At 46.2% G+C, this 71,742-nt stretch overlaps 1 protein-coding gene across 5 annotated transcripts; it reads right to left on the bottom strand.

Moving 5' to 3' along the window:
- Positions 1-16,607: 16,607 nt before the first annotated feature.
- On the bottom strand, positions 16,608-60,946 carry Znf217 (zinc finger protein 217). 5 transcript variants are annotated; one of them, XM_060382778.1, is made up of 7 exons: positions 60,905-60,946; positions 40,293-40,380; positions 28,057-29,791; positions 24,990-25,106; positions 22,927-24,402; positions 21,039-21,172; positions 16,608-18,584 (listed from the first exon to the last, which is right to left on the bottom strand). In XM_060382778.1, exons 3-6 carry the CDS (start codon positions 29,441-29,443, stop codon positions 21,063-21,065), a joined length of 3,090 nt encoding a protein of 1,029 aa, XP_060238761.1. In that variant the 5' UTR covers positions 29,444-29,791; positions 40,293-40,380; positions 60,905-60,946; the 3' UTR covers positions 16,608-18,584; positions 21,039-21,062. The 5 variants fall into 5 exon arrangements, with proteins under 5 accessions (XP_060238761.1, XP_021486919.1, XP_021486917.1 ...); XM_021631244.2 differs by lacking the exon at positions 60,905-60,946 and adding an exon at positions 43,058-43,139; XM_021631242.2 differs by lacking the exons at positions 40,293-40,380; positions 60,905-60,946 and adding an exon at positions 39,702-39,845.
- Positions 60,947-71,742: the final 10,796 nt, after the last annotated feature.

Raw genomic sequence — 71,742 nt, 5'->3', positions numbered from 1 at the left:
GGGCACCAGCATTCATCTCTGCTTCTTGGGTGTGGATACAGTGTGGCCGGCTGCCTCCAGCTCACCCATGTAACTTCCTGCTGTGGTTGACTTTAAGGGGGTGGGGAGGTGGCTCTCTGTGAAAAGCCTGTTACAACTTTGGTCAGAGTATTGTATCACAGAAACAGGAAAAAGAAACTAAAGCAGAGATGAAGTAGACTTTTTTTTTTTTTAAACACAGGTCTCACTATGCAGCCCCGACTAGCTGGAATTCACAATGCGATGAAGCCAGGCTCTTAATTTGTGACAATCCTCTCTGCCTCCACCTCCTGACCCTGTTGAGTATAAATTACAGGTGTGTGCGTGTGTGTCTGCATTACACTCTTATTCTATAAGCTTTGCTCAAACCAACTGTTTTGACCTTTACGCTAGTCGTGACAGATGACCCTCTGACCATCTCACAGTTCCTCTTCATAAAATGCAGGTGACGGTGGAAGTTACTCTTGGTGGCAGGGAGGCTGGGGCCATTCAGAAGCTTGGGAGTAAGCAAGTTGGCTCCTTGAACACATTGCCAAGCTATGGAGTAAGGCTGGCCTTGAACTCACAGAGAGCCTCCTGCTTCTGGCTCCCAAGTGAGGCACTCATCACCATGCCTGGCTTCAACACATCTATTTATTTATTTAGGTTTTGTTTTGGGTTTGTCAAGACAGGGTCTCTCTGTGTAGCCTTGGCTGTCCTCGAACTCAACTACGTAGACCAGGCTGGCCTCAGACTCACAGAGATCTACCTGACTCTGCCTCCAGAACGCTGGGATTAAAGGCGTGCGCCACCACTGCCCGGCTAAGATACTGGTTTATTAAAGAGTCTGGGAGCTCTCCAGGTGCCCTTCTTACCGTAATTACGTCAAACAAGGAATTTCCACCTCCACACCCAACGGAAATCAGGCATGTTCCCCCGACGAGCACCTGTTTGCTTTTCATAACTAAATAATTACGCGTTTTTTAAAGCTTTTTGGCAGTTTTTTTTTATTGGACTTATTTTGTTTTTACGTATGCTTTGCCTGCATGTGTGTACCACATGCGTGCTTGGTGCCCTCGGAGGTCAGACGGGGGCAGTACAATGACAGATGAACTGCAGTGACAGAGGGTTGGGACTGCTCTGTGGGTGCTGGGCTCTTCACCACCGGTCCATCTCTCCACCCACCACCCCCCATGTGTGTTCTTAATTTTCTATTACCCTTATTTGGGGTTGGGGGACTTGTACTTGCTGCAGCATGCAAGTTGAGAGCACAGGATGTCTTGCTAGAATCCGTTCTTGCTCTCAGTCCTGGGAATGAACTCAAGTCCTCAGACTTCAGTGGCCAGCCCCTTAACCCACTGAGCCAGCTCACTGATCCTGCCTCCAGTTAAATAAATAAAATAAGCCTCTAATCTGACATGTTTCCCTCCACGCCTGAGACAGGCCCCAACCTGAATGCATACCTTCATTTTTTATTTTTATTTTCATTATTATTTTGTTGTTATTATTATTATTTTGGTTTTTCTTTTTTTAAATTTTGTTTTGGTTTGGTTTTTGAGACAGGGTTTCTCTGTGTAGCCTTGGCTGTCCTGGAACTAGCTCTGTAGACCAGGCTGACCACAAACCCACAGAGATCCACCTCCCTCCGCCTCCCAAGTGCTGGGATTAAAGATGCGTGCCTCCACTGCTCCGTACTCCTTTACGTTTTTTATCAGGGTCCAATATGTGGCTCTCTTTGCCACTCTCTAAGCATCATACTCGGGCCATCAATCCTTCTGGGTTGGCCATTCTGAAACTTACTGTTAGGGGTAGGGTGGGAGGAAGCATTTGCTGTCTGTCTCTGAGACAACAGAAAAGTTTGCCAAAGCCCTGATCAGAAACAGGGACGGTGGCAGACCCCTGCGAAGCCAGCACTTGGAAAGTAAGAGATGAGAAGAGAAATGGAGGCAAGCCGGGTAGCATAAAGCAGGCAAGACCAGCCTAGGCTAGGTAGAGAAACTCTTGACTCCACAATACCAGGTGGTGGCCAATGCCTTTAATCCCAGCGCTTGAGAGGCAGAGGCAGATAGCTCCCTGTGAGTTCAAGGCTAGCCTGATCTACATCACAAGGTCCAGACCAGCCAGAGCTATACGGTAAGACCCTGTCTCAAAATACATAGATACATAAGTAAGTCCTGACCCACAAAATAAGGAGACCAGACAGTTTATCATAGATCCGTGTTATATTTATAATATAGTAGTTGGTGATTATTTATAATAGGTTAAGATTTGAAATCATCAAGCTTCAGGGCTGATAAGTGGAAGAGGTCTGAACCCCTGTCATGACGCAAGGGAATTATATAATTCAAGGCTCACCTGGGCACCTTGATGAAACACTGTCTCAAAAGAAAAAGCAAAAACAGGGCTGGAAATACAGGGCAATGGTAGAGAACGCTTGCCTGACATAGGCAAGGAAAACCCTGGATTGAAATACCAACATCCCGGAAGGAAAAACAGACTCTAAAATGTGAGTCATGCCATTACAAAACTGAACAGTTATTTATTTATTTATTGTATGTGAGCCCTCTATCTGCATGCACACCTGCATTCAAGAAGACATCAGATCACATTATAGACGGTTGTGAGCCACCATGTGGTTGCGGGGACTTGAACTCAGGACCTCTAGAAGAGCAGACAGTGCTCTTAACCGCTGAGCCATCTCTCCAGCTTCCAAAACTGCACATTTAAAAGGGTTAAGATGGTGAACGTTATGTTCTTCACAGATTTAAACACACACAAATCAGAAAGCCTGTCAGACTGCCAGGCTACCCATTGTACAACGGCTGCTCTTTCGTATGCCTGAGGCCTGGGTGCCCAGGGCCATACAACTTACAGGCCTCATCGGCCACTCTCCTGTCTTCACTTCGTGCCACAGCTCCATCTGCTCGCTGGTCTGTGGGCAGCAGAAGGCCCAAGTACCCAAGATCCCTCCTTCGAGAGGCGCCATGTTGCCTCCTCCAACATTAAACCCGGGGTGGGTTTCCAGGACAGACTCAAGAGGAAGCCTGGGAGGGTCGCAGGGCCTCAGCCCCCAGTCCCTCTAATTGTGATGATTGTCATGCTAGTGACGAGCCAGCGGGGCCACTGGCATTAAACGGTCAGTTATCAAACTCTGAAACTCTTCCTTCAGTAGAAAATCGTGACCCTGGTCCTGCGCCCTGGCAATTGAGAGCCACTCAAGTCACCCCTTGTCAGGGGAGAGGCCAGGGTTCCCCGTCTGCTGAGGCGTGCTGACAGCAGAGAGCAAGGCCTGCATCACCATGCAGACAGGCCTGTCACTGGTGTGTGTTAAAGAGGCACATGGTACAGATAAACCGAGGCAGAGACAGGCCTGTCACTGGTGTGTGTTAAAGAGGCACATGGTACAGATAAACCGAGGCAGAGACAGGCCTGTCACTGGTATTAGTGTGTGTGTTAAAGAGACATATGGTGTAGTGTGTGTGTGTGTGTGTGTGTGTGTGTGTGTGTGTGTGTGTGTAAAAGAGGCGTATGGTATAGATAAACCGAGGCCCTAATGTACAGCCCACACACAGCCCACAGCAGAATCCCAGTTAAAGGAGGAGAAGGAAAAATACCAAATGTCTCTGTGGTTTTTTTGTTTTTTTGTTTTTTTTTTTTCTGGGACAGGGTCTCACCATGTAGTCATGGCTAACCTGGAACTATGTCAGTCAGGCTGGCCGCAAACTCACAGAGATCCACCTACCTCTGCGTCTGCTTTCTCGGTAGTGGAATTAAAGGCATATGCCACCACGCCTGGCCTCCTTAATGTTTTAGAGTGCCTCTTTGTGTTTATATGGCTAAGCGGTTGCCATCGTGGTATTCTCTCAAGTCAGGAAAGATGGCTCAGCGGTTAAAAGTAATGGCTGCTCTTCCGGAGGACCTTGATTTGGTTGCCAGCACCGCTGGGTAGCTTACAAACCCTCTGAGCCTCCAGTTCTAGGGAATCCAGTGCCCTCTTCTGGCCTCCATGGACACTGCACGCACATGAAGGCATACATGTAGGCAAAACACTCAGACATGAAATTAATTAAAATTGTTTGTTTGTTTGTTTTTAGGTTTTTGGAGACAGGACTTCTCTGTGCAGTCCTGGCTGTCCTGGCACTCACTCTGTAGACCAGGCTGGCCTTGAACTCACAGAGATCCACCTGTCCCTTCCTCCTGAGTGCTGGGATTAAAGCCATGTGCTACCACCAATAAATCTTCTGTAGAGGAATTTAATCTCACAGCTTTGTAAGTTTAAAGTCCCAGAGTAAGGCATAGATGCGTGTCTCCCCAGCTGCTGAGGGCCTTCCTGGAGCTGGTAACACAGGCCTGGGGTGTGAACGTCACAGGAAAAGGTGGAGAAGACTCCCTCTCCAGCCAGCCAAAACCAAAGCTGCCCAGAGATGCCATGGCTGCTGAACCCTTCCGTTGCAGAGAAAAGTGGTGCAATGACCTGGTGGATGGCACTGTACAGGGCTCAGCTGCAGAGCCAGCTGCTGGAATCTGTCAAGTTACACCCAAGAGCAAGTAACCGGTGTTCAACAGTGTTCAAAACTCCACTCAGACACTTCCTGGCTGTGCAACTTAATTTAGCTTACTAAACCTCTCTGTGTACCATCTCCTCGCCTAAAAACCTAAGGATGGGGACAGGGGGCGGTGTGGCTCAGTCAGCAGAATGCTTGCCTAGGATGTATAAAGCCCTGGCTTCCGTGTCTGGAGCTATCTACCAGCGGGTGTGGCGACCCGTGTTTGTAATCTCACTTCTCAAGGGGAAGAAGACACAAAGTCAGGCATTCAAGGTCATCCTTGGCTACATGTGGAGTTTGAGGCCAGCCTGGGCTACAGCTCTGTCTCAAACAGCAATAACAACAAATTTGCTCTGATAATAAATATTCCAAGCCATTAAAAAATAATAATATAATCATCTGCTGAGTGTTGGCGGTACATGCCTCGGGGGACGGCACTCAGGAGACAGGCAGGCAGAGCTCTGAGCTCTAGGCCGGCGTGGTCTAGGGAGCAAGTTCCAGGAAAGCCAGGACTACACAGAGAAACCCCGTCTCAAAAACAAACAAAGAGAAATAAACAAGAATTGAGGGCAATGTATGGATTGCACACACCTCTGGTCCCAGCACCAGGATTCGGAAAGGGTGAATCTTTCTGAGTTCCAGGCCTGCCTGTTCTACATAGCGAACTGCAGGCCATCTAGAACTGCATGTTCTTAAAAAAACAAAAATGTCTTGCTTTAGCGGTCATGAAAGACAGCCATCAGCTCTCCTGGCTGTGGAACCAGTCAAGAACTGAATGGCCCACAAGAGGTGGCATGGATGGCTGTGTATCTGCTGTATGATTTGAGGGGGGCAGAGGGTTCCAGCTTCCACCCTGCACATGCCCCACCTCCAGCTTGTTTGTTTTCTGAGACATGGCCTTCTGCGGCCCAGGCTATGCAGCCAAGGATGACCATGAAATTCTCCTTCCCTCTGCCTCTCCAGTGCTGGGGTGCCACCACAGTTACGCATTACTGGGATCGAACTCAGGACCTCCCACAGTCTAGGCAAGCGCTCTACCACCGAGCTACACCCCTCTACCCACTCTTAAGACTGAGTTTTGGTGAATAGCCCTGGCTGGACTGGCAATTTGAGCACTGTGTTTAAAGGCGCGAGTCACCACACCCAGCTTCAGTGTCCACAGCCTTGTGCGGGCTGCCGTTCTGCGGCTGACAGTGTTTCCTTCTGAAAAGCTAAGGTCCCCTTTCAAGTCATAGTCTCTCTCTCTCTTTCTCTCCTTTTTTTTTTCCACTGAGAATATCATACATGTGGACACTACCTTTTGATCAGATCTATCTCCTGCTTCTTCCAACTCCTCCCACACTCCCCATGCCCCCTTCTCAACCTCCTGTGCCCTTTTTCTTAACCCACGGCGTCCACTTAGTGCCACCCAGATCGCTGTCATGGTCTCTTTTAAGTTGAGGCCCCCTGGGAAGAAAACTGAGGACCAGTGCTGGACTCCGGTGCTATCTGTGAATGAGGGTGTCTGATTTCTCTTTCTCTGGACTCTTGGGAGAATGGCTGGATCCTTTGCAAAGAAGAACAGACAAGGAGAGATGCTCGCCAGTGCCCCCCCCATTTAATTATTTCACACTTATTGTGGAGAACGGTGTGGAAGTTTTCTTTCTTCGTTCTCTTTCCTCCATGTGGGTCCTATGGACCAAACTCAGGTCCCCAGGCTTTGAGACAAGCATCTTTAGCTGCAGAGCCCTCTAGCCATCCCCCCCCCTTCAAATTGTATCTTTTATTTTTTATTTGTGTACACGCATGGGTCTGTCGGTGTGTGTGCAAGAGCATGCCGGTGCCTGCGGAGGCCGGAAGAAAGCATCAGCTATGCCGGAGCTGTACTTGTATCCGGGCGGCTGTGAGCTGCCTGAGGCTGGCGCTGGGAACTTGGTCTTCCGCATAAGCATGTAGTGTTCTTAAGCAATGAGCCGTCTCTCCTGCCTCCTCTAATCTTTTAATAGCAGCACTTGGGGATTTCCTTTGGGACCCACTCCTTCTAGCTCTAACAGATAAATTTGGGGTGTGGCTCATCCCTCCACCCAAGAATGAACACAGATGAGCCATCTGATCCGGCAAATTAGGCTCCACCATCTTCCTGGATGCCACGACTGGCTCAGCCCTTAGCTGTATAGCCAAGACCAGCAGTGAGCGTCTTCCCCGGGACTTGGAGGGAAATGAAAACCAGAGAAAAGGAAGTTCGGAAGCCTCCTCTTTTCTTCAGTCCAATATTCCTCTAAGTCAGCAGTTCTCAACCTGGGGGATAGGGGAAGGAGGGAAGGGGAGGGGAAGGGAACGGCCCTTTCACTGGGGTCACATATCAGAGCTCCTGCATATCAGACATTTGCATAACAATTCATATTGGTAGCAAAATTACAGTTATGAAGTAGCAACGAAAATAATTTTATGGTTGGGATCACCAGATAAGGAACTGTATTGCAAGAACCACACCGTTAGGAAAGTTGAGAACCACTGCACTAACTGTGCCTACAGCCAGCGCTTCAGTGGGCAGCGCTAGCAGGAGGCTGGAGCTAAGCCCAGGCCCAGCGGGTCAGAGGTAGGATCTCAGGCAGGGCTTCGGGTCAGAGGGGACTCCTTGCAAATGGAGCTGTATATTTACATGCAGCCACTGCTTTGCTTTTTAGGTTTATTTTTTTTATTTTTAATCTTGTGTGGGCATGTGTGTATGTGCACACGAGTTCGGGTGTTTTTGGAGGCCAGAGGTGGACGTGGGGTCCCCTGGAGCTGGAGTTACAGGCAGTCGTGAGCCTCCCAAGACGTGCGGGATCTCAGGTCCTCCGTGATAGCAACTGTGAGTTCTTCTGCTAAACCATCCCTCCCTCCTTTGGCTTTTGTGCCTTTCTCTGTTTAGTGACATTTGATGACACTCTCCAGGCTGCCTCGTTCCCCTCTTGTGAAAGGTAATGGTTATGCGCTGATTTAATTTTGTTGCTATATTTTTTTAATAATCTTTCTCCTCTGGCAAAATCAAAACCTGGTATCCTGTCAAGACACTAACTGTTCAGTGTTGTTGGTCAATGAATTATGGGAATCTGTGGACCACTGCCCCACACAAAACTGTCTTTCTTTCATTCTCTTTGAAATAAGAAGCCTCCTCTGCCTGTTCGTTCCCAGGGCATCCCAGAGCCACGACTGTGCAGTCTCCCCGACCATGAGGGTCTTCTGTGAATCCTTACTCCCCAGCTTCACACCTCGGAACCATCGCTTTGACAGTCTCAGCCGGTGCCTGGTCTGGCTCTGTTTACCCACAGCCCAGGGTTGCTGATTAATTTCCTGAATCTGGCAGAGAAACCCCAGGGCCAGCTCATCTCGGCTGCTCTTCCGGCCTTTGTCTCCAACTTGCAACCAGTTGCTCTCCTTAGCGAATGCTGCCCCCGTGTGGCCGAAAGATGCATTACTTGCACCAGGAACGAGGGGTGGTGATGGAGGTCTCCGCCACGCCAAGTCGGGAAGTTGCCAAAAGCTGCCTCAACCTGACCTTCCAGAATTCTCCAGAGAGAAAAGCGACCCAATTGGATGAAGACGCCCTTCCGTGTATCTTCATTGCTGAGATTATATCTTGACGTCAGTGTCCTAATCCATACCAAGGAAGAGAGGGCCCACACTCTAGCTGTGAGACTGACATAAAAACTAAAAGCAAGGAGCCAGCAAGATGGCTTAGAGGGCTAGAAGTGCCTGGCAACCTGGGTTAGACACCCAGAGCCCACGTAAAAGTGGAGAGAGAAACCAGCTCCAAAAAGTTGCCCTCTGACCCCCAGCGAGCAATGCCACATGCACCGTATAAGCATGTGGATAAGTACAGGCATGTGCAGGTGCCAAAGGAGGGCAGAGGTATCAGATGCCCTGAAGTTGAACCCCAAATTCAGGGCTTCTGTAGAGCAGGAAGATAACTGAGTTTTTGTAGCTGGCTTAAGAACCAGCTTGAGGGCCGGAGAGATGGCTCAGCGGTTAAGAGCGCTGCTTGTCCTTCCTTAAAGGATCTGAGTTCAAACGCCAGCACCCACACGGCCTTTCACAACTGTCTGTAACTCCAGTTCCAGGGAATGTGACACCTTCAAATACACACACACACACACACACACACACACACACGCAGGCAGAACACCAACATACATCAAATAAATAAATAAATAAATAATGTTTTTAAAAACCACCTTGAAGGGCTGGCGAGCTGATGGCTCGGGGGTTAAATGACACTGACTGCTCATGCAGCAGAGAATGGCCTCCTTCAGGTCGGCTTATAACTTCCACTCACAGGCCCTAGCACTCACCATCACTCCCCTCCAACAAAAAAAAAAAAAAAAAAAAAAGCTATTTTAGATTTTTTTTTTTTTTAAAGAGCTGCCTTAACAGAAAATGCTTTCAAGGTTCTTTTTAACTCGCTCTTAGTTTACGTGTACGGGTGTCCAGCCTGCGTGTAGGTCAGCGCACCATTTGCCTGTCCAGTCTCCAGAGGCCAGAAGAGGGCGCTGGAGCCCCTGGAACTGAAGCTACAGGTGGTTGTGAGCTGCTGTGTCGGGGCCTGGGAATCAACCCCAAGTCCTCCGCAAGAGTGGCAAGTCTTCTTAACCACCGAGCCATGCCTTCAGCTCATTCTTGCTTTTAAGACAGCGCTGAGACTCTGCAGCCCCGCCTGACCTTGAACTCAGGACTCAGCTTCCAGAATGCTACGGTTACAATCACCACAGCTGGGCTGATTGAAATAAGCTTGTAGCTGTTTCCTCCTGGAAAGATGGGGCACGGAGGGTCATGGCCCCCTCACCTGTCTATCCAAGCCATCCCGCCCAGGCAGAGGTATGGAATTCTGCCCTAATTGTCATGGGGGTAGGGAGATGATGCTAAAATACATACACGGGGAAGGACTGGGGGCTGGGACTCAATCTATGCAAGCCCAGGGTAGCCATCATCCCTGCTGGCTCCAGGCCTCCCACTGTGGCTGCTTTAAGGTCTCCAACACTCCTGCTGGTGACCCCTCACACCCAGAGTGAACTTTGGGGAAAACACTTTGGTTTGTCACTGGGACCTCAGGAGGAGTATCGAGGAAAGAGTTTCCCCCAAGGGGAAGAATTTTAGCAACACAGTGCACCCCAGCACCCAGAAAGTGGAGGCATGTGTAATGCCTATGCAGTGAGTTTGGGCCCTAAAAAAACGACAATTTTGTTGGGCCAAGCTGAACTCCTGAACACGGAGGCAGTTTAGCTCAGAGGATACAGCTGTACCAAACACCCCCACACACACTGTAGGTGGTTCTGAGGCTAGACCCTGTTAGCCAACAACTAAGCTTACAGCTTTTTGTTGTTGCTTGGTTTGGTTGGCTTTTTTTTGTTCTGTTTTGTTTGTGAGAATGGGGCTTAGTGTTATGAGACAGCAGCGTGTAGCTTGGGCTGGCTTCAAAGATGCTCTCTAGTCAACTTTAACCTTGAACTCCTGGTCCTCCGTCTACCACCACACCAAGTGCTGGGACTATAAGCCTTTGGAACGGAAGCTGGAAAGCAAGAGTTAGAGACAAGACACTTGGCATGAGTGGAAGCTTGGCAAGTCATCTCACACGCACACTCGTAGTCATTCTATCAGGAGAAAACACACTGGAGGAAAGATGAGGCCAGCCCTTGATTTCCATCATCAATATTCAAGCCTGTTCTGCAATTTTGACCATTTGCAGGTTGGTCTTCCGTAGTTTTACTGAGAGCAATTTCATTAGGACGGCAAGGGCTGTGAAAAACACTCACTATTCAAGAAAAGGGTCAGCTGCGTCTTCACGAAAACCCAAAGCCCCAACCTCACTACAGCCACGCTGGAGCCTGAGCTCCACAAAGGAAAATCCACCATGCGCCTGATGACAGCGCCACCGTGTGGCAAAGACATAAAGCTTCGCCCACTTGGGCAGAAAGGTTTTTTGTTTTTGTTTTTTCTTTTTTCTTTTTTTTTTTTTTTTTTTTTTTTTTTTTGCCAATTCCTAAGGTTAATAATGAGATTCAAAAATCTCAAACACATAAGAAAACTTGAACACATCCCTACACCACCATTGTAAGATTTGTGTTTTTCAAATTTGGACACAATAAGAGCTCAATGGAGACACTTCCTGTAATCCAAGGTGGATGCAGGAGTGTGAAGGCATCTACACACACACACACACACACACACACACACACACACACACATGGTTTCTCTGTGCAGTCCATGCTGTCCTAGAACTCACTCTGCAGAGATCCACATGCCTTTGCCTTCTGAGTACTGGGATTAAAGGCTTAAGTCACTGCGCCTGGCTAAAAAAAAAAAAAAAAAATAGAGGGATAGGGAGCTGGAGAGATGGCTCAGTGGTTAGGAGCACTGGCTGCTCTTCCAGAGGATATGGGCTCAGTCCTCAACACCCACATGGCAGCTCACAACTGTCTATAACTCCAGTTCCGGGAGATCTGACACCCTCACACCAATGCACATAAGATAAATCACTAAGAAAGAGAAAGAAAAAAAAAAAAAAGATAATGAGAGATAGTTCAGTGGTTAAGAGAACTTGCTGTCTTCAGACGAAGAGGTCAGTTCCCAGCACCCACCTGTGGTGGCCTCAACCCTCTGAGACTCCAGCTCCAGGGCATCCAGCGCTCTCTTTTGGCCTCTTAAAGCACCAGGCACACAGGTGCACATGCATACATGCAGACGAAACACACATGCACATAATTTTCTTAGATTTATTATTTTATGTGCTTGGATGTTGTAGCTGATCTTCGCCATTTTGCGAGTTCCTTTTCCCACCCCTTATCGCCCACCCCCGTTTCACCCCATCACTAGATAGGAAAGAAAGAAGGATAGAGGGCAGAGAGATAGAGATCTAATTTCTTTCTTAATTGAGCACAACTAACAAACTACAATGAAACCTTTCCCACCCCAACCCCACCCCTGCCTCAACAGGCCCTAGCACTTATAAACCCTCTGAAAAGTTCCCAGAACCACCAGAACCACAGAAACTATCTGCAGCTGGCAAAAACCCACCTCTGCCGTGGCACCAGGCAAATCATAGTCAGCTGCTGCGGACAGCCGGAAGCAACTCAGTCTCCCCACAGCTGGGATTAAAACGAAAACATAAACTTATGCTACTTCTGTGTTTTTTTAAATAAACCAAAATTCCAGAATTGTCACTACAGATGTTTTGCCGGCACGGAGGCGTCGGATCACCAGGAAGCGGAGTTACAGATGGCTGTGAGCCACCAAGTGGGTGCCGACACTGAAACCCGGGGTCCTCTGCAAGAGCAACAAGTGCTCCTCAGTGCGAAGCCATCTCTGTAGTCCCAGGGCAAATAAATCTCTTGAGATAAAAAATTCAGAGTATGAAAGCTTGTCCGTTCCAAAAATAACCTGTGTGGTCAGTGACAGCACACTGAGGCCAGCGACGGCGTACGGTTCCTTCACACACACACACACACACACACACACACACACACGTGTGCCTGTTGAGTGCAGGCATCCTCAGAGGTGAAGGAGCACCCCACCCCCGGAGTCACAAGGTGAGGTGAACTGCAGTGTGCTCAGAACGGAACCCTGGAACCGGCTTTTTTTTTTTTTTAAGAGGGTGACAGGTACAAGTGACAGGCAGGTAACCTGGAAGAAGGCATGGCAAACAAGGAGAAAGCAAGGGACGGGCTCAGCTCTCTCGCATTGTTACATCCAGGACCTGGGTCTCCTCCCAGGGATAGAAAGTTTTCCCCTCCATGATGATTTGCCGGGGGTTTTGTTGGTGGATGACTGTTGTGTTTGAGAGACCAGGCTTAAACTCCAATCCCCCTGCCTCTACCTCCCACAGGCGAGGATTACGGACATGAGCCGCCACCGCCCCCTCAGAATCCCTTGCTCCACTTCCACTTTGCAAGGCAGAAGGCAGAGAAGGCAGCAGTGGCACTGTGACCTTTAACCTCTAATCTACCTCGCTCTGCTTGATGTGTGGGGAGCAGGTAGCCCTGGCTGTCAACTCCTGAGAAAATGCCTGCTGCTCTCTCGGGCACCACGGGTCAAGAAGACCATCAGAGGGGTGGAAAAGCCTCCCCAGGTTCCAGCGACAGTGCTGACAGTGTGGACTGGACTTGTCCCTGGGATGATTATGGATTACTCCTCCCCTCCAGGGACCAGTCCTACCTGATTAGCTAAACCTGTCTCCCTGACCCAGCTGCATGGCATGGAGCCCACCTCCTTCAGCTGTATGCAATGGCCCTACCTCTCAAGAAACAGGCTGAGCCTCCTCTTGGGGGTGCTGTGGTCTCTCTAGCCGAGCCCAGATCGCTCAGTGGCAGCTCTCCTGTGTGTCTGTGTGTCTGTCTCCTTCACTCCCTCACTGCGCCGGTCAGGCCCAGCCAAACAGAGATTAGAGGCGTGTGCCCCCATCCCAGTTTGTGTGGCGCTGGGGACAGACCCCAGGGCTTCACACGCTAGGTGAGCAATCTGGCCACATTCTCAGCCTGACTGGTTCTTTTTTAAAGTTGAATTGGGGTTTCTGGTGTCCCTGGGGAAAACACCAGTCAACACGTGCACCCCCTTCCACTAATGCCATGACAGCACTGTGTAAGGAGAGGAGCACTCTGTACCACAAACATGGAGTAAACTACGTCATCCAGCAGTTGCCTCAAACATCTTTGAAAACTTGTCCCCGCGTACCAAAGTTGAACAGCTGGGAACAAGAGAATGGCCTTTGCTCCTGCGGGGGCCACCTGGTGGTGACAACTGGTCTTTCCTCTTTGGATCCTACGGAGGGGAGACGCCATGAGCTTACTCCAGCATCCGATTATTGTTCAAGAGAGCGCCTCTCAAAGTTAACAACAAAAGTCCTCCGTGGTGGCACTCCCCTGTGATCCCAGCACCTAGGGTGTGCAAGCAGGACACAGCTCCATCTAGTTTCCGGCTGAAAGCAAATCTGCCAGTGGGCAGCTTGGCAGGAAAGAGCTTCCAACCATCCTCGCTGGCTCACTCTTCTGTGCTGTCCTCAGGAGGGGTCCCTGCCGAAGGAAGTCCCTGCCGGCAAAGGACCTGGGTGCCGCCCCGCCCACGTGGTGCCTGACCCAGCAGGTCTGGCGAAACCTGACAATCCGCCTTTCTAATGATTTTGCTGTTCTCGGGCAACAACTACAAAGCAACTCCAGAAAGAAATAAAGGCAAAGGCCTCCACTCGAGAGGCAGTGAGTCAGGCAGGCGTTGTCTATGTACAGCAGGCTAAAGTTAGGGTGCTAATGTCCCCGAGAACCCAGGCGTTCAGATCAACGGGAAAAGTCAAAGGCAGCAGCAGTGGAATTCACTAAGCTGTGTGCTCCACACGCTGAAAAACAAAAATAACAAAAACTTGATTTTCACGTCGCCAACACCGAAAAGTCCCAGGAACCCCAGCCCCAGGGGCCCCATTCCTCTCTGCTCCAAGGGAATTGTAACCTCCGTGTCTCACGGTGGAGACGGCCCAGCCCTTCCTTCAGAGTACTTGCTGCTCTTAGGGCCTCTGTGGCAGGTGCAGTCGCTTGCAAGAAAGCACAAATCGGAGGGCTGGAAAAACTGCTTAGGGGTTAACAGAGCTTACTGCTTTTGCAGAGGGCCTGCGACCACGTGGGACAGATCACAACTGCCTCTAAAGATCCAATGCCACTGGCCCCAGTGGGTAGACTGTGATTGCATACACTTTGAAAAGAAGGAAACAGATGGTTTAAAACAAGGAAAGGGAGGGCTGGAGAGGTGGCCCGGTGGCCAGGAGCCTTGCACCCACATGGGGTAACTGATAACCTCCTACAGCTCCGGCTTAGGTGGGTCGGAGGTCCTTCTCTGTCCCATGGGCGTCCAGACACACAAAGTATTTTTAACTTTATGATGATACAAAAGAACCCAAGATGAAATCAGGTCTGGTCACAGCAAAAGGGTGAGGGCACAACACTCTGAGAAAAGCCGGGGCGCTGCCTACAGCATCCTGTCACATGCTCACAGTAACACATTCATTCCTGGGTCACTCCTGAAGGCCACGGGGCTGCTCAGTCGGGAGGTGGCCAGAGATGTCATCTTTGTTCAAACTGTATTTCAACCACCAAGTTTGGGGGGTTTTGCTTTTGTTACTCTCAGACAGCCTGGAGTTCACAGTCCCCCTCCTTCAGGCTCCCACGTATAGCTCGGATATAGGGCCCGAGCTGCGAACAGCCACTACTCCCACTGTCTTCTTCATAGTTTCCATAGATGGTGAATGAACAATGGGGTCTCCTAAATACTATACTGTTACACTTTTGTTAACTGTATTTACTTCATGTGACTCTGTGTGTGTGTGTGTATGTTGCCAGAGGACACTGTCCACCGTGAGTCAGGAACTGCCCTTTCCCACTGGCCCAGCTCAAAAGCCACATGGAGTTAGGAACCTCTCCACACTCCCAGCTCTCACTTCCCGCCACTAAGAGCCTAAGCGGAAAGGTGAGGCGGCTTTCTACAATGGCATCTGACTCACCCTCTCCTACCCTTCAGCTTGGTATCCCCACGGGCAGAGGAGGAATTCACCCTTGTTCCAAGAAAACTAAACCCAATTCCACCTTGAGATTTAACTTGTCAGTTCGATGACATGGCTTGGAGATGAGGGCAATACAACCCAAAACTGGCAAAGCCACGCCTACTCCAGGAAAACAGCCGGTCTCTTCAGTAGTGTCAGTGTGCAGGGGGGGGGGGCTGGAAAAAAAAAACGGCCCAAGAAACCCACCAACTGACTTGCAGCTTCCCAGCTCCTTTGACTCACAAGCAACAGCCCTTATGTAAGGAGATATGGAGGAAGCCACAAAATACATGGACTGGCAGAGGTTAGGACTGAGAATTAGCTGGCCATGCAGGAGCTGGAGATCTACATGGCCCGGTAGGAGAGAACCCAGGTTCAATTCCCAGCACCCACTTGGTCGCTCACAATCATCCATGCATAACTCCAGTTCTGAGGTATCCCATGCCTTCTTCTGACACATGTGATACATACACATACATGAACAAAAAACACATAAACCCTTTTTTAAAAAAAAAACCTAGCGGGGCACAGTGGTGCACAGCCGTTAACACCAGCGCCCATGGAGAAAAAGAAAGTCTTTATCTTCTGAAGATGCACACCACACACACACAGTTCAGAGATAAAATTAAATTCTATGGTTTGCTTTCCAACAACGCAGGAGAAGCCAGACATAAAACCCCAGGACCTGGGAAAAAGCGGCAAGGTAACAAGCTTGAAGCTACATGCCCAGTCTGACAGGGAGCCTGGGCTATACATGCTCAGGACAGGGCCTGGCTCAAAATAAACCCAGGAAGGGTGCTGGAAAGCACTAAGTGTTCCCCAACCCCCGGGAGAAAGAGCGAGCTCAGAGGACAAGAAGCAAGACTGAGGACCCAGGCTCGGGCCCCAGGTCCTTCTACACGTGGAAGCGAAGCAGCAACCCCTGGAAACTGTCTTCTAACCCCCCACAGCCATGCCATGTTGCCTGTGCCCCAACACAAAACTTTTTAGTTTTTAAAAGTTGAGTGAGCGAGTGAGCACTGGCTCAAGGTTAAAGAGAACTTGTTGCTCTTGCAGAGGGCAGGGTTTCTAGATGGTGGCTCAACCTGTAACTCCAATTCTAGGGGATACAATACCCTTTTAACCTGTGTGGGAATTTAAAAAAAAAAAAAATTAATTTGTTTAAGTAAACAAGCAAAGTTACATGTAAAATGGGAACCAGGGCCCAGGCAAGGCAGCTCAGTGTGTAAAGACATCTGCAGCCAGACCCCACATGGAAGGAGAAAACTAAATCCAGAGCTGGAAACGCTGGTACAAGCCTATAATCCCAGCACTCAGGAAGGCAGAGACAGACGGATCTCTGTGAGTTCAAGGCCAGCCTGGTCTACAATAGTGAAACCTTGTCTTTAAACTCCAAAACAAAAAACAAACAGAAAAAATAAATAAAAAACCTAACTTTCTGGATGTACACACATACATACAAACACACACACACACACATACACACACACACAAAAACAGGAACACAATGAAAACCAGAACACCAGAACTGTAAAACACCAAATCTATATTTACATCCACATATAATAACATAACTTTAAGCTGAAATATATCATAAATAAAGCATGTCTACTGTCTGACAACTTAAGTATCAACAATTAAAATAAATCAAACTGGAATGAAATAAATACATTAATAAAAATCCAACAAATTGTACCTCTTATCACATGTACTGTTGCCTCAAAGGGAAAGACACACAAAGCAGTAGTATCCCAAGAGTTAATACTGATGATAAGAACACACTGTGAAGTACAAAGGGTTGAAGAAAAACAAAACTGCAAGTCTTACGCACTCAGAAATTGTAGCTAGAGAAATCTGAAAGGCCCCAAAATTTCAGCATTACACACATCGACTCGTTTCCTAATAGATTTGGTGATTTTTTTTTAATAGTTTTAATTTTGCCCCCTATTGCATAACCTCCCCCCCTCAAGATTTGTAGGCATTGTCCCCACGAGCTTCCTGTACACTCGATGGATTTAGGCAAAGATCCAGTCAATCATCTTGCAAATGTGTTAATCTTCAAAAATAGGCTATAAAAAGTGCAGAACCTAACAACAGTCTAGATTATGTACATATGGCTCAGCTTGTAGACGGGAACAGGGCCTAGTGTTCCTGATACAAAAGCACTTTCTACAAGAGCAGATACATCTCCACCCAGGTCTCCAACACAGGAGGTGAGACATCTCCCCAAGGACCCCTCATGTTGCACAATCAAAGTGGGGGTTCTTTGAGCTCTTCACCCTTTTGTCCTATCAAGAGGGGTGGGGCAAGAAAAATGAGCAGTGCAAATTTATTTCTGAAACAGTTTAATATTTTGGGTTTGCTAATAAACCCATGAACTGTTGAATAAACTCAAACAAAGGAACTCAAGTTTAAAACGCTAAGTGAGCCAGCTGACAGCTGTCCTCCCTCAGCCCCAAGCTGCCTGTGCATTGAGGAAATCACCCTGACTGTAAAACAAAAAATGGGGAGACAAGAGTGTCTACAGCAAATTTTCTCTCCCTGCCTCCCAGGAGGCTCAGACTCAAGGTGTCCACGCTTCTAACACCAGGCACACCAAGACTCCAACTAAAAAAATTTCCCCAGACCTTTCACTTCCTTTAAAAATGGCTTCTCAGCATGCAACTCACAGCAGGAAGTGTGGCATATCCATCTAGACTTAACTCAGACAACTCTCCGAGAAACTGAATGAAGAACTGAGATAAGCTCCCTCCGAAGCCTGGCGTATCCCTTGACACTGGCCACTCTACAGAGATGGCATCTCTGTAATAACACTCGCTCAAAGCACCACACACAATCTGCAGAGCAGGATGCTGGGGGTTGCAGGACAACCTGTACACACGAGCTGCTAACAGCTGTACTGTAAGGTGCCGGGTTCAGTCCAGCTGACCTCAAGATGCACAGCACAGCCTGAGTGTCAATACTTCCACCAACAATTCTGTTAAGACAAATAGACTGTAGAGGACTCAACAAAATACAGATCAGGGAGAATGTTTTAAAACACGTTTTAAATGAGAAAGTATAAAGAAGCAAAAACTGCTCAAATCATTGAGCTCCATGAGGGAAAGAAATGCAAACAGTACTTAAGCAAGTTTACAACATAAGTATTTACAGTTACCTGAGGTGCAAGCGTTCAACATTCCCACCCCACCCCACCCCCAAGGACTTCTTTTCAGCAGCGCTCAAGTATGCAAAAACTTATTTGGTCAATTCTTTAAAAAAATATTTTAGGGACAAAATAGATTTGCAGCCCCCATTTGTGTACGGCCCAACTGCTCCCACTAGTTTTTATTGCTTTTTGGTACAAAAGTTAACAGAACTTTAGAATGTAGTGTTCCTTCTCTGCTCCTCTCGGGTCTATGTACAAATCCAGTCACAGCTTGTTCAGCAGCTCTCGGCACGTGCTCTCGGAAGATGAACCAAAGTGTGCTACCATGGAAAGTGTGTACTTGCATCCAGAGACCTAACTGGAGAGAGTTGAAAGGGATTAGAAAAACACACAGTCATTACAGGATCCTAAGAAATAAGCTGGGGAGATGGCTCTGCAGTTAGTACACTGGCTCTTCCAGCGAACCGAGTCTGGTTCCCAGCTCAATAGCCCATCGCCCAAACTCCAAGGGATCCAACACCCTCTTTTGGTCTCCAAAGGCACCTGCACTAACAAGAATTCGCTCACACAGAGGCACACATAGCTGTCTTAAAGCATACATGAATAGAACTTGTGTTACCTAGGAGTACAAAGGATTTCACGCACGCTCCACTTCTGACAAACTAAGCCGCTAGAGACTAATCACCCATTGATGGGTTACTAAGGAGACTCAGAGAATTACACGAAGAACCAGAACCCAGTACTTGCTACATTCCATCTGGTAACGGCAACAGCCTCAACCTTGGAAGGGTTACCCAGGTGTGATGGCTCGCTTCCATAATACCAGGAGTGGGGAAACTGAAGCAGGAGGATTACCAAATTCAAAGGCAGCCTAGGCTTCACAGCTAGTCCCTGTCCCCAATTTGTCAAAAGGGAAGAAAGAAAGAAAAAACAAAACAGCTGAGGCACAGCTCAGTGTTAGAAATCTTGAATGCTGGTGGGTGAGGCACTCAGTCAGACCTTCACACAACATCCCGCCATGTTCAGCAAGGAAAGGCCGCCCGCCTACCCCCTTCCCTGAAGCTGAAGCATCTTCTCTCCGCATCCCAGGGTCTATCTACTGGGACATGCACATGGGACAGTGCTATAGGACTGAGACAGCGGCCTGTGTCCCAGAGTCCCATCCAGCCTCTTAACTTCAGTGCTCAATGAGCCCTAGGCCTAAGAGGCGTCTGGCATGGCCACTGCCCAGGCTGTGACATCTACATGGGCAGCCACACAGTGCTTACAGTGTCTTTCTGAATTCAGGAAGCTCCCACACACACACACACATCTGACCCACAAGCCCTAAGTGAAAACACACCTCTGCTTGCTCCTGTCCCCAGTTCCCCTCCCGGACAGGTAAAGACTTCAGAATGCTTTGAATTAGCTCTGAATGAAAGAGGCAGGCCCAGCCTCAACTCTGCGTAGACCCAGGACAAGGCCTGTCTCCTCACACCGGCTAGGTGTGTGTGCCTCCCAGCCTAGAGTCAGGAACCTTGGCTATTTTCAAGAGACCTATGGTAACCCTTGATCACTGTGTTACACGTCCAATTTAGCTGTTCTAGCAAGGGAGCAGCTCTGGTCTGTATGTATGTAAACAAAAGTGTGTGGAAGCCAGGTGCAGTGGTGCCCGCCTTAATCACAGCACTCAGAGAGGCAGAAACAGGCAAATCTCTTGAGTTTGAGGCCAGCCTGGTCTACAAATCGAGTCCAGGACAGCCAAGACTACACAGAGAAACCATGTCTCGGAAAAAAAATCGAACAAACCTAACAAAACAAAAGGTGTGTGTCCCAGTACAACCTCTTTAACAAAAAAGAGCAGTTGGGAGTGTGGCCTGCTGGGCCCTGACCTAATGGTGGGGCTGCAGTGAGGATTCAAGAGCAATTAGTACATACTCAAAAATAAGTAAAAGGCTCAATACTCTTCAGGGGCCAGCATGACTATTTAATGATTATCAGTCACCCACAGCCCTAAGTATTTGTTTTTAAAGACAAGGTTTCTCTGTGCAGCCCTGGTTGTCCTGGAACTCACTCTGTAGAGCAGGCTGGCCTCCAATTCAGAGATGCAAAAGCCTCTGCCTCCCAAGTGCTGGCATCAAAGGCAGCAGCCAGCACCACCAGTAAATTATTAAAACGTCCTTAAAAAAAAAATGATGGGAGGGGGCTAGAGAAAGGGCTCAATGGTTAAGAGCACTGGCTGCTCTTCCAAAGGACCCACATTCAATTCCCAGCATCCATATGGCAGCCAACAAAGTGTTTGCTATTCCAGTTCTGGAGAACCCAATGCCCTCATACAGACATACATGTAAGTAAAACAATGCACATAAAATAAAAATAAATAAATCACTAAAAAAATATTAGGGGACTGGAAATATGGCTCAGAGGTTAAGAGCACTGGCTGGTCTTCCAGAAGTCCTGAGTTCAATTCCCAGAAACCATATGGTAGCTCACAACCATCAAAAGATACCTGTTGCTTTCTTCTGGCATGCAGGCACATATGCTCGTATGTATAAATAAATAAATCTTAAAAAAAAAAAATTTTTTTTTAATGGGGCCAGTTAGATGGTACATCTGCTGTGGAACCTGATGATGGAGCTACTCTCACACTGTGGAAGGAGAAAAACGACCTAAAGACACTCTATGTGCACCCCACACTCAGCACACAAATCAGTCCATCAACAAACAAATGTGATATAAGAACAATAATGATTTTTTAATTAAAAAAAAGGAAATTTATTTTGTATTATACAAGTAAAACCAATACAATGTATTTTAAAACAATAATGCTCACCTTTTCCCCCCAAAAACCAGAAAGTCAAGTTTTTTTGTCATTTGGTCGATAATGTGTACTTCCAATGAAATTCTCATAGCTTCTCTTCTGCAGCACGCTGTTGGATAGATGCTGGTATGACACAGGCCTCTTTCCTAGGTGGAGAGAAAGGGAAAGGTGACTCCTGGCCCAGCACCAGCAATGGGGCAGGAGGAGCAGGCAGGCACTCATCAGCGTAGGAAGCAAGTAGCTCCATGTTTCTATGGCACTCATTAGCACAGTACCACGGGAGACGAAGGGCAACAGAGGTGCACACCTTTAGTCCCAGAGCTGAGGTAGAGACAGGCAGACAGCTATCTACTGAGTTGAGGCCAGCCAAGTCTACAAGTCAGACCTTGTCTTAAAAAGAAACATATGCCAGGCCTGGTGGCACGTGCTTCCCAGCACTTAGAGGCAGAGCAAGAGGGGTAACTAGAAGTTTGAGGCTATCCTGGTGAGTTCCAGGCCAGCCAAGGCTACACATAATGAGATCCTGGCTCAAGAAGACAAAGTAAATAAACTCAGCACACACACTTATTTAAACTGAGCACCAACAAGTCAGCTCTGGCACAAGTATGGAGGAAGGGAACCATGGTATCCATCTAACTACACAATCAACGTGTAAAAAACAAGCATATCATGAACCCAAACTCTACAACAGGAAAGTTTCAGTGAAAAACTTCTGATGAAAGATCTGTCCACGTAAACTATAGAATACTGGACACCTAAACCCACAGGTAGCAGAAAATACCACTTCAGAGCTGGGAATGTGGCTTAGTTAGGATAGTTTGCCAAGAGAGCCAAAGGCCCTGGGTTTGATTGCCAGCCCCCATAAAGCTCAAATTACTACTTCATGACAACTTTAAGATACTTCAACTGCAGTGGATGAAAACACTTTACAGTACAAGTTAAGTAGTGTTCAGTTCTACAAAAATAAAAAAAAAAAAAAGTAAAACTGTTTCCACAACTCAACACGTACTGGCTCTTGATCTCACTCCAACCCTAAAGGTCTGACTGTGGCTGTCTCTTTGAAGCAGCACAAACCTACGATACTATGATTTAGACATATCTGTAAGAGAGAGCCCCTGCTCTACCTTCCTCTGAGAATAGGAAAGCACCAGAAACCTCCACAAAACACTGTAAAAGAAAATGTTTCCCTATGGAAACTCTAAGTCATCACAAGATGAACACTACACACAAGACAACTTCATCAGAAACACAACCAAGTCTCTTTAGCCAGGAGCTCTATTCTCTGCTTCTGACAGGTCAAGGGGCTACCCATGTGTACAAACGGGGACACAGAAGAATCCTAAATCCCACCACAGGCTTGGAGTGTTGGCTGCGATGGAAAGAAGAGGGTTGTGACAGAGGGCCTAAGCAGGGAGGGCTTCAGTAGCACTCAGGTTTTGCTTTCTTCTTGGAACGATCTACACAGCCCAGGCTAATCTCAAGCTCCCATTAGTCCAGCTCCTCAGCCACCCTGACCAGCTAGCACCTGGACTTCAACAGCAAGGAAAGGAACTACCTAACTACTCCCCACCCCCCAACCCCATTTTTTGAGACAGGGTTTCTCTGTGTAGCCTTTGTAGACCAGGCTGGCTGAATTCACAGAGCTCCACCTGCCTCTGCCTCCCACAGTGCCAGAATTACAGGAGTGCGCATGTGCCTAACTAGCATGTGTGTATTTTTGTTTTATTCTACATCATTTTCTTAAGAGAAACTCTAGACTTAATCCTGCAAAATTAAGCTCTAAAGGCCCACAATCCATTGCAGCAGGGATATGGAAAAATGCTTCTCTGCTCCTGAGAACCCAGTGCTCCTATAGAGTATGTCTAAACCCACGGCCATCAACCTAGTGCTGTGGTAATACCTTCAAGGGCTGGGCTGGTTGCTGTGTGTCCCACAGGTCCACAGGTGTACAGGGGTCCAGGGGCGCTGTAGGGCTTCTGCCCCTCCCCGGGGCTCAGGAAACGGGCTTTCGGGGACAGCACAGACGGTGGGCACACACACTCTGGTAACAAGGAGGAGATGCTCCTGACCACATGGTACTTGGGGAGCTCGAAGGCCCTTCTACCATTGGGCCCAGGATGTTCTGTGTCCAGGGACACCACACTGGACTTGAGTCTTTTGGGAAGTGGCTCGCTGAATTCTGCTGTGGCACTGCCAGCATTCCGATGGCTGTAGTAGTCTCTGCCTTGCTGTGCCCACGGGCCATCAACCTTCATGGGATACTCGCTGGAACCGTTGCCATTACTACTGTTGAGAGGGGACTGAGAAGGGGCAGCTGATGGGGCCTTCAGTTTCGGCTCGGGTCTTTTCACCTTATCCGTAGCAGCAGAGACGCCACCTTTGGGAAACAATTCTGACTGCTGCTGCCTGGTGGCACCAGGACCCCCGGCACTGGGCTGCGACCTATGTGCCTTCAGGTTACTTGGAGCTAAAGTGCTGTTGTCCGGTCCTGAAGTCTGGGGAGTTTTGCTTGGACCCGAGGTCCCCTGCCGTACTTTCTCCGGGTGCAAGGACTTGGCCTGTGATGAAAATGCAGGCTTGCCCTTTGGCTTATGCAGACCAGACAAGGGCGGTACATCCTTGCCCAGCAAGGCAGGGGGGCACCCAGTCCGCCTGTTCCTCAGCACAGACTTGCTGCTGCAGTTCTTACGTGTGTCAGGGTTGAACCTATGCTCCAGTCTCTGGTGCATCATCAGGACTTCTGGATAAAAGGTCTTAAAAGTACAGAAGGGACAGGCAATGCTGGGGATAAGACACCTGCTCAGAGAGATCGCAGGGCAGGCGTGGAGTGCCCCAAGGGACAGATTCAAAGGCCTGTCCTGAAAGTCGGCCTCCCGATCCATCTTTTCCCTGTGGCCAGCTTCTCGAGCTAGGGGCCCAAGACCCTCTAGTTTGCAGGCAGGGCTCCTGGCCTGAGGCTCACCTGCTGCTCTCTTTCTTGGCATGTCCAGATAAGCAGAGGCAGGACTCTTTAGAACTTTCTCGACGTTGTCAGCTGCATTTTTATGGAAATCCTGAGTATCGTTGTTGTGTGCTGGTGAGAGGACAGCACTGCCCAAAACACTCTGAAAGACAGAATGTGTCTCCTTAAGCTGCTTGGGAGGTGGGCTGCCCTTAACATCTTTGGCACCATCAAAAAATCGCTTTAAATTTTTGGTCTGCGCACTGTCGGCCGTTAGTAGTGCACCCTGTAGCTCCTGGCTCCGGCCTTCACTCTGAGACTCGGCTGCAGCATCCACCAGCTGCTTGTCCTTGTGGTGTCTCTCCAAGTGGTACCTCAGAGATGTCTTCTGGGCTGCAGCATACTCACAGAATTCACATTTGTATGGTTTTTCACCTAAAACGAGACATGCCACTGTATCATGATGTTTAGAAAAGGTGCCAGTAGAACTCTGCAAGCTAAACAAGCTATGGCACCAAGCGTGGATTGCTCCCTAGCTGCCAATTCTCATATTCAGGGCATCTCCAGTGAACACTTTAAACATAAACCCATCTTTCCCAGAAAAAGCTCACTGCACACTGTACCCGACCTGGCCTTCACTGGCGCCCTATGGCAGCGCCTGCACGCTCTCCCAGCTAGGGAAGTGGGAGCACAGCAGACTAGCCACTGCACCGAGACACAAGGAAGCCCCACACCTCCAGACCCATGCTACCACTGCAACTGCTCCACACAGCACCCAACACACCCTTGCTTCACTCCAAAGTCAGAAAAGGGCTTAAGAAAAAAATGGAGCACTTAAAAGTATTACAGGCTTGCCTTAAAATACAGCAGCCACAGCCAAGTTCAAAAGGACCCATCGTTCAAGATGCAGCCATGTTGTATGGACACACAACAGCTGTAGACACCGCACTAAAGTCATCTGAACCACAGAACAGCACAGAATTACTTCAGCTAACACATGCTTTAAAAAACAAGTCTTTTACCTGTATGCGTTCTGAGATGAATATTGAGGTAATAGTTTGAACGGAAAAACTTCCCACAGTAACTACACTCTCTCGAGGACGTGAGGGGCTTTGCTTTTCCTCCATCATCATTTTTATCTTAAAGCAGAAACAAAAATATTTGTGTAAGTCAGAGAAGTACAGGATTCAGGCATTTAGACTCCATTTTCTCAACACAAAACATTTGGGGAAACCATGAAAGAATTATTTTAGTTCTGGGTATAAGTTTCAAAGGCAACACACCAAATGCCATCAGGCAGTGTTTCATGTCTTATATTGTGTGCTTTTGTTTTGGAGACAAGGTATCACTATGTCTCCCCCACTGGCTTGGAACTTAAGAGACACCAGGCTCCCCCTCTGTACCCCCACCTGCCTCCCCAGTGCTAGGATTAAAGGTGTATGACACCATGCCTGGCACTACCCTGTGCTGTGTTGTTCTGAGTACAGCTTAGTGTCCTAATGAAGACTCAGGGTTCCTACCTTAATCACAAGAATGGCCATTTAATGAACAGACGAAACCTGACAGGCACTTTCTGTTCTTCTCACTTGGCATGGTTCATACTTAAAGTGGATGTGCCCACTGGACAGAGAAACTGCCTTACTCAGAACCAGTCATTTCATTTGGAGGAAGTAAAAAGACCTCCCAACCACCAACAGAAAACAGCTTGAGATTTAAATTACCGCTAGAGGGCAGCAAGTACAAAATAACCTCCAAACCAACCCCGGCTTAGCTTTGGGCAAGCACCTAGGAAAGTTGACCAAGTTTGGGAAGGCAGAGTCTATCTTTTCCAAGCAATCTCAAGGGCAAAACAGACCTGGCTCACTAGAATCTACTCCAAAGGCAAAGCTAAAAGTGCCTGATGTGAAGGACCCACGGGGGCAGACTAATTTATCCTGGCTAAGGCTTTACCCTCTTACCAGTCCACCAACTTTCAAGTGATGAGCAACTATCAAGAGGCCTCCACTACTTTCTGTCTTTTCTATTGGGTATAAATGAGCACCATACAGTCACCTCCTGAAGTCTAGTTATCAGGCCATGGTGCAAGCACAGTGGTCCATAACAAATGCACAGATCCCATCTGGGTTCCAAAAGGCATAGTTAAACTAGTAGTTTTGCCTTACAAAACTGAGTTCCAATTACAAGCCTCCTCCCTGCTCTGCCATGTGCTGCATGTGTTCTTACTAATTCACAAAGGCATTTGACCTAAACACCTGCGTGAGGGCAGGTGGAATAAATGGGCCTGCGCCAGCTCATTACACCAAATCCCTGCTAGGGAAGGAGATCCATAAAACACACAACTCCTAGCCTAAAATGGTACCGAAGTTTTTGAAAACTCATACTTTCTTTCTGAACTTAACCTAAGGCAGACAATGGATGACCCCTCACAGTCAGGCCCACTGCATTCAGCTATGTTCCACAGCTTGCCCTGCCTCCAGCTGTGTCCGGGTGTAGGCTTTGTTACATCACATGCAAAAGGCTAGAGACAACTCTAACATACAAGCTGTGTGGCCTTTCAAGGTCTGGCACCTGCCTTCTATCCCAGGATTTGACTGGACCGCGCTGTTCTGTACAGGATTGCAAACTTTGTTTCCGAAAGGGTTTCTCTGTGTAGCCTTGACTGTCCTGGAGCTCTCTTTGTAGACCAGGCTGGCCTCGATCTCACAGAGATACACCTGCCTCACCCCCCAAGTGCTGGGATTAAAGCTCTTAAGTTTAGGATTGCAAACTTTCACAACAAACTTCATCCTAGGGAGAAGTGCTGGAGGTGGATGAGCCTATTTTGCAAACAGGGATATCAGAAGGAAAGGTTGGGCTATGTATAATGAGTCACCAGGAACAACACCCCGACCCTGGCGCTCCCACCAATGGTTAGACAAGCCAGAAAGCCCCTGAGGACCCCTCCAAGCTTTCCACCATATATAATGGCTGACTGATTCCTTTCTCTGGAGCATGAAGGATCTCCACTGGCACTGCACAAGCCCAGAGGCCATCAGAGGTTCTTAGACATGATGCACACCATGTATCCTCTAGGTCTCTAGGGACTGAGGAATGGGTGCAATATGCTAAAGGCGAAGTCTGCCCTATCCCTGGGAACTCCACTGACCAATACTTGCACTAAAAGCCAAGATCCTCAAGTTCATTAGGTAAATCAGATAAAGATTTACCTAATCAGATAAAGAACTGGGTGCAGGTTCACATGCAGTGGCTAACAGATTAACTGCTCCTCAGACTTACCCTGGTCTCAAAGACTACCAACACACCAACCAGTGGCCACAACATCTGGAAGTGTTACCATTAACCTGTAGACCACACCCACACATCAGGGGTGTTAGCTACTTTGACATGAAACGATGGCTCAAGTGGGGTGAGCAGCAAGAGGAGAAACAAGGGTGGACTCCGTTGCTCCAAGCTCACACCCAAACCATGAGACAGTGGGCAACAGCTTGTTTCTATAAACACCATTAGAACACACCAAATTCACAGAGCAGGCCTGAAGTGGGCCCACATCCCTGGGCTTCACCAACAAACCATTTGGAAGCTCCCTCATAAACACTGGCCTCACAAAGACCAAGGCAAGCACAGCGCACCAGGTGATTTCCACAGCAGGACTAGAAGACTCTGATGAGGAAGTCTCCCTGCTTCTTCTGGGACCACTAGAAAGCCATCTGGATAAAAGCACTGACAGACAGACAGTCCTGGCCTTACAAATTAAGAACAGAAATGCCAGAACTGGTGCAAGGTACTGGGTCTCTGTCCCAGAACTCCTAGCATCCTGCACCAGGTCACTGCCGTGGTCCAGCACTTACCGCGGCCAGCAGCATCTTTGGCCTCTACCCACTGATGCACCAGCTCTAAGAACCTAAGTCCTCTGGGAGCACAACGTACAGAGAAGCCTTTTGACAGGCCTTTGACCTCACCTCCCTAACACAGAAATGACAGACAGGGGCCTGAGATGCTGAGTGGACAGTAACACCACAGAGCACTGACATGAGAACTCCACTCCCAGCAGCAACTGCAACCCTGCCTGGGAGGCAGCAGAGTACTCACCCAAGTGGAGCCCTTCAGAGAGCCCATCCTCAGAGCCGTCTTCTGAGGCCCCTTCTCGGTCCACAGCCCCGCTGTCTTCCAGAGTGGTGGCAAGGTCTGGGGAGCAAGTCCCAGGCTGCCTCCCGTCCACAGACATGGTGGGTGATGGGGCATCAGCCCTCCTGTCCTTCTTGTGCACCCTGGAGTGCAGGACAAGCTGGTGGTAGGTCCTGAAGGCTTTACTGCACTCAGAGCAGTGTGTGGGCTTCTCCTTGCTGCTGGGCAACTTGGGATCACCATCCCCAGAAGGCACTTCACTGTTGGCATGTCTAGGCTTCTCTCTGTCTTGCGAGAGACCTGGACAACTGTTTCTATTTGTTTTGGACTTTCCAGAACCTTCCGATTTACCCCCAATCCATATTTCTCCAAGTTCCTCTTTCTCTGAACATGAATCGTCATTGTCCGTGCTTCCTTCTTGACCTGACTCTTTCACCTCTTCTTGGGCAATGGCCACTTTTCCTTTGGTAGCCAGCTGCCATGCCTGGTAGGTGGTGAACGGGTCAAGCTGAGGTATAGAGGTCATGGGCTTCACTTCAGTCTCTGAAATTGATCGGGGTCTCAAGTTCAAAAACTGCAGCAGCTCTTCCTTCAAGGATGCCGGTCCCTCTTGCTGGGCATCAGGAGCTGTGCCACTGGCACTGGGCACAGTTTCTTTGGCATGAACCTTGCTGTGCTCAATAAGGCTCTGCTTATTTGGGAAGAGAAAGCCACAAACCATACAGATCTTGTAGGGAGTGGAGATGCTCCCAGCTACATTTGCCTGAACCACTTCATTGATGGTGACAGGAGTCTCCAGACCCTGCTGCAGCTTGCTCCTGGTGCCAGACTTGCCATTGTGTGTCCGCATGTGGTTCTTAAGGAACCACGGCTCCTTGAATCTTCTCCCGCACATGCTGCACCCATACGTGAAGGAGTCCTTATGTTTCTTCATGTGGCTTTCCACATCAAAAGCCACGGGGAATGTCTGCCCACACACATCACAGCTTAACTCTTCGTTTTCTTTGCTGTTCTTCTCCTTTGGCGGGTCTGTTGGCACCTGACCTTTATCGAGGGGACTTAGATACTCAGCCTCCACACGCAGCACGGCCGGCTCACAGAGGGTGGGCCGGTGCTGCATGAGCACATGCTGACTGAGGTCTTCTGCATGGGAGAAGGCCTGGTTGCAGAACATGCAGTCCAGGGGCATGTGCCCTTCCACGGGGGCTATGCTCTTGTCCTGTGCAGCTCGGAAGGGGACTGCAGCCGGCCCTTTGGTGGGCACGGCATCATCCACCTCCACCTGGGGGCCTAGGGAGCTGCCAATGACTTCTGGCCCATCCATGTACACGAGGAGAGATTGAGTTGGCATGCTGCCTTCCACTTCAGGGTCTGAAAGGAAGGACGACCCTTCCTTTCAGCTGTCTGCTGAGGAGTTAGAATAAGGCCACTTGGAAGACACCTCTCAAACCTTCAGGAGCCCTGGGCTTCAAAACTAGAGCAACTTTAAGTTCAGAGAGACGTGTATATTCCAGAGCTTGGAGGAAGCTCAGTGAAGATGGGTCTTTGCACAAACAAGGCATCCAGGCTCCCCTGTGCTGTGATTCAGATGTGAGTCAGCATGAGGGCAGAAGTTCTGACCATCTCCACTGGGTGAGTGGCTGGCTCAGTTGAGCAAGACGTCGATCCCGGCAATGTGAAGACAAGGGACTTCCAAATCCTGGAAGGAAAAAACAAGACTAGTGAGGAAGGCTCAGAAAGAGGGCCTGGCCCATGAGTCACGTGGTCTTTTCCACAAAAAGGGACTATTGCCTCACCTTTAACTAATCCATAATGCATCCTGCTAAACATGTTTGTTAATTAAGTGTTAGCATATTTCCCATCCGATACACTAAGTAAGTAGAATTTCAACCAGTCAGGAGACTTAAACCAGAGAGAGCTTGCTCAGAGATATAAATGCCAAGTTTAAACAAGGAGTGGTACCGACAGGCCAGCCTAGGCTATCCATTTAGTTCAAAGGAAGCCTTGTTAACAGAGATCAGTCTCAAAAATACTAAGAGTTCAAGCTTTCAGATAGAAGTGTTACAATTTTATGTCTCAAATGCCACCAAAATGCACACAGCTCCTATAAAGACTACAAGTATTACAAAAGCCCAGCATGGTGGCATACATCTTCAATCCCAGCACTCCAGAGGAAGAGGCAGGTAGATCTCTGAGAGTTCAAAGCCAGCCTGGTCTACATAGCAAGTTCCAGAAAGGCCAGAGCTACAGAAGCCTCATAGGTAGTCCCCATCTTGAAAGAAAAAAGGCATGAAAACTAACTGACAAAACGAGGCTGGTCCAAAACCTCAGCCCACAACACAGGGGCCTTTACTCCAACCGTGTTTGGCCTTAGCCCAGGACCCCGTTGTGTCTGGGACACTGGATGCTACCAGGTCAAGTAGCACTTCCAAGGGAAAATGACCTACCAGATGCAGAAGCCACCTTCTTTCAAGTGTGCACATTTCTAACAGGCCGCCTCGGACCTGGCTCCGTGGGGCCCATTCTTCCATCAGAAAATACACTTCTCACCTCTTCCTCCACCTGTCACTGAGGTCCTGGCCAGGTAAAAGGGGGGACTTTATTTAACACCCTATGGGTTCTGATTTGCAGGCTGACTTTTCAAAGATTTAATCCCTAAAAAAGGTCAATATCCTTCATGGCAGGGTTTGTTTTTAAAGAGTCCCGCCTCTTCTCCTGAAGTTTGCGGAAACAAAAGGATACAAGGACACCTGCCACAGCACGCTCCTCCCTTCTGCGTCCCACCCCAGCACATCATGAGGCTGGCTCTTCCCCCTCTTCACACTGAGCAGTGAGAGAATGCAGAGCACGGACTGGGGAAGAGGAGCAAGCCCGCTGGCAGGGCTTTATCTTCATTTCTGCCTTTGTTGCTATCACAATGGAGGACAAGTACCTGGAGTAGTGACCACCCTATGACATAACAGAGACCTGAGTTCCAGTCAGGACCTTCAAAATGTCACAACAAAGCAAACTCAATCTGGATGCACTTGCTGTGGTTAAAAACTATAGCAAGGCTAACAAGCACTACCCCGTCTATGGCTGAGGACATACAACCAAAGCACTGGCAGCAATATAAGCTTGGGACCAGTGATTTAGATTTCTACACACTCACTAACCAGAAGTCCACAACCTGGGCAGTAAGTATGCTCACTGGAGAATGAGGCACATACTCCAGAAAGGCAGGACCACACCCTGCCACCCCTGACACTCAGGGCCAGGAAAAGGTTACCTGCATCTGTCTCAAAAAACCAAACATAGCAACAAGCAACAGTGACTTCTAGGCCAGCCTGGACTGGACGGTCGTTTGAAACGCTATCTCAAAAAGGCTAAAAGCAAACCTGGTTGAGCTGGGTGGCACAGTAGGGGAGGGCATCGCTGCCTGGTTGAGCCTAAGCTTTTGGAAGAACACCACTCCACTACAAGCTCCCTTTCCAGCCTGTGTCAAACCATGATCAACCTGGGAGGTACGGTGACTTTCAGCCCCAGGAAGCACGTATCTGCCCCACACATGAGCTGGAACAGCAAAGCTAGAAACACTTCCTTCTCCTGGGAGGCTTCCAGAAGTCTCTAATAGTCACAACTATGCCCAACTGATCAAGACTTGGACAGCTTCTTAAGACCAAATGCAAGTCTGTGCCACAGAGCCCCTACCCACCACCCATCCACCACGGTTCCATTGTGACATACTCGTCTCCACCTAAAACCATACTATGAGGAAACAGAAATCTAAAAACTAACACAAACTTTAAATTCTCTTGCTGTGAATTATCTTTCTCTACCATCATTTTAAATATTTTTTTAAAGTTACCAAATATAAAAAATAGCACCCTAAGCACCCAAGGACAGAGTTGCTGGCTGTTCACTGCTGTTTCTCCAGAAGCTCACTCTAGACTAAGAGACACCCAGGACTTCGACAGAAAGCAGAAACTGAAGCAGCACACATCTCTCAGGCTATGGTCCTTCCACCCCCGATCTGATGCTAAAGAACCACCCCCGATCTGATGCTAAAGTAAACCTTAAGTCAAAGGCTACCACCCCATGACCACTCCATTCTCTGCAACCAAGAGAATGAATTTTTTTTTTGTAAGTATGTATGTGTCTGTATTGAGTATATGCACACATGTGCAGGTGCCTGCAGAGGCCAGAAGCTGGGGGTGGGGTAGAAGAGAGATGTTACATCCCTTGTAGCTGGAGTTACAGGTAGTTGTGAGCCACCGGATGTGGGTGCTGGGAACTGAACCCAGGTCCTCTGGAAGACAAACAAATGGTATTAACTAATGAATTGCCTCTCTAACATTTTTGTTGGCTTGTTTGTTTTTTTTTTGTTTTGCTTGGTTTGTTTAGTTGTTTGTTTTGCAATCAAGTCTCTCTACATAGCAATGGATGTTGTAGAACTCCCTGTGTAGACCATTCTGACCTTAAACTCAGCGACTGCCTCTGCCTCCCAAACACTGGGATGTAAAGAATGTACCACCACACCTGGCTTCTCCCAGATTTTCCCCCACATTACACAAAGCTGACCAGCACAAACATCCCTGAACTGAGTTGAGGCCACAGTGTGGTCAGTTGCAGAGAGCACTGGCCTATCACACCATGTGTATGTCTGGGGTTCTACTCTGGCACTGAAAACACGACTGCACACTAGGGTTTGTCCCTCAAAATCTGACAGCAGGTGCTCACCCTTCTTCACTGAGAAGCCACTAATCTGGCTCAAATATAAAGTGGCTAAATAAGTTATCCACACATCAATTAAAATCAATTTGCTAAACTATAAGCTTTAAAGATTGCCACAGACTTAGTACCAGCACCTATCAAAACAGCTGTTCCTCTGTAGTTACTACCTAACAAATGGTCCCTCTGCCTGAAGTAGGCAGGCACACAGCTTTGCCAGAATGTTCTAGCCTTCCTCCTGGTGTGCAGAAGGCAACAGGACTGAAGAACATCAATGCAATATAGGTTTGTGTGGTTGCCAAGAAAGCAAGGATTCTAACCACACCAAGCTTGTTAAAAAGTACTTTTACAAAAAATGTCTGTTTAGAACCATGTTTAAATCTTCATTTCTGTAAAGAAAGCACAGAACCTGCTGCCCACAGTAGAACTGGCCAGGGACTCACTCTGCATTCCCTTACACCTTGAACAACCTGGGGCTTAATGCATATTAAGATTACTTCAGTTACTTTTTGATATACAACCACCTTTGAAATTCAGTAAGAACCATATGGCTTTAATTGCTCCAGTGTATCTGATAATTCTGTAAGTCACATATTGATGTGTGACTAAAGCAACCATGAATTCTACCAGTATCTGACTGTAAAATTAGCAATTACACAAGATAGGGGAAAGCTCAATGGACTGCTCAAAGCAGTTAATCAGGGGCTGGAGAGATGACTCAGAGGTTAAGAACACTGGCTGTTCTTCCAAAGGCCCTGAGTTCAATTCCCAGCAACCACATGGTGGCTCACAACCATCTATAGTGAGATCTGGTGCCCTATCCTGGTACACAGGCACACATGCAGGCAGAACACTGTATACATAATAAATAAATAATTTAAAAAAAGCAGTTAATCAGGGGAACTGCCACGCTGACTACTATACTTGGCCTTGGAAACACCACTGCACACCCATGTGCTCACGGCCCTCAGACAACACATCCGTGCTCTTCCTGTGAGTATGTGATCTCACATTCTCGGTAAAAACTATCCTACTGAGTATCAGGAAGGCAGTCAAAGGCACAGTAACTGCCTCTCACAGGCAGCAATCTGCCATGTCCTCCAATTGCTTCACCCAGGTTAGACGTGTTCTAATAAATACCCCGAGACAGTCAACTCACGGTACTACTACACTCTGGCCAATCCGCTTCCATCTTTTAAAACTACAAAATTAGGGCGGGAGGCATGGCTGAGTGACTAAAGACACTGGCTAGTTACTCTTCCAAAGACCCTAGGTTCAATTCCTAGTACTCATGTGGCAGTGCACAGCCTGCTAACTCCAGTTAAAGGGGAAAGACACATTACCCTATTCTGGCCTCCAAAAGTACACACACAGAAGTACATACAGGCCAAACACCTATAAAGTTGTTGTGGGAGAATTCACGCAGAGTGACTCACACCTGTAATCCCAGCACTTAAGAGTCAGGCGATTCTCTGTGAGTTCAAGGACAGCTTGGTCTACAAATAGACTACACCGAGAAACCCTGTCTCAAGAAACCAAAAAAAAAAAAAAAAAAGCCTTGGTGGGAGGGGTGTCTGTTAGGATTTGCTGCTTGCTTGAGTGTGAGTGTGTACCGCTTGCATGCAGTGCCCAGACCCTCTGGAACCAGAGTTCTGAATGGTTGTGAGCCACAATCTAGGTGCTGGGAACCGAACTCAGCCTTCGACAAGAGCAACAAGGTTCCTAATCTACAGGTTTTTCTCAACCATGCAAAAGGACTAACTTCTACATAAGTCTATAGTAACAATCAAAACCTACCACCTTTTTATTTGTGTGTGTATGTGGGGGAATGCATGCCACCACACATATATAAAGATCAAAGGGCAGACAATTTTAGGAAGCCAACATTCTCCCAAGAACCAAAATGCAGGTCATCAGGCTTGATTACAAGTGCCTGTCTAGGCCATCTCCACAGACCCTAAACGTGTAACTTTTGATCTTTCCACACTATGCCAAGGAAAGCACCAAGGTCACACAAAGAGCTAAGTGGTCAGCCCAACTTTCCTACCAGATGAGTTGATAGGAAACTGAACACTTAAAAGTTGAGAGAAACAAGATTTAAGTGTAAATTCTCAGTTTAAATTCAGCATCACAGCTTAATTTGCCATCACAGGCAAAACACTGCTGTAAGGCAAGGTAGAGAAGATCCTGGGCAAAATAACCCCATTTCCTCAAAGTCATATAAAAACACTCTCAACACTAAAACTCATGAGGGCAAAGGACTACGGTATTCTGTTCCTCCCCCCCTTAACTATAAACTGCCAGATTCACCCCCAATCAGAGTTCAGGTGTGCCAAAGGGTCCAGTTTTACTTTTAATAGTATCAAAACTAATGCTACTGAGAGCTAGAAACTTGACTTACAAATACCCCATGTTGATCTGCTTTGAAGCAGATTACAGGGGAAATGACATTCTTGGTAATTTTCTATTAGGCAAGATGGAACACTGGTGTCCCGAGTTTCTCAGAGTAACTTCTGCTCGTGCAGGGCAACCTTCCATGTGCTGTGAGAGCAAACAGAGCCAGAGGAAAAGGATTTCAGGAAACTAAAAAAGCAAACCCCAGAATTACCTGGACTTGTTGGCTCTAGAGTTTATTCTGATTCAGTGTCTTTGTGCATAGCATGTTCATACATACATGCATACACACTCACAAATATACAAACATCATCAACAACAAATAATATGGTCATTATATGGCACCAAGAATTATACACTATGCCATTTTTTTTTAGAAGGTTAAATGGCAGGTTCTAAATTAAGAGTCACTTTAACTTCAAGTAGAATACAAGCTCAGGAAATGTCCTTAAAACACAGGCTTTTTCTTCAACCTCATAGAAGGACCCCTGCCTAGATTTACTGAAGTTGAATAAATGCTGAATGTGTATCCAGCTCTTTCATAGTTACCTGTTTGCATCTCAGATAAAAATAAAATCTCCTTTCAATGAGTAAGACCAATCATTGTTGGAGAGATTTACATGTTAAGGTGTAAACCATTATAGGAAATAAAGGTCTGCCACCAAAACTGAATTTTGCCTATTAAGTAGTCACTTATCCAGAGTATCTGGCAGACCACTTCTTTACAGGATACTATTTTACAGACACCTAGCCATTCAACACAATCTTAAATCTAAAAGATCATCACAGTCACCCATTAAAAAGCCAGCCTGACTTGGAGGCAAGGCAGGCAGTATAGGCCAAAAAGGCAACTGGTAAATCTAAACAAAAGCCAGGAGGATTCAACTCTTGCGCACCTTTGCTCCAAAAGCTGCCTCTCCAGGTTCAGTAATTTTATTTCTCAACTTAATCATAAAATTACCAAACTGGCTCAAAAATGTTGCTAGCCTGGGCAGGAAGCAATGGACTGTTTAGAAGGCTGCAGTCAACAAACGTTCAAATGTAAAAATTTCTCTAGGGAGCTCAACATAAAAGGGTAATTTGTGGCGGCAGCTGGCTAACAGGGGCTTTCCCCATTTATTTGGAAGCTAGACATGTCCAAGAACTGAGCTTGCTCATCAGATGAAGATTTTAAGAAAATGGTGGTGTGCCCCCCCACACACACACACTTCCTTCAAGGCAAGATTTCTATCTGCCCTCGTGGTCTGAATTCAAAACCCTTTGGCCCACATACCATTGCAAATTTGCCTGCTATATTACTGGCTGGCCAAGAACCTTAATCCAGATCACCTAACTGAAAGGCCAGCTTTGCAGCAATTTCTACAGTGGCCCCACAACGAGGCCATAAAGTGATATTCCACCAGCTTCCCACACACATGCACAACAAAGTAAAACATTTCCCCCAAGTCTCTGTGTGATGATACCCTTTCCTACACGCACACCTAAACTAGTTAACATCCCTCACCCTGAAGAACCTGGGGCTGAGGTGTGTGGACGGAGGCTCCTCCATTGTCACAGCTTGGATTTACATGCCTGTAGCTAAGCACTTCCTGGTTCAGAATATTTAATAGGACAGGGATCCTTTAAATCAATTTTGGTAAGCTGTTCTACACCTGTCTTCCAAGTTTTTATTTTTAATAACTCTAAATTAAAAATTATTCCATATTCTCAGCTGTGGTCTTTTAACTTAAAATGGCACATTTTGATACTAGACTACCCAACAGTTGATCCAAACTGCCTCCCTCATGTTGTTCCTTGTAATTCTATAAAGCTGGAAAACCCACACTTCTTGATAGCTCAGCTTCAACTTCCCAAATTATTAATTACACATACTGCCACGGGATTAAACTGAAATGGGAAATCAGGAACCAGCCATTTAAAACAAATTATTGCCAGTGACCTCAAAATTCACAATGCAAGCCACACAGCACATACGAGATGAACAATCTCAAAATAATTATTTTCTGACTGCTTGGAAACATGGCTTCCTATACAGTACTTTTAAGGCCCCAGTCATTTGTTTTCTTGTTTTCACAGCAGCCAGATAGCAGATCTTTTATGAAGTCCTGTGTTTTAGGCAGTCAAGGGTCATTAAAACTACTCCAAAGTTCTTGTCAACCAGTATCATGTTTGGAACAAGTGGGAAAAAAAGAATGTCATTTGATATTCTTGATAAAGTGGGAGCCCCCGAGGCTGTAATCAGGCAGCTCAGAATGAGAGGCTCCTGGGCTGGGGGTGGCAGCCCCGCTGTGGCACAGCAGCTCATACGAAGGCGACGTTAAGGGAGAAGAAAAGGTGATTAGCACGTATCTGCCAGGAGACAGAGACTGAGTCACCCAGGGCCATTGTATGCCTTAATTATTTCATCAGTTTATAAGAGACTTGATGATTAAGTCTTATTTTCAGATTTCCTCCAAAGCAAGCCCACTGGAAAAGGATTAGGGGCTTCTATCCACCCACAAGTTTCTATGCCAAAAATGGGAGACTTACAAAGAGAATGTAACACCCCCCCCCACCCACCCCCCTCCAAGAAGCCAGAGTCAGAACTTTCTCCCCTTCTACCTCCCCTACCACCTGGGGGAAGAGAGAGAGAGCGCTATTATTAAAATAGATCCTTCAGCATAAAGAGGAAATTTTTTCTAAGTGGTATCTTAGTTCCTTTTTAAAGAAAGAAGTGAAAGGGGATAATACAAAGCCAAGACACTTACTAAACTTCAGTCTCATGAGTTATCACACTGAAAAAGAGGAGAGGGACTACAAAGTGGGAGGAGGTGTTGAGAGGATAAAAGGGGCTGGAAACTTTCACCAGCTGGTCCTTCCCGCTTCCTCCTCCTGTGTGCGGACCATGGTAGAGCCTAAAGAGCCAAATAATTCCCAGGGATGACTAACCCTCTTCTAACTATTCACAACTGAATCTTCAGAGGTCACACTGCCTCTTGGATTTTATACTTACATAACTGGAAAACTAGCAGCATGGGGGGAGGGGGCTCAAGGGTGTGAGTCTCAATAAAATCATCAGATTCAAAGTTAAAATCAAAATAACTGAAAAGCAAAAATACACCACCAGACTCCAGAAGTTTGAAAAAAAACAGTATCTGAAATAAATAAGACTTCCCGAGAGGGAGGAGGAAAAAGTCATCTACCATTAAGGACACACCTTAAAAGTTCTCGGCACATTAAGCACAAACTAGTGGTTGATGGATTCGTTTTTCGAACAGAAAGCAATTAGGTTGGTTCTCTGCACTTGTCACTACAGAAGAATTTTTTAACTAGACCTGTTAACTCATCCTTCTCGAAACAAAAACTTAGCATCTGAAATCTGATTTGGTACCAACCAAAGCAGTTGATCGCTTTGGGAGAAGTAGCCAAGAACACTCTGGACGTCCTTCACTTACAAGGAGAGGTGAAAGGCCCCCTGAGGCCCCACCTAGTCGCCAGGCATGGCCAGCAGCTGTGGCTACCCTGCCTCTTTTGTTGGCCTTAATCTCATGTCAAGTTATTCAACCAACTCAAAAGCGAGGAAGACATAATTGAATCAACCTGAACTAAATCAGATCTAGGCCTCTTTCAAACATACAGCTTAATGGCTCCAACTCATCCCAAACCAGGAAACTGGCCACGGGCTCCAGTGGTACACATGGTGCCCTACAGCCCCGGGACCCCAGGCTGGCGCCCCTTAACCAACGCGTGCTCAGGAATGCCTGTTTCTCAGAAAGAGAAACTAAGGCTCACAGGACACACAAGCCTTCCGGCTGGGAACGACCACCTTCCCCCGCTCCCGCCCCAAACAATAACAACTTGAAAAGTTTCTTCTGGGGGAGTGCGGACCGGCCCCCACTAGGGATCCCAGAAACGGACCCCCCCCCGGGATTTCGGCTCACTTCAGGAAGCAAACCTTTCGGGAAAAATCCCCGCCTGCTGTCCCCACCCCCACCCTCCCCGCCCAAGAATGCGCTTCCCGTGCTCCGAGGGTCTGGGGCGGGGGGCGCCCTTCCCTGTGCGCCCGCTCGCGTCAGGGCTAAACTGAGGCGCACGGGGCCGCGCCCTCCCGTGTGCGGTTCCGCCTCCCGCCGCCTCGCACGAACTTCCCACGGGAGTTTGCGGGGCGTTCTAAGTTTGGGCGTGAAACCGAACACCTCCTCTGGCTGGCAGGACGCAGCTCAGGCAGAGGCGCGGACCCCCCGACGGCCACGCCGCGCCGGGCGGGCCATTGTCTCAGCCGTCCCTCCCAGCCCCACGCGTGGCCACGGCCGTGGGGACGCGGCCCCGGCGCCCCTTTACCTGCGGCCGTACGGCTGCACCGCCCAGCCGTGGGCTGAACGGGCGGCGGGGGCGGCGCGGCCTTTGTGCGTCTGCCGCTGCCCCGACGGCGCCGGGACCGGGACGGGGCAGCGCCATGCCCGCCTCCCACGGCCGCGGGCGCCGGGACCCCCACCCCCACAGCGGCTCCGGGGGGCCGGGCTCACCTCCGGCGCGGGGCGAGGGAGCGGCGCGGGCGCCCCCTACTCGTCCGCGCGGGGACAGTGCAGGCGCGGGGTCCCTGCGCGGGCGGCCGGCGTCCGGCGGGGGGACTGTTGGGGCAGAAAGTGCTCGCAGCAGCTGTTGCGCCCTCCCCACGGCCGCGCCGCCCGACGCCACGCCCCCGGCCGCGCTGGGCACGCCCCCTCGGCGCCCGCGCCTGTGCGCAAGCGCAGCCCCGACCCGCCCACAGCTGCCGGCCACGCCCCCCACGGGCCCCCGGGGCGCGAGCCCCGCAGAGCAGCGCGCGCACCCCACTCCCACCCCGTGGGCTCCCGCGCACGCGCGCCCCGCGCCGCCTCCCGCCATCCGGCTTAACGTGGCGCGCTCGCGCCCGGGCGGTTCCAGTGACAGGTATTCTGGAAGGGGTGGGGGCTACGAGCGTTGCGCGCAGGCGCACAGCCAGTCCTCCCTCGCTGCCTCCCCCTCCCTTGCAAGGTGCGCCCGGAGAGGGGAGGGAGGGAGGGACCGGTTGCCCAACTCCCGGGTCGCCTAGAATCACGAACAAAAAAAAAAAAAAAAAAAAAAAGGCAACCAACCTTGCCACAGGCTTCCAGGAGCTTATGAGATAGCGGTGTTCTGAAGGTAAACACTTTTCAGAGAGTCAACGTAAAGAAGATCCGGGACCTACAAGGATTAAATTTCTCTAAATTAGTATCTTTTATAAAGCTAATTGCCTTTTTTCCTTAAGACCCTGAGCTTGTGTTTCCATTATAGTTTCATGTCTAAATTTGGACTTGGTACCACGAATCTACTTACTTTGCATAGAAATTCACTTGGGTGAAACTAAGCTTAAAAGTGGGGTCAAAACAAAAACAACAACAAAAACACACACACACACATCCCTTTATGCTGAACTCATTTAAAGCTCTTCCCTGTTTTGTTCCTGACTCATATTAAAGATGAAAGAAAAAGCAGGAAAAGGTTGGGACTCCAAAGGCCTGAGACTCATGCCCCGTGTTCTTTAAGCAAGCCCCAGAGAAGAACTATGGCGGCCACAATCACTTCCAATAATTTTTCTGCTCTAAAATGCAAATGAATTCAAATGTAAAATAGATCTATTGCTTCACACCGAACGGCCAACTTGTTTGTTTCTTTTTCAAGCTGGCCCTCCGTGTGTCAGAAAGTGGAAAAGCATCAAGAAAAGCATTCATACCCATTTCCTAAATCAAAGGGGTGGGGGGGAACCAACCGGAACTGGTAAGCAACGCAGTCCTTAATAAATAGGAAGAAGAATTCAAGAAGACAGCTTAGCAAGGGGCAAGAATCTGCCTTGTAGAATGTTTTTGCTGTCGTTTTACATATAACTACCAACCCACATATGGTCTCGTTAGTCTTTTTTTTTTTTTTTCAAAGGAAGTGAATCAATTACTTACAATTAATTAGCATTGCTGGAAGTAGGAACCTTAAGCCAGTCCTGATTCTCATTCAAGCACATAAGATATTGATCATTTTTAGTACTAGGGTTCCTTTTCTCACCACAGATTAATATCTCTCTCTAAAGTACTGGCTAAAGCCTTATAAATATTCACGATCAGAACACAACGGCTCAGCAAACATTCAGACGCAGGAGACTTCACTTAACTTTGTCCCAAAAACCACTGGGGGTGGGGGGAAGACACAGCTTTGATACAAAACAAAGAAAACTATGACCAAGTAACGAGGCTGGAGGTGAAGCCTCAGTCTTCGTGTTAATGGATAACCTTTGCACTCCGAAGCCTTGATACTGTAAACACAATAGCTGAGAGTTAAAAATCCCAGCGTGGAGACGGAGAATAAAGGAAAGTCCAAACTTCTCAGGAGCAATGGGGAAACAGTCAAATATTTTGACAAATCATCATTTGGCTAAGAACAATGAGACTCGGGCTCTCAGACCTTGTAGCTACTGAGTTATTTTCAGAGCAAAGGAAGAAAGGGGAGGGGGGGTGTTTTCCTCCATGCCCTCACAAAGCCACCACTCTGTTAAGCCATTTTGGCATCAGATGGTCTGTTACTGTTTCTCCTCCCCTTCCTCCCCCCACCACAAATAAAGGGGGGAGCAACTTACTATGTTGTCGCTTTTAAAATTGAAAGAGAATTGCCTTCCCTGCTCTATCTGCTAAGAGATTTGAATGAAATCCTGATGTCTGAAGTAAAGAATTACAAAGAACCTTCCCTCCTGGAGATGTGCCAACAAAACTGGGAAATCGTTGCAAAATTCTGCCACTGACGGCTGAGCTTGCAAACACACACCGTGTTTTCCAAGGGACATGGAAGGATCGGAATTCCTGCCTTAGAATGCAGAGGCTCGTGCCCCGCGCTGATTTGGGAAGCGTGGGTCGTTAGACACAATTAAAAGTCGGAAAGTCACAGGAGAACACGAGGGACGTTTGGTTTCGTAATAAGCAGCTAAGAACTCCCCACTCCTGGGCTAAGTGGAAACTGAAAAATCGAACGTTGGTCTCCACGGCCTTGGCCCCGCCCACGCGGAACCCTGCTTCGCCATCACTCACTTCCCAGGCTGCGATACTTCTAAAGGAATCAGGTGCTGAAGAACGCAGACACGCAGAGTGGGACCCGGCTATCCGTCCCCGCTCCTGGCATCTGCACGTGTAGCCTAATCCAGGCCCCAATCCACCTCCTCCTGAACCGGACGAACCTCAGCCACGTCTCTTCTTTTTCAGTTTCCAAACACTCCCCCAGACCCCGCCCGCCTGCCCCAAGACACATTTCCCAAAGTGCGCTTATAAAATCACACACCATTATCTCTGATTTCATTTTAGTGCTAGCAGGCCTCTTCCTTAAACTAACATCTGATTTTCTATCCAGACCCTGCCTGTATTCGAAAAATCTAACAAAAACAAGAGTAAGCCTGGTTTGCTGTATATACTATCTACAGGAATTATCTTCTTGAGACGAAGTCCTAATTAGAAGTGCAGATGAAACATAATCTTTCCTAAGTATTTATTTCACTGTGGAACAGATTACAGAGAAACAACTTGGAAACGAACTCCCTGGAGCTGCAGCACAAACGGCACAGACGCTCAAAAGGACTCAGTGTGCAGGGCAGGAAAACCAGAAAAACTGCAACCAGCAGGAAACAGAAAAAGTTAGTCGGAACCTGCATTTACAAACTACAAAGGACATTTGAGAGGGAGGCGGGGGGCAGCCCTCTTCCCAAGACTGAAAGCACTAAATTAAGGAGAGGTAACAAAACAAAGCCGAGGGGGGCACTCCATCTTCCCTTCCTAAATTTCAACCCCACGGAAGCCATCCGTTTTCAAATACCCGGTAAGGTAAGAGAGAAGTAGATGGCAGAAATTACCTTTCAGGAGGGAAGGCGGTGCTGGAACCGGGAAATCTTAGGAGCCTGCCAGTCCACCTGGCCCGGAACAATACAGCAGGAGATGTGATTGCTGGTTTTTACAAGCAAACCAAGAAGGGAGGGGCTAAGCGTAAAGCTCAATTTAAATAGGTTGAGATATAATCTGACTTGATTGACTAGATCACCCTTGATTGGGTTAAGAACACCATTTGATCTAAGCACATCTGTCCTTTTCCTCTAGTTTGTTTACCTCTTTTACAAACACAACTGCAGTCTTCCCCTAATATTGCTGTTTCCCAAGGCTGCCTTCTCTCAAAGTATTCGTGGAAACTGCCTTAAAGACTGAGGCGTACAACATTCCTAGAGAAGCTTCTCTCAAAATTTCTTGGACTCAACAGGTTTCCCAGTGGGGCAAGGGAAGACAGAGAAAAGTAACAATCATTGAAATCCAATCATGGCCACCATCTCAATGGAGAGAATCGGTTTTTTGTTCACACACTGAAACCAAAACAGTCTGGAGGCAAGAAGATGAAGGCATTCGAGGCTAGTGTGACTACATGAGATCTTGTCTCAGAAGAAACAAAAACAGGAGGGGACCCCGTTCAGGTGGCAGAGGGCTGCCTTGTGTGCAGGGAACCCTGGCTTCTGTCTCCAGCACAACTATGAACAAGGGCATGGCGACACATGTTATAATGCCAGCACTGGAGAGGCGGAAAGAGAAGGCTCAAAAGCTGGAAGTTGTTCTCAGCCAAACAGTGAGTTTGAGCCCGGCCTTTTCTCAAAATAACAATAATCACAGGGTGTGGCAGTACAAACCCTTAATTTCAAGGCTCTAGTGACAGAAACAGGCAGATCTCTGTGACTTAGGGGGCAGCCTAGTCTACAAAATGAGTTATAGGCCATCCAGAGCTGTGTAGAGACCCTATCTCAAAGAACCACTTAATAGGTATTATATTAATAATATTAATAATCTATAATTAAGGGCAGGAGAGAAGGCTCAGCAGTAAAGGGCACTGACTGCTCTTCCAGAGGATAGAGATTCAAATCCCAGCAACTACATGGCAGCTCATAACTATCCGTAATTCCAAGATCTGACACTCTCACATAGACATGCTTGAAGGCAAAACACCAATGCACATAAAATAAAGATAAATGAACTTTTTAAAAAAAATTTTTAAGAATTAGCCAGGCGTAGTGTGCACACCTGTTAAGCTTAGCCCTCGGGGAGGCAGAGGCAGATGGAGCTCTGTGAGTTTGAGGCCAGCTGATCTACAAAGCAAGTCCAGGACAGCCAAGGCCGCACAAAGAAACCTTGTCTCAAAAAAACCAAAACCAAGAATAATAATAACCTATAATTCTATGATACATATTTAATTATCATCACTTAAAACCATACGAGTATTCTGCAAGTCTGGTGCCACCTTGCATTACAATCAATAAATTTTCTTCCCCACAAACAACTCTATTAAAGTTTATATGCACATTTCTATCAGCAAATCCTGTATTTCCAATTTTGGAGCTGGGGATATAGCTGAGTGGCTCAGCAATCAGGCACAGAGCCCCAGGTTCAATCCCAAGCACCTCAAAAATATTTTGAACCTCAACTATGTCTACTTATGTGTATCTCTAACCCCAGCCTGATGGAGGGCACACTCCATTTTCTGCTCCAGTCACACCCAGTGACCATGTACATGCTTCTCAGCTTCTGTCTAGCTTTGCCTTCATGCTTTCTCCATCCATAACAAAGAACACCCTTCACAGTAGAGAGCAGAGCCTGACACCACCCAGCTCAGTGGCTTCCTATTGCCTTGAGCAAAAGAGAACAGCTTCCTTAGCTGGCCTGGCTAGCCTAGGGGTCTGGCCACCATCTTGTGGCCTCACGTCTTGGCAGGATCCTCACTTCAAATCCTACACATATCAGCAGTGCTCTTCCTAGACCAGAGCTTTCCACATGTCCTGCTCCTGCCACCATTGCTTCTTACTCTCCACAAACAAAAACACAAAAACAAAACACCTACTTTCCCTTCTCTTCTAAGGGATCCGACACGGTAGCCTAGACAGGCACAGCCTCTCCCTTCATCGGGGCTCAAATCCTTGGGCTCCACCACTTAAGAGCTGAATAATCCCAAACTATTATTTAGTCTCCATTCAGGTTCAATTTCCTTACCTAGAAAAGGGTGTGGCAAGCCTAGCCTGATTGCTCAGGGCAGTTAACTCCAGCTGCTCAGAGGGCTGAGGCAGAAATTCAAGACTAGACAGGGCAACCTGAGACCCTGCCTCCAAAATTAAAAAAAATAAATAAATAAAGGATGTGAAGGCACAAGCCTGTAAGGAGGAAAAGGCAGGTCGATCTCTGTGTGAGGCTACCATGGTTTATAAGTGAGACCCTGTCTCAATCAATTAACAGTGTGATAGTTCAAACCTGTAATCTCAGCATTCAAGTGGTAGAGGCAGGAGGATCAAGAGTTTAAGGCTGACCTGGGTTACATATTGGTTCTAAACTAGCCAGGGCCCCATTAGATGCTGTCTCAAAAACAGTAACAAAGTAAACTAATCATGACGCTAGATGCCCAAATTCCTAAACACTTAAGAGGCTGAGGCAGCAGGAGACCCTGTCTCAAAGTAAAACAGGGCTGGGAATAAAACTCAAAAGACAAACACTTCCGTTGCACACAAGAGGCCTTCGATTCCATCCCCAGTACTGCAAAAAGAAAAGCAACTGTCGTTAAGGAAGATGAGCATGATAAGAAATATAATGGTGAGCTGGGTGTGGTGGCAGGACTTTAATCGCAGCCACTCAGGGTGGATCTCTGTGAGTTTGAGGCCAGCCTGGTCTACAATAGGACAGCCAAGGCTACACAGAGAAACCCTGTTTCAAAAAAAAAAAAAAGAAAGAAAGAAAGAAAAAAGGAATATAATGGCCATGCAATTACTGAGATTACCTGCAGAAATAACACATTTCTCCAGGACTCTAGGGATTCCTGAGACTGAGCAAACCCTCCCTACTGGCCCAGGCTTCTGGGTAGCCTGAGCTGGCTGTGACCACAGGAGGCAGCATGGAAGGCAAAACAATGAGTTCTTGTCCATTCTGGGCTTATCTCCTTAGACAGACAGAAGGAAACTGGAGAGAAGGAGAAACTCCCTTCCCAGAAATCAGGCAGTGGTCATTATGGCCAGATGTGGTGGTCTACCTCTGTAATCACAGAATTGAGGGGTGTTAAGCCAGGAGAAAAAGGAATCCCCTACCAGCCAATGCTACTGAGCAACAGATGCTGCCTCATTAGACACACAAACAATAAATAAAGAGTAAAAACATATAAATTGGTGCTGGGGCTTTAAGCCAGTCAGGGGCACAAAGCCCAGGGTCTTGTATCAGGCATGGAGGTTCTTGCCTATAGTCCTAGCATTTGAACGGTAGACTCAGAAAGACCAGAGGTTTAAGGTCAAGCACTACTACCTCAAAATTAATTGGAAAAAAAAAAAGTGAGAACAAATAATAATAATAATAAACGTATTAGTGAGTTAAGAAGCCCATGGCCTGGGGAGTTGAGTTTGCTTGCAGTGGGATGTCAAAGGTTAATTCTCTTCTTCTAGATAGAGCTTAATTTGTAGTTTAGCCCCCACACCCTGCTGATTCCCCTCAACCCTCTATACTAGTCTCTCATGCCCCTGGTACCCCTTTCCTGTTCAGGTCATCTCCCCCATTCCAATAGTTAAAAAAAAAATATCCCCGTGCTAAAGGCTGGTGCATGCCAATCAAAGCTCTACCCAGGCCTCTCCCACAGTGTACTTTCAGCTGGAAGCTTCAGTCCAAGGTCCCCAAATTTCCAGAGCCACCCTGCCTGACTGCACATACTTCCATCTCCAGCTGGTTCATTATGCAAGCCTGGTGATATCAGAGCCTTGTCTCAATTCACCAAAGTCTCTTAGAATGAAAATAAATCAACAACAGAGACTGGTAAGACCAGGTGCTAGATCATCCAAAGACTACAGACATTGTTATATTTACAGTAGTTTAGAAGAAAAAAAAAATCTGAGTTTGAGGCCAGCCTGGTCTACAGAGTGAGTTTCAGGATAGTCTGGGCTACACAGAGAAACCTTGTCTCAAACACTCAAACAAACAAAGAATCTACAGGCTGTTAATCTACAGGCCTGGAGTTAGGTTCCAAGCATGTACACCAAGTATACATGCATAAACTATATAGTGAGCTCTGGGACAACCAGAGCTACATAATAGAGCTAGACACTGTCTGGAAAAAAAAAAGTTTTAGTATAGATTTTTATTCTCTATCAATTACTTCACAACTGTGGAATTTAATAATGTAACTTTCTTGGAGTAAATGACTCTTTGTTTTGTTAGCTCCAGTGTCTAAACTTTGTTTTTTGTTTTTTTTTTAAGAGTTCGAGAGTCTCACCATCTAGCCTTTGGCTGTCCTGGAAATCCTACATGGACCAGGGCTGGACTCTGCTCTGATCCTCCTGACTGCCTCCCAAGTGCTGGATTAAAGGCACACTATCATGCCCTGCCTAAAACATATTTGACACCTTATTTCCTGGATGTTCCACCACATTGAGCTCTGGTCCACCACCTTCCCTTCTCCTGTCCTTGACCAGCAATATTACACTTTGTCCACAAGAAGGAAGTCATGACTGCGGCCAGGGCCTTCAATACAGCCGGCCAGGGCCTTCAATACAGCCGTTCTGTCCCTGTCTCTATTCCTCAAGAGATGGTAGAGTGTCTGAAAGTGGTAGGAAAGGTCGTAAAATAATGGGCTTGCTCCACAGAGTGAGAAGGCAATTAAAGTTTCTAAAAGGTAAATACTCAGCGGGGGGGGGGGGGGGGGGGAACTGCCTCTCATCATGGCCTGTGGATGTGGGAACCAGAGCCAGGAGGATCAGCACAGGTTTAAGACCAGCCTGGTCTACACATTGAGTTCCTGGGATAACTCTCACCTCATTAAAAAGAAGAAAGAAAAAAAAAAAAGCAAGCAAAACAAACAAAAAAATAGCCTGGGTGATGTCAAAGCACTTGTTACCAAACCAGACTATGACCTGAGTTAGATCCCCAGAACCACCATGGTGAAAGGGGAGAACCTACTCCCAAAGGTTGTCCTCTGACCTCCATGTGGGTGCCATGCCACTTACATGTGCTCTTATATAAACACACACTAAAGAAATGTAATTTTTTTTTCAAAAGAACAATAAATAAATATTCCTGACAGACATGGTGTCATTTGTCCGTTTTATCCCAGCTCTTGGAGGATAGAGGCAGGAAGATCAAGTGTTCAAAACAGCCTTGACCCCTTGAGACACTATCTCAATAGTCAATCTCCTAGAAATGGTGTGTTGTGGTGCAGGCCTGTAAGCCCAATGCTCAGGAAGCTGAGACAGAAGGATTGCAAATTTGAAACCAGCCTGACCCAAGCTACAGAGAGGACTGATGGCTGGCCTGAGCTATGCAGAAAGACAGAAACAAAATCTGGACCTGGCAGCCCAGGCCTATGTTAGCACAGAGAGCTGGAGGCAGGAGTCCAGAGTTCAAGGCTAGCCTTAGCTACACAGCAACTTAAGGAACAACCTGGGCTACATGAGACCCTATCTCCACAAAATCTAAAATACAAATTCCCAAGGTAGGTGCCAACTTTCCCCTACACCTCCTTCCCCTTGCCCCTCAAAGATTCTTAGTAATCTTGTGATTCCAGGCCACATCTCTCCCAGGGTCCCTTTCCTTATTCACATTATCCTTGATTCCTATCTATGTCACCTTGTTCTCACTCTCCCGACCCCAACTTCCCCCTGACCGAGCAATAACCACAGGACTTCTTTCCTTTATGAAAATCTCCTTTTTCACCAGAACGTGACTCAGTTCACTCTCTGGACACCAGGATGCAAAACCATACTGTGGCCCCAGCCAACCTTTCAGCCTGATTCACTCAGTAAATATTTACAGTCCATTCCTTTCTCCCAAGCGACTAAGCCACGTGGTAATTACAGGGTGAGACTAAGACCAATCAAGAGTGCTGCCCTCCTGAAGCTTCTACTTTAACAGAAGCAGATGTTCCTCAAGCTTAAACACAAATAAGCAGAGCGGTGCATAAACACAGCATCTACCCGGAAGAGGCGATCACTTAGGTGTAAGAGAGGCAAACACAAGGATGTCTGAAGCTTCATTAGAGCAGGGAAAATCTAGAAACTTTGAACAGCCAAATTTCAGAATATAAACAGCAGTTTATATTCAATAAATACTTATATTCAATAAAAAGAGAGTTCTCATGCGGCTAGATCACCAAGACAAGAATTAACACAATAATCTAGAAAAAAAAAAAACAGCTAGATGTGTATACGTATGTACACAGGTGCCCCTTCCGAAACAAAAGAAAACCTCAAGATCATGCGATATACTCTTTCAAATGCTTGAATATCAGGTAAGGCCACTACAAAAGTTACTAAATCTTGAACAAGACAGGACAGAAAAATCAAAACAGTTTGGGGGTAAATGTTTTCAAGCCTTTTTATATGTAAGATATAATTTCTCTATATAATTAAAAATTAGTTGGAGCTGGAGAGATGGCTCGGTAGTTAGGAGCACTGTCTGCTCTTCCAAAGGACCCAGGTTCAATTCCCAGAACCCACATGAGAGCTCACAACTGTCTGTAACAAGGGATCTGACACCTTCACAATAATGCAATAAAATCAGTGGCCTGTAAACATATAATTGCATGACATAAGCTAAACACAAAAGACCAACATTCCTTCCTTGAAATGTAGCATCAGAAAGTTTAAACTCAGAGCAGATCCAAATAAATTTTAAAAATCAGGTGAGGTAGGGCACATCCAAAATGCCTAAACTCTCGAGGTGGAGACTAGATCAGAAGTTCAAGGTCATCCTAGGCTACAGAAAGGGCTTCAACACAGATTAACACTCAATGAGACCCACTTGCCTTTGCCTCCCTGGTGCTAGGATTGAATACTTTAGCTTAAATATTTATAGTGAAAAGAACGTGCATACATGGATGGAAAATTCAGGGGCATATTAGTATAATTAAATAAAAGATCAAAATGTTGAGATCCTACCTTCCACAACAAGGAGGAAACAGATCTCCCCTTCAAGGACCTGCCTTCTAGTCAGGTAAGGTTAATACACAGGGCCAAGCTGCCAGGAAAGCTCTGAATCAAGGGGAAAAGTTCTGAAGGAGGTGGAGTTTGGAGAGGACCTCTAGGAACAGGTGAAATGCCTACACAGCTTTTCTTCCTTTCTTTTTTTTTTCCTTTCTTTCTTTCTAACTATCTTTCTTTCTGTACAGATTTGAAGATAACGGAAGTTAGATAATTCCAGGTTTAGGGACAAAATGATAATGAAACGAGTAGTATGATGTGGAAACCAGTTGAAAAACTGACCGAGGGCAATGTATATCGGCTGCCTGGAGCCTTCTGGCCATGGTATAAGCAGAGTAGCAAACTGTCTCAGTTATTAAGTGAATCATTTCCTCAGAGAGTAATATAGACCATCTCTGCAGCAACCACTTAGATATATAAGTGCGTCCAACTTTCGGGTCACTTTTACAACAACAATGACAAAGATAGCTAACTAGAAAAGAAGAAGAAAAAGAAAAAAAGGGTAGGTTGTGTTGGCACACGCCTTTAATCCCAGCAGCCCAGGCAGGCAGCTGTGAGTTCCAGGCCAGGCACATAGGAAACACACGAAAACAAGTACTGGGACCATGCTCTGTGCCAGTATTAACTCCACATAGTGGCTTTGGCACACCTGAAATCCCAGATTCGGATGGGTGGAAAGCTTCTCACTTCCCTGGGCTACAGGATTAATTCTCTGATTAACTCATGTATGTAAATCCTCTTACAGGCAGGCAAGGTGACATACACCTGTAATTCCTGCACTTGGAAAGTAGAGGCAGGGGGTTCAGGAGCTCATGGTCACCTTCGTCTACACAGCAAGTGAACTCCACGAAAAAAAAAAAGTATTCATCTCTGGAACCTCAACTGCTCTGTGAGTCCTTTCTCTCTGTTTTAATAAAGTCTATATTCCCTCTGCTTAGAAAGAAAGGGAGAGAGGGAGGGAGAGGTGGGGAGGAAGAAAGGAAGGAAGGAAGCCAGCCAGCCATGTATCCCATCAATGCCTAAAATGCCAGAAGCACTACGAAGGGCAGGAGATCAGAAGTTCAAGGGCTGTCTGAGCTACTGAAAGCTAATCTCAAAATAAATAAATAATTAATAAACAGCCCCCAACAGAAAGAGAAAATAGGCGATCCAAGATGACCAAACTCTGATTTACTAACTTCTCCTATTTGAGTTCTCTGGCTGGGATGAAGCCCTGTGGCGTGTCATCTGAGCAACAGCATTTGTCATGGATTTGGGTCTTCCTGAATGGGTCTTCCAGGCCAGACAAAATACTCTTTGAAGCAAAAATTAAAAATTAAAAAAAAGTACGGGGTCACCCCTATTAGAACACCATGGTATGCCCTTGACTGACTTAAATTTTTGAGGTCCAAACCAAGATCTCACTGCCCACATGCCAACCTTCACCACTTAGAGGTAAGTCTCTCTTCCTCTGTTGCTTCCATTTTACAGATGGAGGAAAGGGTCCTTGGAGACACTCAGACTCTGCATTGGGGGTTTTCGGCGCACTGCAAGCGCCCCATAGAGTCACACTACTCCATAAAGACCACTGATTCTTGGAGTGGTGGTTATGGACCTGTAATCCCAGCCAAAGACAGGATGACTACAAATCCAACGCCTGCCTGGGCCACAGTTCAAGATCAACTCTTACAGAATATCCTGCCTTTTTTTTTTCTTTTTTTCTTTAAATTTTTATAATAGCTTGTCTTAAAATACAAAATGAGCACAGGGCTGGTGGCAAGCCTTGGGTTCAACACCCCTGTACTCAAAATGACACAAAATACCAATGACCAAGGCCACAGACTCCCACCATCACCTGGGTATATACCCACAGACGTACACCGACTGGTACGAACAACGCAGGTGGAATTACCTGAAGCACGTAGCTTAACGTGGGCAATCCTCATGGAGCAATCCTCAGGCCCGCACTCGCGACCTCCTCCAAGTTTTACAGATCCAGAAAGGGGCCAGCTCAGCCTTAAATACCAACGGGAGGGCGGGGCCAGCAAAGATGCAACCAATCGACTTGTAAGGACTTGGGCCTACCCTAAAAGCGAGGTTAGGATGGGACCTACACAAGCACCTACTGGGGCTAGGCAACCGGAAATGAGCAGACTAGCCCTCATGTACTTCCGGAACTCCATCTTGGCCTTTGCTGTTTGTTGGAACAATAGAAATAACGGGTCCCCCTGAGGATGTGAACAACCCATCACTGGACACCTCTGGTGGTTGTTTGTTTGAGGCAGAGTCTTATTTAGCCCAGGCTGGCCTCCACATCAGTATGTAACTGAGACTGGCTTTGAATTCCCGATCTTTGGCTCCATTCTCTAGGTGCTGAGGTGCCAGGCTTCTCTATTTTGGCTCTTTTATTTATTTGTTTGTTTGTTTTTTATTTGAGGGGTGGGAGAGGTTGAACCCAGGACCTTATAAATGCTAGGCAAGCGCTCTCGCCCCTATGCCACATCCTCAGCCTGGCCTGAAAACTCAAGATGGAGCCTGCAGTAGCAACCGGAGAATAAAAAAGCCAAGAATCTCTCCTTTCCCTGTTCCCAAAGAGCCTTCTGATTTAATCCCTCTGCTCCTCTGAGGATTTTTTTTCTTTTTTAAGTTGTTGACATACTTTTACAAAGACCAAGCTAGGGTGTCCTCTTGAGAAATATTTTAAGAGACTGAGTTTTGTGTACGTCCTAGAAGGAGTTTCTTTGACATCATGGAAGGGTCAAAACACGTGATAGTTGGACCAACTTTCCTGCACTGTTAGACCAGACTCCTCGAACTCAGATCCACCTGCCTCTGCCTCTGCCTCTGCAGTGCTGGGCTTGATGGTGTGCATCACCACGGCACGCCTAAGAAAAGGCAATTAAAATTCAGACTGGGCTTTTGAGAACCAGGAATGCTATGTATGTAGGAAAATGTCAAAGAATTAAAGAAGAAAAGAGAAAGAACTACCCTGGTATGTCCTTATCATCGCGCTCCCCGCTCCCTTACATAAACATAACACCCAAAGAGTTTTCTTTCTCTTCCTCAAAGGGGCGGGGGGAGGGGAACACAGCCGTAAACCTCCAAACCAACAGAGCTGAAATTTTCTACAAGAGCTCGTAACCAGGAGATGTATTTCTTAAAGGAAACAAGAGTGCTGGGAACAAAATAAGCAACCGTGATTGGAAGTCCACAAACAAAAACAGTGTGTCCCCAAGAAAACAAAATAGAATTTGGCTGAACGGCTCCTGTTTAATCCCCTACTGCCCAGCCCAGTGGGGTTGGAGAGGAAGCCTCCTTCCAGAAGGCTGCCAAAGCTTTCAGCGGTGTCGCCTCATGAACTCAGCCATAGGAAAACAAAATATTCACTGTAAAAAGAAAAAAAGAAAAAAAAATTAAACGAGAGGGCGTGGGACCGTGCGTTGTAGACCTGGTCACACTGCAGAGTGGCCTGGGGACCGCAAGGTCATCTCCCCTCCCAGGTCGGCGTGGAAACCATTTCATTTCCACATTTCAACAAGTCCTCCAGTTTCCCCTTTTAATCCAAGTCACTCTGTGGTTGTTGGGCAGTGCGCTCGGAGCCTGTGTTTTCATAGCCACAGAGAGTGTGTATTTGCTTTCAGAAGAGCACAGCCACGTGACAAACACAAACCAGCCTCCCAGTGATTTAAGTGGCCCCTCCAAGCATCTTCCCAGGGCCTCTCTCAGCCTTTGTAAATGGAAGTGTGAATTGTACAGTCCATTTGTACATATAGAAGGGAGACAAGGCAAGGGCCTCACAGATCTTGTACGTCTGGATGCAGCAGTAACAGCCCTGGGCTGGAGCCGAAGAACACAGGCCACAAAGAGGAACAGTTCTTGGGAGAGAAATACCCAGCCATAATGGCTGGAAGAAGGAAATGAACACCCTTCCCTACGTCAAAGGATTATTACCTCACAATGCACACAGCCATTTTTTTAAAGATTTATTTATTATTTATACAACATTCTGCCTGCACACCAGATCTTACTACAGATGGTTATTGGTTATGAGCCACCATGGGGTTGCTGGGAATTGAACTCAGGATCTTGGGAAAAAACAGCCAGTGTTCTTAAGCTCTGAGCCATCTCTCCAGCCCGCACACAGCCGTTTTTAACTCAAAACACGAACTCAAGAGTTCAACCAGTAAGAAGAGAAGCTTGCAGCCATTGCAGAGTTCAAATCCTGAAACCACTAACAGCTGCCCACAACCTGCCTGTAATTCTAACAACAAGGGATCCCATGCTCTTCTGGCCTCATCTGGCACCTGCACACTTGTGCACAAATAGAGAGAGAGACACACATATAAATAAAAATGAAATAAATAAAAGATAAAATTAGAGCCAGGCATGATGGTGGCACATGCCTTTAATCTCAGCACAAGGGAGGCAGAGGCAGAACCAGCCCAAACAAACAAACAAAATAAAATAAAATCACAACTTATGTAATCCTAGTACTTGGGATATAGAGGCAGGAGGATCAAGAGTTTCATGTCATCCTTTGCTACAAGAAAGTTCCAGGTCAGTCTGAGCCTCAGGAGAATTTTTTTTTTTTTTTTTTTTTTTTTAGACAAGGTTTTTCTGTGGCTGTCCTGAAATTCTGTAGATGACCAGGCTGGCCTCAAACTCAGAGATCCACCTGCCTCTGCCTCTCAAATGCTGGGATTACAGATGTGTACCACTACTACCTGACCAGGAGACCTTTTCAAAAAATTAATTAATTGAATTAAAACTTTAATTTTTAGTAGTCCACTGGGAAATAGGTTTAGTAGCAAATGGAAAATCCAAGATGCAACCATACTATTTAAAAAATACAAATCAAAGCCAGGCTCTGTGGCTCATGCCTGTAATCCAGCACTCCACTCCGGGAGGCAGAGGCAGGTGGATCTCTGTGAGTTCTAAGGTCAACCTGGTCTACAAAGTGATTCCAAGACAGCCAAGGCTATACAGTGAAACCCTGTCTCAAAAACAAAACAATAAAAAATAAACAAAATCCTAAAAATATATATATATTAATTTTATGTCCATTGATGTCTTGCCTCCCTGTATATCTATCTCTATGAGGGTGTCAGATCCCCTGGAAATAGAATTACAGACATTTGTGAACTGCCATGTGGATGCTGGGAATTGAACCCAGGTCCTTTGGAAGAACAACCAATTCTCTTAACCACTAAACCATCTCTCCAGACCTATAACTTTTTTTCTTCCAAAGCAAAAAAAGAAAGAAAAAAAAAAAAAAAAAAAAGAAAGAAGTAGAATATTGGTACATATGGAAATATTATATTTAAATCCACCATGCAGGTGGTCCAATCATGAAATCCCCCCAACCATTGAGTGACTGAAGCAAGAGGAGCAGCCTAGGCCCCATAACAAGACTATCTCAAAGAAAAAACCAAAATAAAGAAACATGAATTGAAATCAGCGGCAGTGGAGGTGAATGCCTTTAATCCCAGCAGAAGCAGGTGGTCTAAAGGCATGATCTACAGAGCTAGTTCCAGGACAGGCAGGGTAACGCAGAGAAACGCTTTCTCAAAAAAAACAAAACATAACATAACAAAAGATCAGACCAGGGAGAAGGCTCAGCTTTGAGTGCCAAGCTGGATGGCCTGTATTCAATTCCTAGGACCTACAAGGTAGAAGGAAGAAATTCTCTCCCAAAGTTGCCCTTTGACCCACATGTGTTCCCTGGTGTGTACATACACACAAATAAATAAATGTGATGAACAGAAAAGAATTGAAGGTATTTTCTTATTATGGAAAATTTCAGTATGGATTAAATATTATAATGATACCAACAAACTATCTGTAAAATATATAATATATACATAATTCTCTAATAATTCATATGAAACCATATGTACTTAGAGATGTATACAGAAACCTATAGAAAAGTGACATGGTAAATTGGAATTTATAACACCTTACTAAATTGTAAGAGAATTGAAACAGTTGTGGTTAACACATTGAAATTATGAAGGTGAGTACTGGGTTTGGTGGAATCAGTCTGGTATTTTTGCTATTCTATTTACATAAACTTCAAATTTGTTCGGGCTACTTCTAAATAGCCCTTTTTTTTGTTGTTTTTCAATAGTGGGATATGAATGACCTTTTCACTACTTCCTGTTTTTCTCTAATTATTTTCCATAAACCTGCCGGGTAAAAAACCTTTGAAATCAAAGACGTCTTTGACCAAAAAGAAATTTAAGACGAAGATCTAACAACCTAGTGAGATGTTTTCCTTGTTAGGAAACTCCAGTGCCTGAAAACCCTTGCTTGTTGCCAGTGCATGTGATGTTCTTTTGGGACAGCACTGTGCCATCAGACCCTATGCTGTAAAAACGATCAGAAGATAAAAGGGCGATCTGCCATGAAGGCTTTCAAAGACCAGGAACCATTTAAACAGACACACACACAGACAGCACCTCCTTCCTGCTTCTTACATGTTAAGTGGCAAAACACTCTGGTTTTATTTCTAAACTCCCATGCAGTAAGCAGAGAGCAGGGCAGAGTTCTACATAGCTCTCTGCTGACTCAGAAAGGAAGGGTTCCACATTCCTTAATTAGCACTATCAGAAGTGCTCCACTTCCGGCATCGCGGTTCCCATTTCGCCCTACAACACAGCACGCTCAGCACCCCACAAGTCCACACACAGGACAATGGTGAAACGCCTGGACCGCAGACGGGGCTGCCTCATTTACTGTTTTTTGTCCTGTTACATACATTCTCTTGTTCCTAATGTTTCTCAGATGAAGATGTCTGATAAGTTTCAAGCCTTCAGACATACTCTGTGTATCTGGAGATCACAGTAAGGAATAGATGAACGTGAAATTTTAAAAATATTGCTGTCTCGGCAGAATGTGGTACTGCATCCTTTAATCCCAGCACTCTAGAGGCAGAGGCATGGGGATTTCTGTGAGGGTGAGTCTAATCCAGTCTACATAGTGAGACCCTGTCAAAAAATAAAATAAAATAATCAACAAAAACAGCTTTCTCAGCTATTCAGAGACAAATGATTCTAAGTCTGGTGGCCAGAAGTTTCCTTTTTAGTACCATTTACTGGAATTGTTTATGATCTGTCCTCTTAAGACAAAGCCTTGAGGAAGATTTCCAAACTAGATTACAATGCCATCCAAGGTGGCATGATCAGGTTTGAAGAGTAGGTGGCAAAGCTATCGCAGCTTAAAGGAAATGTCATATTCTCATAGAACATTTATTTTCCTTGTAAACACAGGATTTGAGTGCAGCCACAGTTACTGTGGGTAATGTTCAGAGGGTTCTATCATTGCTGTGCTTCATCTTCTGCTGTTGTTTATTAAGCAAAACAAAACAAAACAGGGTCTTACTGTGTAGTCCCAGCTGATAGAACTCATGGCAATTCTCCTGCTACAGCCCCTTAAGAAGGAATTACATCCAGCCTCGGAAGTGCTACTAGTCCAAGGAAATGGCCACTGCTCCTGGCCAGAGGTTTTTAAGTAATAAAGTTTGACCACGCTAAGGAGTCAATCAACGATGAGGCAGGGTATTACTGGCAAACTGTTTTGAAAAAATATGATTTTTCACATTGGGGGAACCCAAGTCTGTTCCCAACATACTGTGTTCCATGATCCTTATGAGTTTGTTTGTCCCCAAGCTAGTCTGGAACTTGAGATCCTCTGCCTCACAGCTGTGTGCTTCCTCAAACTGTGTAAACTCCTGGTAGATTTTTGTTTTAACTGTAAATAAGACAGAATGACTCCTGCCTGTGACCTCCACACTTAAAAGACAGAGGCTGAAGGAGGCCAGCCAGGACTACATAGCAAGACCATGTCTCAAAAAAGTAAACACACACAGGCCAGGCATTGAAACACATGCCTATTTGTGGGGAGGAATACAAGAGTGAATAAAGCCAACCATCCGGGAAATATTGGAAGATGTCACCACAGATCAAGAACATTTTAGGCTGGGTGTGGTGGCACACACCTTCAGTGCCAGCAGCGGCTACATAGCTGGTTTCAGGCTAGAGCCGGATAGTGAAGCTAAATCTCAAAAAATAAAAGATAAAAAAATGAGGCCAAGCAGTAACGGTGCATGCCTTTAATCCTAGCATGCTGGAGACAGAGGCAGGTGGATCTCTGAGGTTCTAGGCCAACCTGGTCTATATAGTAAGTTCCAGTATACCCAGAGCTACACAGAGAAACCTAGTGTCAAAAAACAAAAACAAAAACAAACAAAAAACCAACAACAACAAAAAAAGAGAGAGAAAAAAATACATACATATGTGTGTGTTTTGTATATAGATTTATTTTACATACATACTTGAAATACATTTATTTTATTTTATTTTATTTTAGTTTAGTTTAGTTTTAAGACAGAGTTTCACACTGTAACCCAGGATGACTTGGAACTCAAAAATTATTCGGCTTCCACCAGCCCACTGCTGGGATTATAGACATGAGATTCCATGCCCCTCTGAAATACACTTACTTTAAACAAAAATTATTTGAGAAGCTGGACAATGATGGCCCACGCCTTTAATCCCCGCACTTGACAGGCAGATCTCTTTAAGTTTGAGGACATCCTGGTCTACAGAGTGAGTTCCAGGACAACCAGAACTATATAAAGAAACCCTATGGCGATGGGATTATATAAGATTTAGCAGACATATGGAGAGCCATTGGCCTTGGAGAGTTGAATAGACCTTGAATTAAGGATGTATGTTAGTTGAATGTCAGTTTAGAATGCTGGTTCAATCCATAAGGTCCTGGTTCAATCCCAACACCAAAATAAATAAACATCTATATAGATAGCTATAGATATAGATGGATGGATAGAGGAAAGGATCTAATATTAGGGAATCATGTAAAACTCAGTTTGCTCTAACTAAGTTTTTCTTTTATTTTTTTCTTTCTTTCTTTTTTATTTATTTATTTGTTTATTATTATTTTGTTGTTGTCGTTGTTGTTTCTTTTTGGTTTTGCAAGACAGAGTTTAGTTAACCTGGACTTGCTTTGTAGACCAGGTTGGCCTTGAACTCACAGTGATCTGCCTGCTTCTGCCTCCCTTAGTTTTCCTTTTAAGACCAAATAGAGTAGCTCATGCTTGTATCCCCGCATTCTGACATGCTCAGAAAATATGCCCCCACTAAATAAATTTATAAAATATAAAGAATATCACCCTTATAGAAGCATAACTCATAGACTTGGACTATTCCCATCATTTATTAGTTTTGTAGTCAAATCTACTTAGAACAGACCTTACTTATTTAGCACTGTACAGACATTGGGGAGGAGGCTCAGGAGGAACACTTGTACAACATGGGAAAGGCCCTGAGTCAAAATATCAAAAACAAAATTTAAAAATTTCCAAATATAGCACATTATTGGGCATAATTCTTCACCAGAGAAGAGAAATCTTCTTTCAATGTAGAAGAAATAAAGATTGAAATAAAATTTATCTAATTAATATTTGGGGATAACACTCACATCTAACAGAAGTTTTGCTCATCAAAAAACAAACAAAAAAAGGTGTTGGCAGGGACTGGAGAGGTAGCTCAGAGGGTAAGGGTATGTACCACTCTTGCAGAGGACTGAAATTTGGTTTCCAGCACCTACATCCTTCAACTCACAACCTCCTGTGACTCCAGTTCCAGGGCAACCAATACCCTCTCTGCACTCTTTGGGTACCTGTATTCACATATTAACACATACACACCATCAAAAAATTAAAAATAAGCTCTTTAAACAGCAGCAAAAAGATAGGGTCTGGATAACTCTCAGAGCTTGACTCCTTCCAGCCCTGTCCATTAGAAAACATATTTTTGTTGTTGTTGTTTTTGGTTGTTTTTTTTCTTTTTCCAGATAGGGTTTCTTTGTGTAGCCCTGGCTGTCCTGGAACTAACGCTGTAGACCAGGCTGGCCTCAAATTCACAGAGATCCAACTGCTTCTGCCTCCTGAGTGCTGGGATTAAAGACATGTGCTACACCACCCAGCCAGAAAATACTTTTTAATGAAGCAGAGTTGGAGATTTTATGAAAATAAAATTTTAACATAAACCTACTATGAGGATCAGGAGAGAGGGGGTTGCTCAAAAGTGTGGGTACAGGCTCCTCAAGGGAGAAGAGACAGAAACTATTTTACCCTACTCTTTATTTTTCTTAGATATTAAAAGACTTTCATGCCTCTCTTCATTTCCAAACTATGGAGCAGAACATGTTAACCCAGCAGGAAGACACTACAATTCATATCTATAATGAGTCAAAGATTTTTGTTTGTTTGATACAGGGTTTCTCTGTGTAACCTGTCTTGGAGCTCACTTTGTGGACCAAGCTAAATCTTGGACTCGCAGAGATCTGCCTGCCTCTATTTCCTGGGGGCTGGGATTAAAGGCATGCACCTGCATGACAAGTGAAGATGTTTCAAAGCTTTGAGACTTCCATATCCTAGGTTCCATCTGAAGAATGGCAAAATAATAATAATAATAATAGTAATAATAATAGTATATAGTTAGGGACTGGGAGTTGCTTGTCTGCCATACACAAAGCCCTGGGTTCTACCCTTAGCACCACATAAACCCGGCACAATAACCCAAGCCTGTAATCCCAGTGCTGGGGATCCAGAAGTTCAAGGTCACACTCTGCTGTATAGAGTATTTGAAGCCAGCTTGGGTCACATGAGATCCTGTCCCAGAACTTGATTAATTAATTCCAAGCTTTTGCCTAGCACACAGGGACACTCACCATGGCTGGTAGATTCTGTTCTGTTCCTATAGAAAGAGTGGGAACGGCGCTCAGTGGCAGCCAGGCACTGAAGACCTCTTAGCTTCGGTTCAAGCACTGCTCCCTCGCCAGCCAGCGGTGCCTGCCGAAGCTGCAGATGTTGTCGGGACAGTTAGATAGCAACCTTGGGGCTCCTGGCCATACTGATATTTCCTCACCTATCTTCATTGGTTGGAGTTATTTCCTTAGTCACAGACTGGCCGTTTATTGGGAGGATGTCAATAGGAACTACAAAGATAACGAATTATTTAAACAAGAACACAAAGTATATACATATGTGCTTTTTCTTTTGGGGGGTAACCTATGATTTTGTTTTTGTTTTTGTTTTCTGATTCTTAAGTTTTAGGTGGTTTTCAAAATAGCAATCATGTGTTTGTGTGTTTCCTAGGACATTTGAAGGTTTAAGCCTTCTGCAAACATTTACATTTCTGACCAGCCAGCAGCACTTAATATCTTCAACACTTCCTAAGATTAGAAAAAGGAGGAGAAAGCTTAGAGAGAGATTTGGCAAACAAGCCTGTCATGATCTGGCAAGGAAGTGCCGCAGCGGCAGTATCTGGGTCTGAATTTATTGGAACATTTGAAAGCAATTAAAATGTCTCCTCTCCCAACTTATTTTTGTTTTAGAGCACACACAGGCATAGAATTAAAAAACGCCATCACAATGGAAATGAATTATCAAGCTGGTCAGAGATGTTTCTACCTCTTGGGGTAGACTGCGTATAATCCATTCTCAGAGTTTCTGATTGTCCCAGTAAGAATAGTTAATGTCCAGGGGCATAGGAGAAGAAGGAGGGAGGGTGGGATTGGGAGGGGATGGGGGAGGAGGCTACAGCTGGGAAACAAAGTGAATAAACTGTAATTAATAAAAATAAAAATAAAATAAAATAAAATAAAAAGAATAGTTAATGCTGGGCTGAGTGGTGCACACCTTTAATCCCAGCAAAGGCAGGCAGATCCCTGTGAGTTCAAGGCCAGCCTGGTCTACACAGTGAGGTCCAGTACAGCCAGGGCTACACAGAGAAACCCTGTTTCAAAAAGCCAAACCAAACCAAACTAACCAATCAACCAACCAACCAAACAAACAAACAAACAAAAAACCCACAAGTGGTGGTGGTGAAGGTCTGTAATCCTAACCCTCCGAAGGAGAGGACAGGAACTTCAGAAGTTCAAAGCCATCCTCTGCTATGTAACAAATTGGAGTCCAGCCTGGGTTACATCAAACCCTGTCCAAAAATAAGTAAATAGCGGCTGGGGTTATAGCTTACTGGCAAGAGTTCTTGCCCTCACATGAGGCCGTTGGTTCAACTCCTAACACGGCAAAAATTAAAATAAAGCATGGAGAAGGCCTTGAGCAGTGTGTATGTTTGTGTGTGTGTGTGTGTGTGTGTGTGTGTGTGTGTGTAGGCACTTGCATGTGGACTCCTGTGCCACAACCTACATGTGGGGGTCAGAGGTCCTCCCTCTCATTCCACCGCGTGGGTCCCGGGGACACAATTCATCTGTGTCCTCAGGAAGCCCGTTACTCACTGAGCCCTAGGATTAGCCCCGCCCTTGCTTAGTCTCCGGGAGAGACTGCAGGGTTCACCGACCTGTATTTTGAATTTGCTTCTAGACAAAGTTCTGTTTCTCTCTTTCTTTCAGTTTTATTTTGTCTTTGAGACAGGGTCTCACCATGTGGCCCTGCCTGGCCTATAACTCTATTTGTAGATGAGGCTAGCCTCAAACTAACCAAGATCCTCCTGCCTCTGCTTTGAATATAAAGTTTGTCACTTTGCAAAAACAAACAGGTAAACAAATAAATTCATTACACTAAAAAAAAAAATGCTTTTAAAATTAAATCCATTTCTTCCCAATTAAGTATGGCCCTTGCTCATCCTGGTGTGTCCTTGAACTATTTCCAACCCACACATGACAATTTCAGTGACTTTTTTTTTTTTTCCTCCACACACTACCAGCGATTCCGGTTTCCTTTCCCGGGATTAGAGCAGTAGGTGTAAAGCGAAACGCTCAGGGGCGGGCTCGCTCCCGCTCGTCCCTTCTGTTGGATGCGTCCGGCTTGCGGAAAGATCGGGGACCCTCTTGGACCTTGTCCCTGGGCAGGGACAAAGCCCACTTCTGAAACCCGACTGGGAACAGAATCGGTTCCGACCTAACCCGGCAGTCCCTAGGGACAGAAAGTGTGGTTGTGCAATTTTCTCAGTAAGATGACCCGAGGCCAGCGGCTTGTTTGCTGGCTACACGGAGACGACTGTTTTTAGTGTGTTGGAGCCTCTACACTCAGCACTCAGAGCCTGCGACCTCGTGTCGTCTTGGACCGCTGTATTTTGAGAACATGTGGTGGAAATTGGGATTTTTTTTTTTTTTTGTCCTTCTTCCTCCTCTCCCCACCCCTCTTCTGCCTTAAAAACAAGATAAGCCTGTATGCAAATAGATTCCGGGTAACCTCAGATACATTCTCAACTTTATTTGCTGAATTCGAGTCTGCCTGAGACTTGAGTAATTTCTATTTGCATACCTATAATATTACCAATAGCCCACGTCTGAATCACTGGATTTATCGCTCCACGAGGCTGTTTTTCAACCACGCTGACAAGGACAATGGGAGTCCTGTGTCAGTCAGCCGCAGGACTGTTTACGTAGGATTGTTTATATGGGAAGACACAAAAGAGACAGGATTAAAAAAAAAAAAAATCTTTGTTTGCATTTTTAAAATTAATCTTTCTAGATTGCCACAGAAAGTAGTGGGTTTCCTGGCGGCATTTTCATATTCCAGTTCTCATTGGTTCAGGCATCTTTAAGAAAGTTTTAAAACTGAAGTGAGGGCTGGCAGGGAGGGTATGACTCGGGGATAGTGTGCTTGCCTAGTTTGCCACACACACAAAAAGATAAATTAAATAAAATAAATAAAATAAAATGGAAATGTGGCCAAATGATTTGAAATAGTCTTATTCACGTAATTTATACATTAAAGAAACATGCAGTATGCTGCTCCAAGAACACAGCTACTCTTCTTTTGAGGTTAAAAACACGATTTTCTTCGAGAAAAGGTATGCTTCTCTATGTATGCTAAACCGTTTAAGATGGAAAAACACCCCTCAGCCACCCTCCCGTCAACCACCCTAGTTAAACTCGCTGTCATAATACACAACATGAAAAGGCCCTTTACAATGAAGAGGAGGACATCTTGGAAGGCGCTGGAATGGGGCTGGGGAAGGGACAGAGACGGTGCGGGGTGGGGGAGGAGCAGCAAATGCATCCTCTGCTCGTCCTAAAAGGCCACGATGCAACTCTCTGTCGTGCCTAATGAATATGTGCCCACTGAAGAGACGGTTTAGTGAATAAACCCTACGACGAGAGAACTGAGAAAAGTAAATAAGTAAAATGGAAAGGCCAAAAGGAAAAGAAAAGAGAGAGAGAAGCACAACCTCGAGGCATTTGCCAGAGAGAGAGAGAGAGCGAGAGAGAGAGAGAGAGAGAGAGAGAGAGAGAGAGAGAGAGAGGAAGACGCCGGAAGGAGGGAGTGTGTGACGGTTTATTTTCAACAAGCCGTGTTATCAGGTGAATGAACCTCCCTCTGGAGGATGTAAACACGCAGAAAGGACGCCTGGCCGCTCCAGGGGCTCCTGGATATTTAAAAAGCTTCTCAAAGCCAGTTCTTCTCCAACGCCAATTACGGCCCTGTTCTGAAAGGAAACACTGACTCGCTCATGAAATCATCAAGATTTCGAAACCTGCTTACTCCTCTCTCTCTCTCTCTCTCTCTCTCTCTCTCTCTCTCTCTCTCTCTCTCTCTCTCTCCCTCTCTCCCTCTCTCTTTTTTTTCCTCTCTCTCTCTCTCCCTCTCTCCCTCCCTCTCCCCCGCCCCCTTTCTCCGAATAGGCTGCACCAGATTTGCTCAGGACCGGGATGTTTAGGCAGGGCAGGAATGGCTGAGGGGGGCGAGGGGGGCGGGGTGTCCCCTTACCCTGCTGGTCCACTGAGGAGGGGATTATCATCGCTATCTCCCCGGGGCCTATGATTAACTAATTCTGGTGCAGTAACTATTTGGCCATACCCCTGGCAGGCCTCCAAGTTTCATGTGGAACTGTAAATGGGCGTGGTCCCCAGATAGGCAGGCCTGTGTTCCTAGGAAGCCTTATTTACAGTCCCAGCCCTGCAGAATTTGGCCAGAGATGGGTTATAGAGGAGACTCTATTTGGCTAGGGAATACTCACTTCTTGATCTGATTCTCACTAATGCCTGAGCTCAGGCTAGCCCACCATGACCAAAAGACAGCCAACAAATGTGTCAGAAATAAATGTTTGAGAACTGTTTTTTTTGTTTGTTTTTTAGCTTGAAACAACTTCATCCCTGTCTCTCTTCTTAAGGAGGAGACTGTTTTTTTTTTTTTTTGATACTTAATTTTAAATATTTATTTATTTATTTGAGACGAGCTGTATGGAAGCCCAGGATGCCAGCTATCATGTGCTTTGTTGCTGATGGAGGCTTTGAACTCCTGATCCTTCTGCCTTCGCCCCTTGAATTACGGGTGGTCCACCTCCGAGGTTTCTGGAATATTGGGGAGTGGAGCCCAGGGCTTCATACATGGTGAACCAGCAGCCTACCAACTAAGTTACAGCCCTACCATTATTTGTGGATTTTATTTTGCTGTTGTTTGTTTTACAAGACAGAGTTTCTCTGCGTAGCCTTGGCTGTCCTCGACTCACTTTGTAGACCAGGCTGGACTCGAACTCACAGATATACTCCTGCCTCTGCCTCTGGTGTGCTACCACAACCAGCCCTTCACAGGTATTCCTTAAAAGATTATTTTTATTTTTTGAGTGTGAGCCTTTTGTCTTTGTGCACTGAGTACATTCTCAGTGGCTAGGGAGGCCAGAGGGCATCAGAACTCTAAAACTGGAATTATAGATAGCTGTGAGCAGTCATGTGGGTGTGGGGAACCAAACCCAGGTGCCACGTCTCCTTTATTCCTAGAACATAATTTTAGTCCAGACATGATGGCTCGACGAATCTCTAACCCAGCACTGGTTGGGTGGAGGCAGATGGCTCTCAGTAAGTTCCAGGGCAGCCAGGGCTGCATAGTGAGACCTTGTATAAAATGAAGCAAAATAAAACCTTGATCACATAATTTTAGGTAAAAAAAAATCAATGTTTTTTTGGGGGGAGAAATAAGTAAAGATGAGCAGTGGAAGTTTCTGAATAGTTGGTGGTGAAGCTTCCCATATTTCATCTTTACAGAGGATTGTACAGTCCCTCCTTCTGTTTGCATTGCAGGGTTAAGAGCGTTTCTCAGGTGACTTCAAGGCAGACTGGAACAGAGAATGTCCCCATTGATAAACAGTGGCTCAGAAGAGAAAAAAATTGGCCTTATAGGATTCCAGGACTCAGTTCACTTTCCCCCCAAATTTGCATATTCTTATCTAGAACAGGAGAACTAGGAGTTGGTGTGTGCCTGCTTTCTACGAAACCTGTGTTTGGAACTTCTGGGATCCACAGGGAAGGTTTTCTGCCGGTTTCCTCTCTCTGCCTTGAAGCTTCCTGTCCCCTCCCTCCTCCTCTTTCTTTCTCTGGTCTGTCTCTCTGTCTTTGTGTCTCTGTGTCTCTCTCTGTGTCTCTTGCTCTCTCTGTCTCTCTCTTCCTCTTACGACACACAGATTACCTGTAAGAGAAGGAAGTGGTCTAGAGTATGGGTTTTCTGTGAAATGGCTTCCTCTTTCTTTTTTCTCCCAGAGCGCATTCTGGCATATTTTATCCCAGCCCCTCCCCATCACGACTCTCCCTCTCTTTCTCTCTAGTCCATCCTTGTCATCCACTAACATCTTATTAATAATGATCCCCACTGAGTTTTTAATTTCCTTTGTGTGGGTAGCTGTGTGTCTGATTTTACATTTTTAAGAATGATGTCAGAATGTGGATTTTTTTTTTTTATCATTTAGGTTAGGGAGAACTTTTTTTATTTTATTTTATTATTTTTCTAGTAATTCACCCAGTGGACCCAGTGGGAGGTTATACTGACACCGTGGATAACAAACACACTGTGGAGTTTGATAACAAACTCGGGCAAATGCTTAAGGTGACAACGGGGACGGGAAAGCCCATCTCAAGTGGGTATATAAAACACCTGGGAGACTGGACATTTCTGTCGTGCTTTCACAATCTCAGGGAGAAGGAGGAAGACTGTGTGGAGGAATTCTGCTGTATTACTCAGCTAAAAGTCCCTGTGCCCTGCCCTCCTACTGGGCTGGGCTGCGCTGGGCGGAGCCAGCCGTTTCCTCTCCCCGTGGCATTCTAACACCCTTGTCTGTCTTCTGGCTCAAATTTATTTTCAAACCATGTAAAAGAGAAAATCTGTACTCCGGTCCAAGATGCTCTCCTCCGAGGTGGCAAACTCCTGTCTCTGGGTGCTGGATTTCTCTGGGTCCCATTTGCAGAGCACTAAGCCATTTTGGGGTGGAAAAGAGGATTGTCACCCTCCCCTGAGTCAGGATGTCCTATGCGCACTCCTTCAATCCTGGCGCCACCTTCTGAACTTCACCTGAATTCTTTTAGCTAATCCTCAAGGCAACCCGGTGGGACAGGACTATGAACATCCTCAGTCACCAACAGGGAAAATCCAGGGCACAGAGATGGCACCTGAAATAAGCAGAATCACGTGGCAAAGCTTTGCTGCAATAAAGTATTCAACTCAGCGATGACTCCTCTGTCTCCCCTCCCCTCGTTTTCTTCCGCCTTCCCCCAACCTCACCCTAATGTCTAAGTAAGTCAGGGAGAGTCGACTCTAAAATAGACTGAACGTGGAATTGCAACGAACCTGAATGGAGCTTCTCTTTTTCTTTTTTAATCTGATAATGTTGAACCCACACACATTCACAAGTGGCTCTCCAGCAAGTTCAGGTCAGCTGTAGTTCCTATTTTAAGGAACAAAGGACCAGCAAGATGGCTGGGGCTAGGGGGACCGTGATTGGGCTTGCCCGACAAGTTAAGTTTCAGGGTTCCCCAGAACCCACACAATGAAAGAAGGGAACTGACTCCCCAAGTTATCCCTTGACCTACGCGCTTGAGCCATGGCACATGTGTCCACTCACATGAACGGTAAACAAGTTAAAAGATGTAAATTATGTGTCTGTTTGAGACAGGGACTCTTCTACACAGCCCTGGTTGTAGAGCGCTCACTCTATGTAGATCAGACTGGCCTTGAACTCACAGAGACCTTCTTGTGTGTGCCTCCCAAGGGCCAGGATCAAAGGCTTGCGCTACCACAACCAGCTGTAAAATACATGTTTTTAAAGCAGCAATGGCCAAACAAAATAGGAACAAAACCAAGCAGAACAAACTTATATGATCAGCTCTAGTCTTAGCTTTGGAAGGGATATTTCTCTCTCTCTCTTTTTTTTTTTTTTTTTTTTTTTTTGAGACAGGGTTTCTCTGTGTAGCCCTAGCTGTCCTGGAACTCGCTCTGTAGACCAGGCTGGTCTCAGTCTCACAGAGATCCTCCTGCCTCTGCCTCCCAGAGTGCTGGGATTACAGGAGTGTGCCACCACTTTGGCTGGAGAGTTTCTCTTAATTGCAGGTTCAGTTCACTCAGCCACATGTTTAGGTGTTTCTTTTTGGGGGGAGGGGAAATGGGGAGAACCTAGGGGGCAGGAGAGAAGCATAACTCAGTGGTCAAGAGCACTAGCTGCTCTTACAGAGGACCCAGGTTTGATTCTTAGCAGCCACACCGTGTCTCACAACTACTTGTAACTCCAGTCCAAAGGGATATAACATCCTTCTTGGGACCCAAGCATGTGGAGGAGCAAAGACACACACACACACACACACTCTCACACACACACACACACACACATTCACTCACATCCAGGCAGAATACACATGAAAAAAAAAATACAGAGTGCATAAAAGTTTTGTTTTTTTTAAAAATATATATACTTTAAATATATTAAAGTCTGTTCACGTGCACATGTGAATATTTCTCATACGTTTTTAATGTACAAGAAATGCTTTCTAATCTTTAAATATCCACAGTATAGCCTACACGGTATTTGTTCTGACGTGAGGCCGGAGGCTGAACAACTAAGCTGCCAGCAGATGGACATTTCATTTTTCATCTTTTTTTTTTTTTTTTTTTTCTTCTTAAGCTTCCAGTGTTCTCATTCTGGATCCATATGATGGTTCCTGGCGGATGCAGAACAGAGGGAAGCCCAGCTTTACACACAAACACACAGGATAGTGTTCCGGAAACTTCTTATTCTGGACCAACCCCTATCACTTCTCTTCTGGCAATTTCTCCCCACTGCCTTCCTGAAGAGGAAGTGAGCAAGGGAAGGCTCACTTTTATATAGACGCACACGCTTTCCTGTTCTTTTAAATCTTTTGTTTATTTTGTTTTTGTTATGCTGTGGCTTTGGGAACAAGCCCACGGCCTTGGTCATTACTGACGCTCTATCACTAAGCCACACTTCCAGCTTTCTCAGGACTCTCCTCACACACTGTTTTTGCTCTTTCCTCGAGACAGGATCTCCCGTGTAGCCACAGTGGGTTTAAATTCCCCAGGCTTGTCTCAGACTCACAGTCTGTCTCTGCCTCGTGAAGGCTGTGATTAAGAAAGATATGCACCCACGTTTTAAAAAGGAAAGCTCCTGCTATGGGAAATAACAGCACAAATGAGCATATCATTTTTTTTTCCTCAGATTTATTTATTTTATTTTTACCTGTGTGACTGCTTTTCCTGAATGTATGTATGTACACTATATGCACGGCCGGTGTCCTTGGAAGTCAGAAGAGGGCATCAGAATCCTAGGAACTGGAGTTAAAAATGGTTGAATGCTGAAAAGTGAACAGAGATCTCTGCAAGAGCAACAAGTACTTAACCACTGAACTGTCCGGCCAGCCCAGCTATATGATACTTTTAAATAAATTAATTATTGTGTGTGGGAACACAAGTGCCGTGGTTGGGGAGGGGGTGTATGTGAAGGTCAGAGGTCAGCTTTGTGGCGTTGATTCTTTCTACCCACTTTTATGTAGATTCCAAGGATCAATTCACAACAACAAAAAACTATTTATTTACTTACTTATTTATTTAAGTACTGAGATTAAAGGTGTGTGCCACCAGGTATGTTGGCGGCACACACCTTTAATCTCAGTACTCTCGAGGCAGAGGCAGGCAGGTCTCTGTGAGTTCCAGGCTAGCCTGGTCTACATGGTAAGACTCGTGCCTCAAAAAAAAGAGAGAGAGAAAAGAAAAAAAGAAAGAAAAGCTTTTTTGAGAGTCAGCAAGATGCACATATCCACATAAATAAATACATAAATATAATTTAAAAAGCAGGATTTAGTTTTTTATGTGTCTGAGCGCTTTGTGTGTCTGTCCCTGATGCTGGAGGGGACCAGAGGAGGGAGTTAGATGCCCTGGAGCTGGAGTTAGAGATGGTTGTGAGCCACTGCGTGAGTTCAGGGAACCGAGCTCGGGTCCTCTGGAAGAGCAACGACTGTTCCTTACTGCTGAGCATCCCTGTCTCTCCTTTCCTTGTTTTGAAGTTGAGCCTCATGTAATTTAGACTGGCCTTGAGTTCATTAAGCATCTGAGGATAGCCTGGAACTCCTGAACCTTTTGACTCCCAAATACCGAGATTACAGACAAGGATCACCAGGTCTAATTTAAAAATTTCAGTATCTTTCTATGAAGGAAGGAGCTCACAAAAAACGAAAATATCTGAGGACCCAAGGAGGGTGATGTGTTCGTTGGTGCTGTTAATTTTGTATACTGTCTTCCAGGCTCTGGGAGTTTAGATAAAGGTAGAAGGGACCGTGAATCTAGCTCAGATTGCAGATTCAGTCCTGAAATTCTAGCACTTGGAAGTAGAGGCGGGAGGGTCCAAGGTTCAAGGGCATCCTTGGCTGTACAAACAGCTGGAGGCAAGCCTTCAATATACTAGACCTAGACTAAATAGAAAGAGAGAGATATGGTATTTTCTAACCACATTTGCAGTAGAAAGGGACTTGATTCTCCAGGATTGATCAATTTATACTATGCAGATTACTACAGGAGAAAAAAAATCAGGGCTTGTAAATGGAGTTATGACCTCACGGAGATTAGAAGCCACACTATACTAAAGATAGCAGTACAGAGTGGGACAAGAAGGAGGGATGCAGGAAAAGGAAAGGGTTTCTAAGCAAGGGGAACGGGATCTGAAAGGACCCTGAGCTAAGGAGGAGCATGAAATTTTAGAGAACTAAACGAAGGGAAAAAAGATTTAACAATAAATAAATAAAACGGCAAGGGAGGGGGTGAAGAGGGAGAAGCAGAAGACTAGCACACAGCTAAGAAATGGGTATGGTTCTGGTTTTTTTTTTTGGGGGGGGGTAGGTGGAATTTTTCTCTTTGCAATCTTTTTTCTCCTGATTCCTAGCTTTCTGCCAGAAGGACATCAATCTTTCAGACGTTATTTGTTTCATCTAATCTAATCGCAAAGTGTGTGTCTGTACTGTTTTTAGACATTCTTACTACTGATTGTTATTAATTTATTTTGTTTTTCTTTTTTTTTCTTGAATGGTTTGTATGTAGATGTGTTTGTGTCTGTGTGTGTGTATAAGTGTGTATGCCTATGTGTGTGGAGGCCAAAGGTCAACCTTGGGTATTTACCTTTCTTCAAGAACTGTGTGCCTTATTTTTGAGATAAGGTCTGTCACTGGCCTGGAGCTCACTGAATAGGCCAAACTAGCCAGTGTGTGTGATTGGGGTGTGTGTATGTGTGTGTGTGTGTATGGGCTCCTGTGTGCTTGCTTGCCTGCCTGCCTGC

Source organism: Meriones unguiculatus, chromosome 4, assembly GCF_030254825.1.
Source record: "Meriones unguiculatus strain TT.TT164.6M chromosome 4, Bangor_MerUng_6.1, whole genome shotgun sequence".
Taxonomy (NCBI): domain Eukaryota; kingdom Metazoa; phylum Chordata; class Mammalia; order Rodentia; family Muridae; genus Meriones; species Meriones unguiculatus.
The sequence above is the reverse complement of the archived record's forward strand: the minus strand, read 5'-3'. Positions and strand labels throughout refer to the sequence as shown.

Bases quoted from the DNA above. Each gene is read 5' to 3' on its own strand.
- Znf217 (XM_060382778.1), bottom strand. From the start codon at position 29,443: ATGCCAACTCAATCTCTCCTCGTGTACATGGATGGGCCAGAAGTCATT. The intron at 25,107-28,056 runs GTGAGTACTCTG...TTCTGCTTTAAG, and splicing joins CTCTGAAGGGCTCCACTTGG to ATAAAAATGATGATGGAGGA. The intron at 21,173-22,926 runs GTATTACCACAG...CTCTCCACCTAG, and splicing joins AACCAGCCCAGCCCTTGAAG to GAAAGAGGCCTGTGTCATAC.